Source organism: Sander lucioperca, chromosome 21 (genome assembly GCF_008315115.2).
Source record: "Sander lucioperca isolate FBNREF2018 chromosome 21, SLUC_FBN_1.2, whole genome shotgun sequence".
NCBI classification, from domain to species: Eukaryota; Metazoa; Chordata; class Actinopteri; order Perciformes; family Percidae; genus Sander; species Sander lucioperca.
In genome coordinates, this window is record NC_050193.1 from 5,698,934 (window position 1) to 5,759,881 (window position 60,948).

General features: G+C 38.8%; 1 protein-coding gene and 1 long non-coding RNA gene across 2 annotated transcripts; one reads left to right on the top strand and one right to left on the bottom strand.

The window, feature by feature from the left end:
- Positions 1-22,850: 22,850 nt before the first annotated feature.
- Positions 22,851-41,602, top strand: hs3st2 (heparan sulfate (glucosamine) 3-O-sulfotransferase 2). Its single transcript, XM_031312954.2, has 2 exons — positions 22,851-23,759; positions 40,295-41,602. Exons 1-2 carry the CDS (start codon positions 23,248-23,250, stop codon positions 40,911-40,913), a joined length of 1,131 nt encoding a protein of 376 aa, XP_031168814.1. The 5' UTR covers positions 22,851-23,247; the 3' UTR covers positions 40,914-41,602.
- LOC116059704 lies at positions 35,364-56,480 on the bottom strand. Its single transcript, XR_004107356.2, has 3 exons — positions 56,328-56,480; positions 44,385-44,389; positions 35,364-35,375 (listed from the first exon to the last, which is right to left on the bottom strand). It is a non-coding gene; the product is annotated as an uncharacterized LOC116059704 (long non-coding RNA).
- Positions 56,481-60,948: the final 4,468 nt, after the last annotated feature.

Sequence of the window (60,948 nt, forward strand, 5' to 3'; positions counted from 1 at the left end):
ATTTTATGGGCAGCGGGAAAAACGGTTGTAAACATCGACATATCACCACATTTTACTGTAAGATGATGTGACCAACTTGTTAGAAAACAGCTGCTTATTTATACATCCAGCGGTTACGCAACATTATCATTCAATTGGAGTTGTGTTTCTGGTCACCTGAAATCTAATATTCATTCTCTCTTTTCGCTCTATTTTGGTCTCTATCATCTCCTGACGGAAATATCTGGCTTTTTAGCTGCTTTGTGTCTGTCTGCTGTTTGGTGCGAAGACGGTCGTGTCTATGTGTTTTTTTAGAGCTTTATCGTTGAAAACGACACTGTCCAGTTTCACACTGTCACATAGTCATTTTATTTTGTTATCCTAAAACATATCGATTAATCGCCGCTTTAAGGATCATCAGTATTCACCATTGCTTGATGCACTGCACTTAGTACTATACTGTCTGCCATATGAAGGCAAACTTTATTTTACTGCCTCCTGAGCATGTGTAGTAATTCCACTCAGCTCTGTACGCTGATAAATATCCTCAAGTTAACCTCTGCATACTGAAGTGTACAGGGTGTGCACTGCTCTCATATCTCTTTCCTTGAGAAGGTCCCAGCAGGCTTTTACGAAGTTGGAAGTGTTGGTTAAATAGCACACAACCTTGCTATAATTCCCCAGTTTACTCTGTGTTTATCAAAACAAACTGGCTGTATGCCTTTGAGGTAAGGGGTATTTAGCCATCTCCCCTGCTTCTGATGTCCTTGAAAAGCAATGTCAGTGCTGATGTTACAGTTGTGTATTTTTGGCCAAGATACAGTTATAGCTTATACAGTGTAGCTCAATATCTACACTTTTGGCTATGGTTGTATCACTTCACTCATGCGTGTTTAGATGGATGTTCCCTCAGTTGCTGTCTGAGCTTTAAGATATGTTTTCTGGCAGCTGTGTTCAGGGTAAAGTCTGCTTCTTGTTGAGTTGGGGAGGAGGAGGCAATTGTTCACAATACTACTGATAGACATTACTTTGGTACTGACTGGTCACTTCAGGACAGCCTGCATCAAAACTCTTGTTTTTAGAGCTGTCTTTGTCAAAGCCCTGGGGTGTACGATAGAGAACAAAAAGGAGAAATCAAACATGCATCCCCTTCAATTCATAATTAAATCTACTGTATAACATTTGCTAATGTTAAATAATGCACTCACATCACTGGTGTGCCCTGCATCAGCGAATATGTAGCAAATGGGGGAAGAGAAAACTTCTATTATTTATAAACAACAACAAAAAGACATTTTAATAAAAATTAGCTTCACACTGCGCTTTAATGACCAAATAACTTAAAGTTGAGCATTTATGAGTGTTGTATATGTTAAGAGTTCGCAAACATGGTCACAATGTTGGCGGGTGTACATTCAGCTACATTTTGTTTGTTTAATAAGATTTTTGTTAGTCTAATTTGTAAGTCAAATTTAAAAATGGTAATATAAGGAATTACATTTTGCTGTTTAAAAGCAACTTAATCAGTTGACAATCTTATATGCTATCTTGTTTTTGTTTTCCATAATAAATGATAGAGAACTTAATTTTTTACAATTACATTAATGGGAGAAACATGCTTTAACTTTGACTTTTCTTTTCATGTGGGTTTTGCAGTTTCGGCTTTGCTTATGGCCTCTATTATTTCAATTCAATTAAATTTATTTATAGTATCAAATCATAACAAGAGTTATCTCGAGACACTTTACAGATAGAGTAGGTCTAGACCACACATAATTTACAAGCCCCAACAATTCTAGTAATTCCCCCATTTATTTATTTTAAATGTATTTGTCATGCCGCTTGAAAATGTGTTCTACTTTGTTTCAGCAGTTCAGTGTGGTTTGTTTATCTTTGTAACCATAGTAACATAGTACCAGTGCATGTTGGGAAACAGGAAGTAAAATTGCCATGCGGTAATCAGTCGTCAGTTTCTGAGTCGATCGCTTTTCTTCTTCCCTTTTTGCTAAGGCAACGTCTGTAAGTATTTCTCATCGTGTAACATTAGGTTACTGCTTATTTTAATTTTGTAAGATTATTGAGACGTGCTAGGCTAAGTTAGCTTTATGTTTATTACTGCTGGTTGTTTTTACTAGCTTCATTGTGTTTATCATATAGGCTTCACTGCTATGTTAGCTAAGCGGTGCTATTTACACTGTTGCTGTGTATTTGGGTTTGATTAATAATATAGACATCTCATTGTACTGTATAGCAGTTTCACAAAATTCCCAGTAAACTTCATGGAAATGAATCAGGTGTGTCCTGGTTTCTAGGGAGTGTTTAAGCTGAATGGAACATAGCCCATGACAGTATTACAAATTAATGTATTTATTTTATTTATTTATTTATCCCCCTTAATTATTGTTATGGCATATAAACAACAGAACTGTCAGGAACAAAACAAACACACAAGTGGAAATATATCTGACACTTCTGATCTTGTGGTCATGGAAGATCTATTCCAGAGCCAAATTGTAGCACTTTACAGTTCTGTCTACCATGCACAATGTTGGCTATGACAAATCACCAAAAGAACTGCCTTCCGTTTCTGCAGTTTTAGCATCCCTGAAACTTGTTCTGAATTCTGAATCCCCACCCCTATGACACTTGGTGCAGGGAGAGGTGATGAATGATTGAAGCTTCCCATTTTTTTCATTCTTCTATATGGTTGCAACACTATCTCCTCTGACAGACACACACTGTGTGTGGAGTTCCCTTCAGCAGGATTGGTATGGATACAGAGTCAGACCTCTGTGAAAAGACAAACCAGGCAGAAAATGTAACAACTCAATCAGTATTTGCAACAATCAATTTGTTTAAGTAAAATATTCTTGCACCAATCCTAAAGCAGATACATTTCTAGACTGTGTACATGTGGTGTCATATCCAAGCTCTGATAAAACATACAGGGCTCATACAGGGCGAGGAAACAAGATGAACATGGAGTGATCCAAAAGACAACGCAAAGCACCACCATACAATTCAATTATTCCAATGCCTGTGTAAGAACACACAGATTGCTTCTACTGTGTGTTTCCATGGACACTGCCAAGCACCTTTCCTTTTAAATCCTCTCCTAAATCTCGATAAGAACATTAATTGAGACCAGATTCCTGGAGGATAAGGCGGCAAGTCTGCATGGATGACAGTAAATGAGATCTGAATATATAGTGGAGACCAAGAAGGATTTAAATATAAATTATGAATACGGCAGAAATTTAGAGTGCTCTAAAAATTCTCCCTCACGCTTGAATAATAGATATGGTTTAGTGCTCTGCCGATCCATATGGGATCCACATTTATACCCTGGTGTTTGTGAGAGTAATGCCAAATAATCTCTCTTTACATGATAACATTTTCATTATTGTATTGGCTTTACCTGTTGAGTAGAATAAAGCTCATGACACTGTATTTGATTTTCAAGCTAAGCCCTTTTTAGTAATGTTTGATGCTAAACACTTGTTAGAGCGCTCGCTTCAGGCTTGTCACCTGTTTTGTTTATGAAGGGATGGAACATATTCAAGTGCATAACCTGTGCATGATCAGAGGAATGATAGTGTTTTACCTCAGAAAAAAATAAATAATCCTAAATATATAAAAAATATTACAGCCCATATTAAGTGCTAGGAGATTTCCCCTGCACTGCGCGTTACCTCTTGGTGTGATTGCCCAGTTTAGACATCTGGGATATACACTAACATATAAAGTTGTTAATTGTTGAGTACAAACACCTTCTCAGACAGATGCTGAAAACTGAGGTCGCACTTCTGTATTCACGTGGGATGGTCTTTATAGCAGAGCTGCATCCTCCTGCACTGACAGAACATGTCTGACTGATGAACTGCGAGGCTCCTCAGGAAAATCAAAAATCACTTTTCAAGGAGTACGCTGGAGAGGAGTCAGTATCATTCAGTTATTTCAGATGAAATGCTATGCATTTATTTTGTATAGATTAGTAGATCTGTAAAGGTAAAAATCATTTCTGTTTTTATGTTTTTGCCATTTTAAGCACACTTTTGTACTATGGCACCTATAATACACCACCTGTTCAAAGTCCTGCATGCCTGAAAGCTGTTACTGGGACAGAACCTCTTAGTCTTATGTAGATCAACTGTTAACTTGAGGTAAACGGAAGTATGCCAACCTGCTCATTTGAATGGGTTTCGGTCCACAGGAACAGAATGGAGGAGATGACGACTCATCAGTCTGTTAAAGGATTGTTACACAGCCAGATCTTTGTAATGAAATGCCAATTTTCTGCAAAACTAAAGTTAAAATTAAAGAACATACTGTATTTTCCAAGTAAGAAAAATGTTTGTAAACCAGAACCAGAGAAAAACCAACAATTACCAAACTTGTTCACACAGCATCAGCTGCTAAATTGAAGCCCCACCTACACTGTAAAACCAGATTTAGTTGTAATTAAACTTTTTAGTGGTCACTTCTTATTCTTTCATGTTTTGTTGAAAAACATATTCATTACTAATTCACATTAGTTGTTTGTAATAATCAGCTTAAGTATGCAGTGCACAGATCATATTAATCAGAGATAACTAAGGTTGTTAACTTTCTGAATGGGAGGGGCAGGGTCATTTGAATTGTTCTGCGCTGAAGTAATGCAAAGGCTCATGGGGAAAAAAAAGTGGCAAACACACACATTGGAAATGAATAGCTCTGTCACCTGAGTGAAACCCACCACGCAATACAGTACTTTACATTGTTTAAGTACAATGTTGCATGTGTGATGTTGTCTCTCAGTTTATGGAACAAATGTATGAAATACATTGTTCCTAAAATGTCATAAAGGAAAAAAAAAATGTATATAGACAAAAATTTTCTTTAGTAGTGGTAACTATCCGTTTCATGTTTTTTATGTTTCTTTTAGGCTTCTTTTTTTTTAGGCAAACTCGATTCCTTTTAAGGTTGAGTCAGTATTGCTAAATCGCCAAGGAAACTCAGTCCTACTCGCCACCTCATGCAGCTGCTCACAGGAGAGCCATTTAGTCACAGGAAAGAAAGCATTTTGAGCCAGACTGTTTATTTATTGTCTTAACTTAGTGTAGCCTAAGCAATATATAGGCTTTCAATGTAGACATAGAAACAGGAACGGAGAAATGCCCATAGTGAATAAATATATATTATGGCTGTCAGCATTAACGCGTTAATCGTGACGCGATTAAGGGCCGAGCATAACGCATACATTTTTTTTAATCGCATGCCGGCATTTATTAATTTATTTTACACTTCACTTGGCTTTGCGTCGTGCCTAACAGGCTACAATTTTGAACCTTTGCAGCACCGTTACTTATCATCAAGCTGCCACTTCCTCGTAACACATCCTGCTGCTGCAGGCTGCAGGCATGATGGAGAAAGACAGCAGCAATAACTCTGAATGGAGCTTTTTATTTTCCAAAACTCCCGGACGGCTCTTAGACAAGTCGAAAGCCATATACACATTGTGTAAAGCCGAACTAAAATATCACCGAAGCACGTCAAGCTTGAGCTACCACCTACGGAGCTAAGCATATAGTTCAGTTAACGTGATGCTACCCGCTAGCATGCTACCCACTCAGGCAAAGCAGTATTTTGGAGAGTGCTACTTGCCGACCTGTGGATGAAACCAAATCCCAAAAAATGACTACAGCTCCTGCGAAACGAGTGGCAACTAACTGCAGACCTGTCAGCATCGTAGAGGACTCAGGTCTTAAAGACGTACTACGGTTGGCATGTTCTGACCCGTCTCATTGCCGTCGAAGGGAACAGCAGCCCCGCCACACACAGTCGGTATGACACGGAGAAAGCAGCCACAGTGGAACTGCTGCAAGGTGCTGCAAACGCTGTCTCATTAACCGGTGATCACTGGACGTCAGTGAGTAATGAAAATTATTTAGGAGTTACTAAACACTATATTGACTCTGGTAAGGATAGGGATTTTTAGTTTTTTAGTTAGGTACTTGGAGGAATTGTGCAATAATGACAGATTCACACATTTTTCTTTTGTTTACACAGTAAATAAATAATTTCAAATCTTAAAATCAAGTTCATAAAGTAACTTTCTTTGCATTCGTTTGATTCCCAATCAAAATACACTGGTAAGAATTGCTTTTGATTGTTAATATGTACTTAAAAACTGTTCTGAAATGCAAAATAATAGAATTTTAATCATGTGATAAAATATGCGATTAATCACGATTAACTATAGAAATTCAGCGATTAATCGCGATTAAAATAATAATAATCGTTTGACAGCCCTATATATATATATATATATATATATATATTTTTTTTTTTTTTTTTTTTTTTCTTTCTTTTTTTTTTTTAAATCAATCAACCTAATTTTGATATGCTACATCTATAGGCGAGCCGAGGCGAGCTTGCAATGTTTCGGGCTGTCTGCTCGACCTAATTGCATTTCAACATACTACATTTATGGCGTTTTTCCATTACATGGTACCTGCTCGACTCGCCTCGACTCTACTCACCTCGCCTCGACTTGGCACACTGTGCGTCCGTTTTCCATTGCAGATTTTAGTACCGCCTCCGCGTGGCTGGTCGTATGCCGGCTCGACGCACACACCAGCGCACAAGTATAAACATCAGGCCACTTGAGCTTGTTTTACAGTTCTGCGGAGGCTCCACGCAGAGCTTTCGCCGTAGCCTATGTAATCTGTGGCCTGATGTATACATTTGTCAGCTGGTGTGTGCGTCGAGCCAGCATGTGTGTGTGTATGTAGGATACAGCGAAAGCTCTGCCTGGACTGGAGCCTCCGCAGAACTGAAACAAGCGGCGCTGCAGTAAACTGCCGTGACCTAACACAGAACGTGGAAGGTGTGTTGTTGTTGCCACAGCCAGAAGACACATTTTGTTTCAGAAGAAGCTGGAGGCAGCAACAAAAAACACAGCTGGCTAAACTGTTTAAAAATAGCGGGTTTGTTCAGGACACCCCATCTGTCGCTTTCACGTCACCTTTTCGGCTTGCCTCGGCTCGCCTGAGCTCGCTTGGAACCTCGACTGAGGAGGTACTAAAAAAAGTACCTGTTAGCAGGTACCAGGTACTTTTTTTCGTAATGGAAAACCAAAAAAGGCGAGTAGAGTCGAGGCGAGTCGAGCAGGTACCGTGTAATGGAAAAGCGCCATTATACAGCAAACCTAGTAGGCCTAGCTAGGCTACGTGCAGAACATTATATGTAATTTCTGAAGTGAAAGAATGGCTTTTGTTATGGATTTGCTTTACCCTGAGCTTCGCTCGTCTGCTACCGATCCACTCATGAAAACGTAGCCGGCTGATTCGCGCGACTGACTGACTCACGCAAGATCTCATGAGTCATCGAGAAAACATGAGTCATCGAGGACTCATGAGTCCGAGGCAAGCCAAGGCGAGCTTGCATTGTTTCAGACTGTCTGCTCGACCTAATTGCATTTGCATATACTACATTTATACACCAAACCTACAGTAGGCCTAGCTAGGCTACGTGCAGAACATTGTATGTTATTTCAGAAGTGAAAGAATGGCTTTTGTTTTCACCCTGACTTGAGGAGAGATTTCAGGCGCGAACTCATGAGTCATTGAGGAGTCATGAGTCATGATGACTTATGAGTTCTCAAGTGAGCCATGGTCTGCGAGCTTGCAATGTTTCCGGCTCTGAGTCTGCGGGTCGGGAAGTTCCTATAACCTGTCTCGGACTGTCTCTCTCACTCAGTCGCTTGAGTTGACTTGTGGAGTTGTGGTTGCCTACGAAGTTATAAAGCTTTTGGCAGCTAAGATGGCTAGGACTAGTAGTAGCTAATGTTGCAAGAGGTTTGTGTGTAGCACTGTTATCATTTTAGATTGAATTGTAGTAAGACAACTGATCCGAGTTAATGATACTAGAGACTTGCGACTCGTGAGTTAATTTAAAGATCCAAGTGAATCACGACTCAAACAGATTTAGTTTCTTTGCATGCTTAAAGCTATAGTGCGTAGCTTCTGTCTCTTCTGAGGAATCAAAACTGTCGGCGCGTCCACATGATACAAGCCTTCCGTGATCGCGCACCACCCCCACCCTTTCTCCACGCAGTTGCTAGTAACCAAGAGGAGGATTAAAAAAGCATGATGGACTCTTCAGAAGTGGTAATTATCTTCACTCCATTTTCTGCACACGAAAGTCGCCGGGCAACACCAGTTTCTGGACATAGTCATACTGAGAAATACAGAGAGAGTTTTGTGAAGCTCACAGTCTTAATTAGCTTTGTATAAACTCATTTGGCAATGGCTTAAATGTAACGGACGTTCAATAATATAAAATAGTTACGCACTAAAGCTTTAACTTTACATGCTTATTTTAGACAACATGCTCCAGAAAAAAATTATTTATGTTTACTAATGATTTTTAGAAAAGACTACTAATGTAAACTTGATTTGTCTACTGCATCAACTTACCGCTCTGTGTTAATACAACTTGACCTGTTTAGTTTCACCTTGCAAATTTGTAGTAAAGTCAACTAATTCGGGATAACAGTTACATGCAAGCAACCAAACGACCCAATGTTCTAATTCAAAGGCCTTTTTCACAGCAGACATTTTGACATGTCACAGTAGGAAAAGCACAGGTGTAAATAAATAATTTAATGATGGCTGATTTCCATTTAGCTGCTTCAGTTTCAGGGACGCGGTAATACACGTGGATACTTGCTGACTTACTGTCACACTGTCATGGCTTACTGGGGCACTTAAATAGAACCGAGCCATTGTTAATGTTCTTAGTGTCACCTGTCCTATTCACCTGGTTTCAAGCACATTTTTTATTTGTAGTTGAAACATTGGAAATATTTTAAAACCTGTTTCAAAGAGCTTTTACACTTGGTTGAGATGGAAAAGTTGGTGTATCAATAAAAGGAAAAAATGTGGCAGAGTGCAATGGAAATGGACTTAATTTATAGCATAACTTCAACAACACACACATTGTTTTTTACCATTTAAAGTTTTGACTGGCACTCTTTTAATTACGTAATTTCGTTGTGCCCTCTTTGACTTCCTGCTTTGTTCCGTCATACTGTAACTACTATGGTCACTAAAGGGCACCACCTATCAATAAAGCATACATATGGGTCGTAATTGCTGTTTGTACAAACAACGAGGGGACAATCTTAAAATGACATACAGAAATACAGACATACAGAATTTATTTAGTCACACTAATATTTTAAGAGATGTTTTATGTGAAATGTACAGAAGAGCACTTCAGCAGGTCCATTTAAAGTACATCACTCACAAAGGCAAAAGTAAACACTCAAAAGTTGGCACTGACAGCTAATCTGTGTATTGACTTTCTGTTTTTTGTTTGTCAGAAATAATTTTTATAACCTGGAACATATTGCATATATTCTCATTTGTGTGTGGGCTTTCTACTGCCTTATATACTGTATTTGTATAATGGTGACCAATATAATCTAACACTCTGACAAAAGTCCTTTTAAAGAACATATATGTCATTGTTTTGTTCTTTAAATGTTTTTCCTGCTCACTATGATGGCCTGGGAGAATGCTTGATTGAAACGAGTGGACAACTTATAAATGCGTCACATAATATTCTGTGCATGTGGTCACATCAGCATTTGTGAAAATTAAACACTTCACAGTTTTGCTTGAAGCAGAATATTATCAAATGAAATATTCTCATCTCTGTCGAACATAATATGCCGCAGGACATTCCAATCAATATTTGTCACTGTTAATTCCCTCGAGGCCGTAAATGAGACAACTACCACTGAAATGTGGGATGTTAGAAACAGGTGACAAATCTAAGCTACAGCACTTGAATTTGCTGAACCAAATTTGACGTTTATGTGACAACACTGGTTCTTGACTTCGACATTGAGAAGTTTCCATATTAATTGGATTAAATAAATATACTGACTGAGTATATTGGCTCATACAGAAACTAACAGAGGCTAACAATGTCTTATTCTAACCGAGCAATAGCAACAGTTTTGTTTGCACGGAGACTCAATGTGTGCCATTATAAGTGTTATTTTACTATTTCCCAGTCCAAGGCTGTTCTGTGATGCAGGGTCCCACTGAGGGACAGTTCTCATTTTGTTTGGATTCAGGATTGTTGAGCCTCAGAATGACAGAAGGGATTAGATACTCCCTGTTTATGTGCTTTTCACAAGGCGCTGGCCATCCAGAATAAGAATCTGTGGAGATACAATCAAAGGAAACAAATCTGTGAGCCACTGAAAGGACATCGCAATCCACTTCACAGCCATCAATCGACTCTTGTTGCATTTAGCCAACAGAAACAGGGGTGTAGCCTTCTATGCACGGTGATCAGTCACTCACCGAAGCAACCTTTTGTCTGTGTCATTGAAAACCAAATAAAACACACAAAATCCATCAGCCATGCAGTTTGTCTCAATCAATAAGTTGTGTTCAAAAGTGCTCTGAGCATATAAATGGCTTCATTTTTAAACAACACTCATGTCCTTTTCTGATGGCAGCTGTCCATCATCAGAGAGGTGCAGTGGATGGAAATCAGTCAGTGACCGAGGTGTACGAATATTTTAATTTTGCAGGGACACAGGAAGCCTCTGCATCACTTGAAACTGACAGAAATTACAAAGATGACAACCTACAATCAATAATTTTTATTTTGAAAACTATTTAATCATAGTAGCTTAAAATTAGTGCTGTCAGTTAAACGGCGTTAACGCAAACCCATTTTAACGGCGTAATTTTTTTTATCGCGAGATTAACATTCTTTTTGGCATAGCAAACTTTGTAGCAAAGAATTTCTAATAAGGGAAGAAGTTCCACTCTCGTTACTTCCGGCTTCCGAACTGGTTGCAGTTCCACTCTTGATCCATATAGGGGGCGCTCACAGGCGAGTGCAGAATGAATGGGACTCTATGGAGCTATACCCCTCAAAATCCACTTTTCTCAGGATATATTTTTTTGTCTAGTAATTTGAATGTTGGATTCGAAAGGGGAGGCTAAGAAAATACACACTGCTGGGTGTTAGATCTTTTAAAGTGGCTTTTTTGTTCTAAAAAGCCTTTTAAAATGTCAATGACTTCATACACATCGTACGGCCAGAGATGAGTCGCTTCCTTTTTTCTCTCTAGGCATCGACAACACAGCTAACAGGAAAGGCTCTCCCTGTCAATATATGCGCTAGAAAGAGGTGTTGTACGTGTTTTAAAGACCACGCCGAAATATTCACTCTGACATTCTGGTTCTGCTTCGGATGCCGTCAAGCGGGATCTCCGATCGTAATCAGTCCTTCACTGACCAATCAGCATTCATTAGCAGAATGCTAGCATGTTATGGGCAACAACGACTCAACCTGTAAGAAATCAAAAGGACATAAGTACTTGTTCATTCAACTTTCAACCTATAATCCATGTTGAACTTGCAAAAACTACAATCAAATCTGAGATTTCTCAACAACAATCAGACGAAAGAGACAAATTTAGCCGTCTAGGTCCATAGAGTCCCATTAATTTTGCACTCACCTGCGATCACCCCCAGTGGAACTTTGGTGGAACTGCAACCAAATTCGGTACAATGAGGCTGAATAGGAAGTGGAAAGGCTTTCCGTAGACCGGATTTGCTTTGTAGTTTTTTTCACATGCTGTTGCAACAACTAGTAACGTTAGAAAAACTACAACGCCAACCGGATCTAGATAGACCAGAAACAAAACAACAGGCACGTACTTGTTTGGGCTTGCGAGCCGGCCAAAGAGTAGTAGGCTAACGTTACATTGTGAGTGGATGGCAAGCGCGAGATGCCAAAATCCATGCCAATAACATTCTGAATGGAAAATTTACTTTTAAAAAGTTGCCAAATGGTTCCATTGACAAGACCAAAGTGATCTGTGTGTTTTGTCGTTGTGAACTGAGCTATCATCGCAGCACGTCCAGTCTGAAATACCACTGGATGGCCAAGCACACAGCTGATGCAAATTCTCCACCCCCTCGCCAGGCGACAAAAGCACAAAGCAAGCTGAGCCACTTTTCCATGTTGATAAGAGCATTAAAATGAGAAAAAATAATTGGACAAAAATAAATCTAGGGACATTTAAAATAGACAAAAATGTGTGATTAATTGCGAGTTAACTATGACATTAATGTGATTAATCACGATTAAATATTTTAATTGTTTGACAGCACTACTTAAAATCAATTATTATATTAGTATTAACTTATATAAATATGCAGCAGATTCTTGTCCCATTATTAGAACTGTGACAAAACAAATCAGGAGTGAAGGGGTCACAGCCCTCAGACTCCTGTGTTTCTCATATTTTTGCTAAAGTTATAACTAATTAGAATTTTGGGAAGAGTCTTTTTGAACTGGTGGCAGCCAGATCTGTGGGTGTTGACTTCAGCTCTCCATGCAAGGGGATCAGAAATAGTTGCTGGGTTCATGAAACTGCAGAGCGTTGTCAAAGCAAACTGTGTACTAATTGGACGATTTCGTCGAATATCGAGGCGCTCAGCGGACGGCAGAGAGGATGATATTTCTTAACCATGTTCCTTTTTTGTGAAGAAACAAAAGAAAGCAATGCATCACAATAGTCCTGATTTAAACAACATGGACAAAATGTCAACAGCAATTAGCTGACACCATGGTTGGCGAGGAGAGAGGTAACCTGCTGTTCAGTGGCCTTTAGTCAGTGCTTGACTTTTGTTCTTGTTGTCTTTTCTTTGTAGATCAGCAACAAATGCACAGGAAGAGGAGGAGCATGAATAATAACACGAAGAAAAAGGCAAAAATAAATTAGTAGTAATCATATTATTTAAAAACAAGCTTGCAAGATTGGAATCTGATGCTGATTTTCCTAACTGAAATCCATGGCACAGCTTACATAGTCAAAGCCTCTTTAGTTTAAAAAGTCAGCATGTGCCTGATGAAAAACTTTTTTCTCATTTTTACACAAACTACAGAGCTTCTAGTGCACCAAACGTTGTATCATGGGATGTGTTAACACTTAGTTTTAGTTTTAGTTTGCTGTAAGTGTTATGGGTTTGGCTTGTTGTTTTATTGTGGTGGTCTGTTTTGTAATTTGCTCTGTTTCTGTTAGGGTTTGGCATTTTGGTTCTGTGTTGTCTTATTTTGGTAATCAGTTTTTTCTGTTTTGTATTTTTGCCCTATTTCCTGTTTTATTTTGATGGTCTGGTTTTCTGTCTTGTCTTGTTTTGTTTTACTTCCTGTGTTTTCCCGCCCTCATGATTGCCCTAATGTGCTCCACCTGTTTCCCAGCCTTGTGTCACCTGTCTTGTGTTTCTTCGTTACCCTGTGTATTTAGTCTTTGTCTTCCCCTTATCCTGTGTCAGATAATTTTGTGTCCTGTCGTGGTGTTCCGTGTAAGTGTGTTTTTCATCTCCTGTCTGCATTCCTTTGTTATTGCTCCTGTCTGTGTTTTTGCGCCAGTCTCTGTGTTTTGTGTTAGTCTTCCCTGCAGTCTCTGTTTTGTTATTTAGCTCTGTTTACCCTTTTTGTATTTTAGACTACCTCAGTTTTTACTCCTTGTGTTGTTTCTTGCGTTTTCGCTATTTTGTATTCCTGTTGGTTTTGTACCCTGGATTTTCGTGTTCGAATTAAATCTTCACATCATAACTATCCTCGGTTTTCTGCCTCTGCATTTTGGGTCCGCATTTTTCTCCTGCTACACGCAACAGTAAGTATTCCTCCTGTTCATTGTGGCCATTATGAGATCCCTTCCTACAGTTTTTTTTCAATTGCTAAACGACAGTGGGCACAACTGGAGTCACATGTGCAAAACTAACCACAGTCTGCACAGCAGCAGTTCATGTGGACCAAACTCTAGTTTTTTAATTGTTTGAACACCGTTTTCAAAACTCTACACTTATCCCATGACTTTAACCACAACGTGCACAACACTGTAGATTTACAGCACTTTGTTCAAATGCTAACACTGCTGTCAAAACTGTTAACCACACATTCAAAACAGAATAGATTTCAGTCTGGTGCCAATCAAACACTGCTGATTGGAATTTTAGCTGAAAGCCTAAGCAGGTGTCAGTTAGTGAACACATATGGTATTTATATAGAGAATGCTTAAACCTTTTTTTTGTATACAAACACCAAATAAGAATGAAACAATTATACACTGTACTGTTTTAGAGAAACAGGTAAAAGAGCAAAGATACCAATGTCCAGGTAAGATGTCTGAGGTTATATACACAACTATAAAAAAGTGAAACACACACTACAATAGTAAAACTGCGTTCTTACGGTTTCAGAAGGTAATGGAGGTGAAAGCAATGGAAACGCCACATTCATTTGTATTTAGAGGATGCAGACATCCAATGTGAAGAAAACTTGCATGATGCTGGAGAGAGGCAGGATTAGTCACACCATTCTTTGTTACTGTTACGTATGTACCTTAGTTTTTTTTTTTCCCCAGTAATTCCATAAATTACTAGAGACAAAATACTATATTGAAGAAAACTGCTGATTTTCATTCCTTGTTTACCTTATGTAAAAATTGTTATACAATCTATATCTTTTCCTTAAACTAATGTAGTGTCAAGTCACTTATTGTTCAAACTGTAAAGATGAGAAAGTTGGTAATTTCTGTATTTGTTTGATGCTAGTGTTTTTACACTCAGTGTGTTCTGAGTGACAGTGTGTTATCTCAGTGAGGCTTGTGAATAGTGCTTGGCTGCACTTGTTTTGAGACGTGTGTTAAGAGTTGTGTTGCTTTGAATGAGTTTTGCAGCTAATGTGAACTGTTTAGCTCAGGTGACTGTTGGTAGTGCAGACTGTGGTTTGAGTTTTGCACATGTGACTCCAGTTGTGCCCACTGTCGTTTAGCAATTGAAACTGTTTCCAATGTAACTGATGGAGAAATAAATCCATAGGTGTCTCTTTGTGCAAAAGTCCATTCCAAAGTGTATATGAAGCTAATATGATGCATCAGTAGTCTAGCTAGACAAATCACGTGAGTGTCCTTCAAAGTTAGTCTTTTTATTACCTCTTTGTGACCCCATTCATCAATTTTGCACTAAACAAGTAACTTTGGAAGATCTGCGCTTGATTTGATTAACTAAGACTGCTGAAGCTTCAGATAAGCTTTGGGATATTGTTTTGCACAGACTGAAGAATGATTTTTTTTTTTTTTTTGTTCCATTATTGTCTATATGTGCCTTGAGTATTTTAAGGCAGACTTGCATACCTCCCAAGCACAGAGAAAACTCCAGCACAGTTGCTAAATAAGTGATAGAAATGTGTTTCTTTAAACACTTGCATGCAGAATATTGATGGCGTAGTATAATGGCTGACGCAAAAGAGGTCCATTGGTGTGAAAACTGCTTGATGTTACTGCCCTGTAAGTTTCTATTCTGTCAGTCTTTGGGTGCAGTTCAATTACTTGAAATGTGCAGGAGTGACTGATGGCAGAAAGACAAGTCTCAACTAAGGCAGGAAGAGCAGTGTCTCACTCCTGAGGAAGCAGCAATAAGATCATCTCACTCTACTGATTCACAGCAGCCCACATTTATATCACTGCTTACGCATTTTTATTAACTGGGTTTGTTCAGTAGTTGTATAACACTGTTTTATAGATTCAGTGGTAGGGTAATAACATCCAGGATGCTTGTTTGTTTTCAAAGAAAACAGTGCCCTCTCAAAGCATCAAAACATTGCTTTAACTCCCAGAGTTCCCTTTGTGCCTCTTGTTCCCTGTTGTTCTCTCTGAACAATCATCTCCTAACTGGTCCAATCAAAGAGCACGGTTCTGCAGTGTTTAGGATGCATTTTGACTAAATTTGGCTTTTACAGCACTTGTAGTATATTTGGAGTTAAATGGGTTACTGAATGACTATATAGGTTCTATGTGCCCTAATGCAACGGCAAAAGCAGCAGCAGCCCACCGCTCATTGCAAGTCCTCTGCGTTGGATCCACAACTCCCGCTCCATTGTCTGATATCTACTCCTTAAGTTCTAAACACTTTCTGTGTGTACATGTACACACATGGGCCAATATTCCATTGTACAGCCTGGAAGACGGCATTTACGACGTGGTTCATTTTCAATATCCTTGAAAAACTTCCAAACTTTCTTCTTTGTAATTCAGAACACCAGCTGGTCTCAGACTAATGGTCTGTATGTAAATTTTGGGGCGTGACAAAGGTACAGACAGAGCCAATTAAGGTACAGCCACCAAGTTGACATCAACTATTAACTTTGTTGGGATTTGCCTGTTTTCAGCAGCAGTTTCAAATTGAGATTTTCATAGGAAAGCGGTGTCAATGTGACTTTGAGGTTCTCTGTATGTCCTTTTTTACACACTGAACAGTGATTATTCAACTATGACAAGGTAAACTCGGTTTTGCATTTTATCATCCCTTAAATGACTATCTCCAGTGGATTTTTCTTTTAGGTTGAAAAAAGATTGGGACAGGCTTGTGAGATACGCATTCACGTTGACTCTCGATCTGATTTGCTACCAGATAGGATAGAAATCTGTAGAAAACACTGAGTGGGTGTTTACCACAAATAACACTTTACTGTAAAACTTTCCTTCTGAAAATCATCACTGTCAAACCACTTTTTTAAAGAAAACAATAGTTATTGTCCTTAAGCTGGCATCTTTTTCAACTTTATCTCAAACTGCAGTCTACAGTGTTTACAGCCTACAGTGTGCCACATCAGCTATCCTTATTTCAGGTTTTTCAGAGTGGGTAATAACTTAATGCTGTCAAGTCCTGATGTTATACTGATACTGTGATCCTATTAATTCTCAATGGCAAGAAACCAAACGAAAAAGCGAAATATCCTGATATCCTTGGCATTATAGGACACCAGCAAGAATAAAGGGAAGGTGTTTTAATACCACAGGGCGCGCTGCTGCGCCACTGCAGAGGCTTGCCAAGGTTGCTTATTCTTAATGGTTTATATCAACTTAAAAGGGAGATTATTTGAATCCCTGAGGACAATATTCTCTGCTGGGAACATGAGCTTCAGCCAGAGCACAGCTGGCAGTTTAGCAGCATTAATATAGCTTTTTTTTTTTTAAGGTTTTGATCATTTTGTCTATTTGTGACATGAAACGATTATGTATTTGCAGAGAAACCAGTACATGCTATGTTTGTGTTTTCTGTGATGCAGGATCTGTATGAACAAAAGTTGCAGCATGAAAGTCAGGATGCTGCCCTACAAATGTCGTATTTTCTGAAAACTTTCTGCATGCCAAGTATCACACATAGCAGAAGCTGGTAATTTAGGAGCAATTTCTGGGATACCTGCACACATCAAGAGTTCTACAACAGTCTGCTCTATTACGCATTGGAATTGCATCCATTTGCGCAGAATACAAACCACTTTAGAGTTATTCTTCATCAAAGTTCTCCCAGATGGGGATTGCACGCATAGTCATGCACAAGTAATTTCACTGTTTTCTATCATTACAACTTAAAGGAATATGCCACCGTTTGTTGAAATAGGGTTATTCACCGTCTGCTCTATATTTATTTAGGTGGGCAAACACATTTTTGTCTCAGTGCATGCATTGTCTTAGTCCGGCAGCGCCGCTGCTAGCTTAGCGTAGTGAATGGAATCCTTTGTTGCCGGTTAGCATGTCGTGAGTAAAAGTGAGCCAAAAAAAAACAACTAATTACTTCTTGTGGCCTGCGTATTCACGAGTACAAATAGCAATGCAGCTTAAGACTTGACGATTTCCTAGGCCGATATTGATTTGGGACTATATTTGGTGGAAGCACAGCCAAAGCACTGCTACTTTGGCGCGGAGATATCACGCAGCAACTCTGAGTACAGGTCTAATATGGGTTGATCTATCCCGTTAAAATAACCATGCGTCATGTTTACAATAATCCCTTACTCTGTGGACAGCTGTTTTTATTGGGTCCATTCGGCGTTTTTCCCAGTTGACTTTATCGCACCGAAAAGTCTGCAGGATGGATCAACGCCGAGAAACACAACTGTGGGCATGCTCATCTTGATCTGATGGGTTGAGCATGGTCATCAGTGGCAGTACCTTGTCCCACTCGCCACAGCACAGACACACTTTCAGTCGGCATAGGTTGGCATATTCCCCCACACTCGCACCACCAGTTTGTCAGCTCTCATCCTCACGTCCTCAGGCGGTTGAGCGATCGCAACCTCCTCCTGTCATTCTGTTTCCAAAGCATGCAGCTCCGCTTCTGGAAACTCTGGTTTATAGAGGTATGCTTCTGGGTCTTGCCTGTCTGAGAAGTCATCCTCTTCGTCTCTCACAAAATCCGCAGTTTCATCGCCATTCACGGTCTACTGTAGGAAAAATAGCCAGCTAATATTCACGGTGGTATGTTGATGGAAGTTGGGAATACACAGGCCACAAGAAGTAATTTAGGTTTTTTTTTTTTTTTTTTTTTTTTTGTTGGCTGACCTTACTCACGACATGCTAACCAGCAACATAGGATTCCATTCACTACGCTAAGCTAGCGGCGGCGCTGCCGGACTAAGACAATGCATGCACTGAGACAAATGTTTGCCCACCTATATAAATATAGAGGAGACGGTGAATAACCCTATTTCAACAAACAGTGGCATATTCCTTTAAGGCTATGTGTGTTTACGACAGGCCTGGACAAAGTAGTCCTGAGATGCTGTTGTGAGGGAGTCCATCTTTCACAGTGTAAAGGATGTGAGGGCAGACAAGTGGTGGTGTCCACATGTATAAGTGCTGTGATGTTTTGGAAGTTGTCTGTGTGTGTCTCTTTAGTACTGTTACAGTAATGAAGTCACTATGCCAGGTTATTATAAAAGGAACGAGTCCCTTAACATGATCAATTGCCAATTTAGAGTACTTTAACTATTATCTACAAATAATTTTTATTGCTTCGGAAGCTAATAAAAATGACAAATGTGAACCACTCACCCACGAATGCAGACAGATTATAAAGCAAAAAGGTTTCCAAATTTGGACACTGGGGATCGAGAAAACATTCAACGCAAGACAATATACAGATTTTAAAGAGTATTTCCGTTTGTGTCCCTGAATTTCACTTTGGAGTCCATATTCATTAATGCCAACAACAAACATGAGTGTCGATAAAGCCCAGGGCCAATCTCTAATGTACAGTCTTAGAGTGACACATAAAAACAGTAAAGTGGGAAATAGTTGGCGCTGTCTTAAATGCATATTCTGCAGTTCCAAGTGTCCCACTGTCCCTTTTGAATCGTAAAATGGTTTGAGGTCCAACATTTTTGTTTTTACATTTCATCTACTTTGACCTTGATGGACTCGTGATGGACTCGTGATTGCTGATCATATTTCATGGTCAAGGTAAGATGAACAAAAATGTTGTTAAAGCCTCGGTAATAAGGAATTACAGCAACTTTTGTCTCCTCCCACTGCTTGTTTTCTCACTGCGGTATGTATGAATGAATACACACCCAAAGGAATTGCTTGTGCCTATGTCGCTGTGCATTATCAAACTTGTTGGTGCTGTTTACATTTTGACATCATATACGTGAGCTGCAGGTGAAACGATGCTGTCTGGTTGTCAGCTCAAGGGGCCTGACTTCATAAAAACATGTACAAGCTTTATTAGTGTAAAATAATAAAATGGCCACTTGTTTATTTCCTGGAGTACATGCAGTGTGACGGTAAACCCCAGGGAGCCAAGACTGTTTAAGCCGCACTAAATCTCAGACTGTACATGTATAATGTGACAATATTCACAAAGCACCTCTGAATGTTCTCCTAAAAGGATTCAGTTAACCCCAGTATGCAGCATAAAACTGCTTTACACACTTCTTTAATTTGCCATAAACAAAAGTTAATGAGCAAGGACGGGTAAAATAATAGATACCAATCGTTGAAAGTTTTGCTGTGAATGAAAATGAAAACGGGCTCAGTTTTGTTGTTCTGTTAATTTTACAATACTACTGTTGTAATGGCAAATGTGACTTTTATGTGCACTGAGTGCAGGTGTGCTGAATTAATAAAGAGTTAGAAGGAAGCAGCGGCTGGTGATTGAATCTGCATGTTCTATTTAAGAGTGGGTTTTACCTTCACCTCCTTGCACTTCATCCATTTTCCACTTTTAGCTATAAGTACACTTTTGTGATTATAATTCTTTAGAAAACCAACTTCTTTCACTTTTGTGCTTTACCCTTTTTTAAGAACTCTTTTCCTTAAAGCAGCAAATGTGTACTGCCACATAACTTAGCTCTGAACTTTTTCACTTCTAACTGCTTAACATCATTGCTGTTGCTAAGATGTTGCTTCAAAGGACATTGATACAACCACAGCAAATAGGTCCCAAACTTCACCAATGAAAAAACAATAACAAATTCAGGCATGTGTGGTACCTGTAAATAAGAAAAAATTAAAATACCATTTATACCATAGATTTATTTCTTTTGTTCAGAGTTACACACTTATTGCACTTGTCAACAGGTGGCACAGTAAGCTGTATGTGGCACATTGCTGAAAGCCTAGCCTTTCATTGCTAGACCTATCTCCACATAAAAAGGAGTATTGTCTGGATACACTGCTCATCTATTCTGGAATAGCGGGGGAAAAAAGCGCTGTGGCTTGTTTGTATTTCTTTAAACAAATCACAACTGTCCTGGATGCAGCAATGGTGCCCTTACAAAATAGATAGTGGCGATGGCGAAAAGGGGAGGGACAGTTGATGTCAGGCTTTATCCCAGCAATGTACATCCGTTGAGCCAGACTACTGCAAGTCTAGAGTAAGACTAGTTGCAGTTGATAGTCTGAGCCTGTTGTCCGTGATAAAAGTATGAGCTTTTATGACAGCCAACCTTTACTCAAGGTGGGCTTCCAGAGGAGTACAAAGACTGGGTACCTTCATTGTGGCTAGAATGGGTCTTGCACCTTGCTAGACAAAGGGTTTTATTGGCCTTGGAAGCAAAAAGACATTGCGCTTTTTTAAAAGCTATTGGCAACCAAGAAAATAGTCAAGTAAAAATTTGAAATTTGGCTTCCCTATTGAGCTATACCACGATCAAGGCAAGTAACTTGAGAACGAGTTGCAAAAATACGCTGGCATTGAAAACTCTAAAACAACTTTGTATTACCCACAATGGCAGGATTTAATCACACCTTGTTATTTATTCTGCGTACCTTGGATAAGGAGACATTGACTGTGAAGTTTCTATTTGCTTTTTGGTAAAAAGCGCCATTTTCCAATTGACTTGATCTTTGTGATATGATGAGGAAGGATGTAACTCACACCAGGAATATGCTTAAAATTGCAGTAGCAAATGAAAGAAGCAAATGACATAGCACCCAAAGCAAACGAGAAAAACGTATTATGATCAAAAGACGCAAAGTTCAGTACTTTTCTCTTCCTTGTGAAGAACATGTCAGAGCATGGAGGACCTGGAAGATATATTTTGAGAAGATCAAATACATATTGTGATTTCTCAAAAGGGGACTACAGACCAGTTTGAGGTAAAGCCTCAATGGGCACAGGGCGAGGATGGATTTCGGTATTTTGTTTATTTACTTGAAGTAAACGTAATTGCATCAAAACATTTATTTGCTCTAAGCAATTATAGAGTCAATCCAAGAGAAAATAGTCATTTGGTGTAAGACCTAGGTACATCTCAGTGCTGTCTGCGTCGCTATGAACGTTAGTCATGTATAATTTGACCAAGAGGGAGCATGTACAGGTTGAATAATAGCAGCCCAAGCATCAAACCTTGGGGGACTTTACATGTCTGATCAGATTGAGTGGATCTATATGACTATGTGGAGTGTGATTAAATCATATGGGATAGTAATGTACTGTAATGGTAAACCATGTTGAAATGTACTGAAAACCACTTACTTGTTTCTAAGTTTCAAAAGAAAACCATTGCCACTAAGACAGTAAGATATTTAATCTACAGAGTTATGTTAGATAAGGTCTCGCTTTTCCAGACCTTCCTTCACCGCGGCGCTGCGGAGGAGGGTCTGGCAAGTTCACACAGCATTGCGGGATGGGAGAAAAACAAGCTCTGGTTTATTAGCATTTCTTTAAACCAATCGCAATCGTCTTGGGCGGTGCTAAGTTTTTCTACAACAATGACATCTATAAAGGTCTGAATGGTGTAACACGTGTGCGTTTACTTGCTGAAACAGAATTACAATTTATTATATTAATATTTTGGTATTTCAAAAGTGAAAAAAACATAACTCTTATCCAGGGATTGTGTAAGCTACTCAGTCCTCCATAATAAAACAAACTTTAACCATGAGATTGAAAGAGGTGTAAACGTTGCATTTTGTTCTGCATCCAGCTTGCATCATGGCAACACAGAGGGTCAAGTGTGATCTTGACTTTCAGAGAATGGTGTGTGTGTGTGTGTGTGTGTGTGTGTGTGTGTGTGTGTGTGTGTGTGTGTGTGTGTGTGTGTGTGTGTGTGAAGAAAACACTCATGCAGAGAATGTTCAGCCTTGGTGAATCTGTATGTTGTAAGTGAAGAGCAAAGGTTTTGCACAGAGCAGAAAATTGAATACAAAACTGTTGCTGCTTTCAACTGTGTTTTGGTAGATTTCTCTGAAGTGAGACATGTTAGTAACACACTGAACCTACAGTACCAGCAGCTCTGATTTCCTGAAGTCATGCAATTAATGTTGAAATGCACTCTGGAGCCAAATGTTGCATATTTTAATCTCCAAATATGATGTTACCTAAATACTCAAGAATTAAAGCATAAAACGCATATAGAATTATGATCATGTGCATGACGTCAGGGAGTTGATTAAATATGTATAGCCAGTAATCTAAGTGCATATACCTTCACAACTTCTTTATGAAAGGGAAAAGTGGGCTGAACATCAAAATCATCTCGGAGGCGACCAGGATAGTCGCGATGGTGAGAGTTTTAGAGACACAGGACGCCTTGGACTTTGAACAAGGAGAAGGAGAATAAAGACGAGCGTCAAATTACAGTGGCATCAGTAATTGATCCAAATGACTCACTTCAAACTACTTAAGACAAACTTGTTTAAAGTAGCCTACGACTGACCCATTTCTTCATTTGGAAGCTGCTGTAATCATATTCCGCTCCAAGTTTCTTGCACAGTTCAGCAGCCTATGAAAATGAATATTGCGACTTACGCGCAGTTGATGCCTTCGAGATCCACCCCTATCCTCATATGCCAGTCTGTCTGACTTTGGAACCTATTTGCCAGACTCCGACCGCAGACCAAGGAGGAAGAGTCCGATGGAAAATCATGCAGCACTTTGAACCCATGGAGACATGGCACATAGGTTTCTCTCTTCTACGAATAGATTTAGCGCTAGATTCGCCTTCATATTCACTGTGTCACTGTCCTGCACCTATTTATGCTACAGTATTATTTTTTGTCGCAGCACAATCATGACAAACCAGGGTTACGAGGGAAAAAGATGCCCACCGAGCAAGAACGCAGGAGGGAAGAAACTTCTTGGAGAATTAAACAATTGCGCTTCGCTGGAAGTCAGGTCCGCGCTGGATAAGTCTGCTGCCCAGCGAGGATCAAGCGATCTCCGCGACCAAAGTAAAGCATTTGCTTCGTCTGGAAGCCACTGGGCTGACATGAAGTTGAGAAACATCAGTAGTGCCCAAAAATATGGGAATAAAAAGCTGCCTAATGCGTTAATAGTCGGTGTAAAGAAAGGAGGCACGAGGGCGGTGCTGGAGTTCATTCGGATACATCCAGATGTGCGCGCACTGGGAACAGAACCGCACTTTTTCGACAGAAACTATGACAGAGGGCTTGACTGGTACAGGTGAGGAACAAATGATACAAGTATTACAAGTAGGCTATAACAGGTATTCATTTCTATTTGTTTAGCTAGATGCACTTGCTTCGATATATTTGCTTTGATATTACTGCATAGATGCACTGTTTTCACGTCACCCCTCTGCTCTGCTGGGTAGAGTGTCCAGGGTTAGGGTTTTAGGGATATGTCCAAATATCCTCGTTTTTGTAGTAGTAGTATGAAGGCACTTTTCAGTCATAATTATTTTACAATTTATCAGTGGCCTATACTGTAATTAAATTTAAGGGGCACAGTTAGCTGTGTACACACAAAGGCATTATGTCTATTGTTGGGGATATCACACATACACATACCCAAATGCAGACACACATATCTAAGTAGCACGCCACCACTAAGATCACAAGTTTGGTTTTAGTCTGTATGTTTTTGTCAGAGCTGCAGATGTTTGCTGTCAGCAGAGCCCATGGTGCTACACAGATAGCTCTATTAGGCTGATGTAGGATCAGTTCACACAAACAATCACAATCAACAGGCACAGATGACACAGGCAGCCCCCAGGTTACCAGCCAAATTAAACGGGATATACCAGGGCAGAAAATGTTCTTGCGTTGGTTGGTAAAGGAAAAGGTGCACCGAGCCCAGAGCATCACTCCCTGTCCACCTCTCTCTCTCTATCTCGCTCTGTCACTTCTTCACACATTTTTTCTATTTAAATGGCCACTGATGAATCTAATCTGAAGACAAAACATATTTTTTCATTTTCTGTCTTAAACTAAAATTGAAGCAAATAATTTAAGTTTCTTCTCAACAAGAAACGTAAAGATCATTGTCAAACTGAGATACGCAGTGACTAAAATTGTCTGCAAATGTCCTCCAAAAAGGTCTGATGGTGTTGTGTTACAGTATGTCTAATTGTTCAAGCTGCCTACAGATTTCCACTCACATACCCTCGTTGCCACCAGTGTGTCAGGAACAGACCACAGAGCAATTCTTCCAAGAACATGGAACAAAGATCACTACACAGTTTGAATCTAATTGTTTCTAGGGCCTCATTTTAGAAAAGTAAATCAAACTGTTTTCTAAAGTGAAAGTCCTGTAGAGCTGAACATATGCAATTACACCTTAAAGTACAAAAAAGGTTGGATTTGATTATTATTTTACATTTGTGACTCACACATAGAAAATTATTTAACTTGATAGTCAGTCTTGTCCTATCAGTTAATTTCAGAGTGAAAATACATTTACAAAATAAAATAAAAATCCAGTCTGTACAATAGTTATCTCAAAAGCCAGTGTGGCTTTTGAGATAACTATTGTACAGACTGGATTTTTATTTTAAAATAAATAAATATTGAAAATAGAATCAGTCCTTTTCATCTTCAAACTAATGAACCTGAGGCTGAGCTATTACAAAAATGCATTAATGTAAGACACAAAAACACTTCAGAGTCCCCTGGTCGAAAGTTAAAAAGGAACCACGTGTTCCAACATTTGCATGTTTATTAAGGTCTTTTTTTAATTGCAATTTCTGATATAAATCTTAATTTTCCATGTATTTCACTTGGTTATTTAAAGTTACACTGGGATGTAATTTTATTTGAATGTACAGGACGGAGCTTTTTAAACCCTAAAGTAAAACCTCCTAAGGGGACAGTCTGTATTGTGTGTATTTCACAAATTCAATTGATTTTGAAACATTCACAAACCAAAGGTGCTGCTCTTTGTAATACTTAACAGAATGAGCTGGAAAGCGTGTTAAAAACCTCAGCAAATACCTTGGCACATGAAGACATTTAATGTAGGCCCAGAGGATGTTCCTTTTCAGTGGTGAAAGTGTTGATTATTGTGCAGTGCGTGTGAAATGGCCCAATGTAGACACTGTGATGGATTCAGTTGTACATATTCATAGAGTTGATGCTTGGTAATAAGGAAATGCTTTCCTTATTACCAAGCATCAACTCTGCAGCAACAGTAGTTAACCAAACACTGGTTAAACATCTAAACAGTATGCAGAAAGAAACAACTGTGGTGCATTAGCATCATTAAGCTCATTAGCAACTAAAACAACTAAAGGTTTTTTTTTTTTTTTTTTTTTTTCACTCTAAATTTAAGATAAGATAAAGATAAATTGAGGTCCCACGCTGATATGATGCCACAATTACAAAGCCGGAATATTGCATACTTGTGACAAGCTGACAGTTCATACATTCAAGATACTTAAAGCTATAGTGCGTAGTTTCTATCGCCCCCATGAGGAATTCTAAGTAATGACAACACCACTGTTGTTGCATCCACATGACACAAGCCTTCCATAATCATGCACGTGCCCCCAGCCCTCCTCCACACAGTTGCTAGTAACCAAGGAGGACACGGAGGATTAAAAAAACATGATGGACTCTTCAGAAGAGGTAATTATCTTTACCCGAGTTTCTGCGTGTGAAAGTCACCGGACGACACTATGTTCTAAACATAGCCATACTGAGAAATACAGAGAGTTGTGTGGAGCTGATAGTCTTAATTAGCTTTGTAGCAACTCATTTGACAACGGCTTGAATGTAACGAACGTTCATTAATATAAAAAGTTACACACTAAAGCTTTAAACAATACCATGGATACATAGGCTGGTTTATTTCAGGCTAAAGCAGCTGTTTTTCAACTTGATGAGTGACTGAGTGATGCTCATTGTGTTTGACTGGCTCTCAGTGATTATCTGTCACAATGTTTGGGTTGTTGGCAGCATGTCACATGAAGTATCTTTCCATTTTGATTAACTGTCACATTCGTCTCTATAGCAAATAACACAATGTATTTGGACATTCTACATGTGTTGCTCTGCTTTGTGTTAGTAGTTGGCCTTTCTATCTGTCCATCAATGCACTGTAAATTACAGATATTTTTATTATGAATTCATCTATCAGTTATCTTTTTTAATTAATCATATTTTTTAGTGTATGAAACCTAAAATAAGGGTCGTAAACTCGCCTACACTAATAGCTAATTGGGAAAACAACATTTAGTCTAGGCATTAAATTCACTATAATGTACAAATAAACATCTGTATAATCAAATCACAAACCTTCAATCATTGTTAAAAAAAACATACATAAATGAGACATGAAGTGTAGCTTCAGATCCACAAAATACAATAGGAAACTATCATTAGAAAGTCCTGGGAGAAAGTACGAAATAAGTAACAGAAAAAAGATGTTTCTTTTACAAACTATAAATCATAGACAGATAAAACAATGTATACAGAACATATGAACAAACTAACAAAACAAGATCATGATTAATGCATATAGAAGATTATCAGAAACCAACCTGACCGTCTCCGTCTGCTGTTTATGCCAAAGTCCTACCCTACCTATGTTATGCAACTTAAAAATAGTAACATCAATTTTTGCCTCCCTTTAGTTGCATTGAATGAAAATTAATCATCCTCCGATTTGCTGTGTTCATACTAACTCTCTAGCATCACATGGTAACTCAACGGCTGTTAACTGCTAACGTTAAAATGGTTCATTGTTGACCTTGGGAACAGTAGTTTGACAAAATAATCCTGACTTCCACTTTGAGCAAACTTATCTTTCTAGTGTGTAATGAGCATTATAGCCTTGCAGGCCTGCTATTTGATAAATTAATCCAATAATAAATTCATTACTAAGACACCAATTATTCCAATAATTAATTCATTACTAAGATGCCAATTATTCATTTTAAGGTAATTTGACTAATGGGGCAATGTGGGCATGGAAGTTTATTCTTGACCTTTTGATCAGTAGGTGTGAGAAAATAATCTCCATTTGCTAGCTTTTTCAAAACTGCAACACCGACCGTGTTATGGTCTTCATCATCGAATGCAAGTTGCCACATCACAAGATAACAATGGACAAAATAATTAATGGATCATTTTCAGCATTAATTTATCTTTTAAAAACATTTAAACCTCTACTCACTCTTTTCTACGGTGCCATTCATGATACATTTCAAAGAACCTTGTTTTTATTGTAAGTTATTCTTATTAGCTAAATATTTGTTGAACAAATACAAACATACATGTGACACCAACTTAACTCTTGTCAGTTTCAGTGTACTGGCCAGTTGTTTTGCACAAATGTGTCTGTGTCTGTCATGTTACATTACATTAAGCGAGTGACCGATCATTTAGGCTCTGAAGGAAAATGGTGCAGTGTTCATTACTGTGCCTCCTGAACAGAACACACACATGGCCTCATTTATTTTAATGCAAGGGTCTTCAAATAACCATACAATACCTGATAAAACAGACAAAATTTCACTGCCACCAATTCCCTTGCACTTCTCTCTCCACTTTTTCCATCCTCCACAGAATCAGAAAGATCAAACAAAAGCACGTCGCTATACACCATCAAGACTTAAAAGGGCATCTCAGCTCTATTGATTTCACAGGAGTCAGAAGCACTTCCAGTAGATTCCCTGAGAAGGGTTGAAATTGTATGATAGGCTGCAGCAACAAATATTCTCCAGGTCCACATTAATTGGCTCAGGGAGGCAGGGAACTCGGGAACAGTATCATCAGAAAGGTTGATGAGGACAGAAAGTTAGATGGTTCTCATTTAACACAGAAAACTGCACATTATAGAGCAAGGGATCTTAAGGCATATCTCTGCATCATTAATGAGCTGTCCTCATTCCAGTGCAGCTCAGAGACATATAGTGGTTAACATTAATTAAAAAACAACTCTTTTCTGAGATGTTTCCCCAATGAGACTAGTCTGAAACGCAGAGACATGGTGCTTTTATTCCTCTAATAGAATAATTCAGGAAATAATGTGATCATGCATACATTATGGACCAATCACATGCTAAAGCTTTAGTGTATGCAATTAATCAACCAACACTGCTAATCTGGCAATTTAGATGGTGTGGAGAGTCGGATATTTTGATATAATACAATAAGCTTTCACAACTTGCACCACTTGCTTATTAGCCATCAATCATTCTAGGCTGAAACATCTCAACAACTATTAAATGATTTTCTATGAACTTGATAACTATGGTCCCCAGAGGATGTATCATAATAACTTAAGTGATTGATTACCTGACTTTTTCTTAAGCACCATAATGAGGTTCACATTTGTGGCTTTGACTGAAATGTCTTGACAACTATGAATTGTAATAATTTTGGTAATCCCTCAACTTTTCCATAGCGTCATTAACATGACAAATGTTTTTGTCTAAAACTGGTTTATGACTCAATACACACAAACACATGGCATTCTCATCAGCCACAGCTGTACTTATGTACTAAATGTTAAGTAGTCAATGTTTGCATGTTAACATGCTAAACTAAGATTAGCATGGTAAACCTTATATCTCCTTTTATCAGCAAGTATTTAGTTCACGATTGTGCCTTACTACAGCCTCACAGAGCTGTTAGCATGGCTGAAAACTACAATTGTTTTAACAATATTTCAAAGGTTCCTTGTGGAGTTGTGTCCAGTAGTAGCAATATGTTCCCCACGGGTGGGGACCCCATATGGTCCTCACTGCCGCTGTTGATCATAGTTTGAATGGGTTAAATGCACTAGATTATTTCCAGGCATGTATACATTGCAAATTATTCCTTTAAATTAAAATTAAAAGAGTTGCACTACCTTTGAACAACCCTGTCTAATAAAATTACATGTATATACTACTAATTTGAAACAGCAAATATGTTTTGACAAAAACACAATGCCGCCTGGAAACATTTTAATAAGCATATAATGCGAAGTCGATATATGTTCGTACTGTACCTATCTGCTGACACCACATTTCATTTCCCTGCATTATCCACTCGTGTCAACTACAGAATAATTGACAAAGTAATGTGGCAATTCAAAGCACTTGGTTAAGATATGAGAAAGATGCAGGTCTTGATGAAATAACAAAAGAAAATCAAGAATGATTTTTAAAGGGCAAGACATGCTGTGTGTAGCCTGAACCACACACATTACTCTGGATGCAAACCCCAGTCTCCTGTGTCAAAGTCCTGTGCTTTGTACAGCCATCATCTGCCCCAAACACCGCTCTATAACTCCTCTGCAGCTCAAAAACATAACACTACCTGGACTGGAAAAGAATATTCCCAGTGAATATAGGGGAGGCAGCATTTATTGGACTTTCACTTGAAAACATATGTAGCAAAACACTGTTTTTAGGTTTTTCCGAAACAGGGTTGTTGACAAAGACATTAGTGATATATTGTAATTTTGCGTGATCAAACAAAATGCTGTAAGTCAAGCAATAAATGACTGCCAGCTATCTGGTTAGTCACTTAATGTGTCTTGAAAATAGTGAAAATAAAATTTCATTTAGGCTTCAGTAGTCCCTGAAACAAATGCTACTATCAAACTAACTTTATCATTCTGGAGACATTGTGATTCTGGAAATATCCAGCAGTCAGCAATCCTTAGCTCACCTTAGCTTATCCTTAGAGATTGTTAGCTTGTTAACTTCTCTCCTTGGCGAACCCAATGCGTCCCCACTGACCAGGGATCAAATCCTGTTTGAGCTTTCATTCATGTTTTTCCCCTATTCTGTCTCTTTTTGTACTTTCCTACCATCTAACTCCAGAGTAAAACTACTAAAGGTGTGTGGACTGTCCGCTTTCCATTTATAGATATATGTGTCTGTAATGTTGATGACAGACCAATGTTGATGACAGACCAATGTTGATGAAAATTCAAGAAATCTCCATTTATCAGTCAGATGACATGCTACTGTAAAACTGCACAAATAGACGGGAAGTAGGGGACAGGATGTAATCTGCCCATCGCTGTGTTTAAGACATTCACAATGAAAGGCATTTTATGTGAATTATAAGATTATAAAACATTTTAAATTAGCTGCCACACTATATCATTGCAAAATGTCTTGACATACTTTATACAGTATAATGTTATCGTCCATTAAATTCGGCAGCACAACAGCTGTCATTTCACCCAAAAATACAAAAAAAAAGCAGAAATCCTCATCTGAAAATGTGCAGTTTTGGATTTCAGAGGCTTTTTTTCATCTTCATTTTAGTGTCCGTGGATACTTTCCTGTGCCACATGTTAATGTGACAGCTCGTAGCTCAGCTCAATTCAATGTGTTATTGTTCAGAAGAGCAAGTGTCAATCATTTCCTTCTGCAGACCAAACCATGAATAATTATTATTTCAAGAAAAACAAGAGCCTGGTGTTGAAATGACAGCGATTTAAATAGGATTTGGTTCAAGGTCACATACATTATGCAATTTATTTTCCAGTATTGCAGGACTGTAATGTCTTACTATGAATATGTTTTGATTCTATTATGTGGGTGAGGATATGCCAGGAATTCTCTACTGCAAGAAATCCTGCTCAGTCAGTCTGTTATATTCAACCAATTTGTCTTCTATTAAATTAGAAAAATAAATGCTTGATTCTCAGAGTGCTGAATTGTTATTCACCCCTTTTCCTCTCCTAGCTGAATTGGCCGCAGAATTGTCGAATTCGTCAGGACTGCTCTTTGTTAACTCTTAATACACTTTCAAGGCGGCAAGCCTCTGTGGCTAGTGATTAATGATCAGATGTCATCACAGCTGTAATCTAAGTGAGTGATACTTTAATAATGAAGCAGCCTCTCCAGTGGATCTATGCTGTATCAAGAAAAGAGGAAGATGGCATTTTTAGGAAGTGCAGCGGCACAGACATTATGAGACTCACACAGCATAAGAACATTTTATCTGCGCAGCCTACCCGAGTCATTCAAACTGTTAATGGGTTTGGACGGCAGGGAAGCAAATCTCTGTGTGGTATTTCCTTTTCAGGATATTTCAGGACAAATGGTTTGTATGAAACGCTATTTCCCCAAGTCAGTTTCTAAAAGTATGGAAAGGAAGTTTGCAAACAGATTTGACACCCTCAAATCAGCATTTATAAAAGAAAAATATTAAAATGTTAAATCATGTAAGCAAAATTACCAAAAAATGAATTTGCTGCAACTAAGACAAGACAAAAACCCAATACCTAAAATCACCAATTGAAAACATACTGATGTGTCCGAAAAAAGCAATCACCCTGAAGCTGCTATGATAGGCTCTCAAGACAGTGCACAACTCAGATACTCATTTAATAGGTTTTTACTAACTCGACCAAAATACATTGATATGTTAGTTCAACATTGCATGGTATTTGTATTCTAATGTGTGTGTGCGTGCATTAATTTGCTGTTCCCTTTTGATAGCGCTGTTGTTGCATGTTTTTGCGTAGCTCTAATTAAGTCTGAAGATAACGATACAAGCAATTACAATAATTAAATGATTGTGTGATGGATATTATTTGACTAAGCAGTACCTCTGATAAAAGTTGTAATCTATTTCTGTTAGGAAATGTCACCTTTGTTTGTTGTTTGTATTGCCAAGGACCGTGACCATTATTACTTTGCATGCTGCTTACTGTGATAACACACAGGCAATCGGAGCCCAGGAAAACTTTTCTTATTATTTACTGTGTAATGGTTTTGTTGTTAAATTACTCCAGAGACCAAACAAACACAGCACATGTAATGGATACTTTGATTTGGGCTCCTCCATGGTCAGCCTGTGAGCCTGCATATTGTTCAATGGTCAGGGTTCTTATTATTCGTCTTAGTAATGGCAAACATTTGTTGTCCGGCAGGAGGGAAAGGCCATTCTCTCTAAATCTCTATACTCCTGCCCCAGCAGAAACACTTCACATTGTGAATAATGGTTAAAGTTAAATCCCAGTCAGATCAGTGTTTGCCTAAAACTCATTAACTCATTCAACTGTTTTGTTAGTAATAGTCTGTTGCCACAATTTGCCTTGATTAATTACAAGTGATAGGAAAGATTGTGTGCATTATGTTCAGCACTGGTTAGTTTCCAGGTGAATTATTGGATGCTTGTAGGTGCAAATTGTGAAAACATGAATGAGCTTTTGAAAGGTTGACAGTAACTTTGTTTTGACAGAGAATACGGAGGTGATCACATTTGATGCCTATTGCATATGATGAGAATATAATTAATCAGATGTGAAAAAGTGTTAGAGAGAAATTTACTGGTTATTTTTGCATGTGTAGCCTTGTTGCATGACAATTTTGTATTTGTGCTGCAAACATTTACTGAGAACTTACTGACAATGTTAAAGTTAACTTACAGTTCTGTTTTAAGTTCTCTGTTTTAAGTTCAAACTACAGTGAATGACTAATAAATTCTGAGTTCATTGATCGTTCACAAGGAGAAGTTTCAAAGCTGACCTTTACTTGTTCTGATGGTCTGCATCCCTGATGAACCTGCATTGCTCTTTGGAAGTTTAAGTTGTTCAACAAGACACTTGGCTGGAGCTGAAGAGTCCACCATTTTGCTGCATTGGCTGTCTTTACACTATGAAACAAATAATACACATGCTGTAGGGGAAGCAGCAATTTGCAGCTTTTTTATTTATACATATGCAGTGTCACATACAGGTGTGGATTTTAACAGTCTGCAGTCTGTACTGTAATACAGCCATGCACCAAATAGCTTTTAACATCAAAATTAGTTTGTGAGTCAGAAAGGTTCTACTTGTTATTATTCTACTGGTATGCTGGATTGAAGTTTGGTTAGTTTTTGGTATTTCATCTGGCAGCTATAGGGGTGTAAGGAGGGTCTGTTTATCTGTCAATTGTTATCTGCGATTGAGACAAAGGAAGATTTTGATTGCTCTACAATTTTGGTATAGATACAATTCCCCCTTAAGAAATCCTATTATATTTGTTGACCCCTTAATGTTTACTTAAGCACCACCAACAGGCCAAAATAAAAAAAAGTATGGATGAAGTATAAAAAAATGTAATGGCCAGGTTGCCACAAACATGCTGAGCATATTTGTATTTTATTTGAGGATGGATCCTTTCTAGTTTGGACACTGTATGATTCCCTCTACTGCCACCCTCAGTAGTCACTGTCTGCACAGGTCAACTGGTGATTTACTGTAGCTGGGGTAGGAGTATCAGTGTCTCATGCAGCCCTTTGATAGTGCTGTTACTGAAGTCACTGCTAATGTTGAGCCAGATCACTGTCTAATTAAAGCACAGAAGTCTGCTACACGATGAGTTGCACCAGGGCTGGACTAGGACAAAAAATTGGCCCTGGCATTTTTGGCTCAAGCGGGCCACACCCACCGTGATTGGTCAGACACATTCCCTGCAGACAGTCCTCTTAAAATATGCGTGCATTCTATGATATGAGTTGCCTAGTGTTCTGCGTTTGTGATAGTTTTGGATCCTTCAAGAGGGGTCTCAAGACTTATCTGTTGATCTTACACTTAAATAATTATTTCATTCTTAGAGTTATGATTTGTATATTTATGGTATTTTTATTATTTTTTATTATTGATATTTGATATTGTATTGCCATTATTGTTGTTATTATTATTACCATTTTGCTTAATATTGGCTTAGCAACTCTAAAAACAGTTTACTGTTAATTTTAACTATTGTAAGATTCATATTTTGTCGCTTTGGACAAAAGTGTCTGCTAAATACAATAACCATAACCCTTTCCAAAAGCTACAACAAAGCTGAGAGTAGTATATGCCCTGGAAAAGAGCTAACTAAGCAATTCAGGGAACACTGATGCTTGTATCAACACTGATTTTATAGATCACACAGACTTTTCAGATACCGAACAGACCAACCGCTAGCATTTTCAATGTAAGCTTAAGCAGTTAGGTTACCTGACAGCCACTAACTTTAATGTTACAGCCAAACTACTTGTTGTCATTATGACGTGAGACACACACACACACACACACACACACACACACACACACACACACACACACAGCCTCCCTCCCTTCCTGAGAATCCGTGTTAATTTGCCTACTCCTTACCACATCGTCATCTACTCTCTCTTCCATCTTTTCCTCACTCGCTCTCCTGGCCCTGTCATGGTCACTCTCCTCCTCCTCGGCTTCTTCCCTGTCATAATGTTGTTTCTGCTTCTCTGTATAGCCAGCCACCTCTCCTCCTCTTTGGAAGGGGGTTCCTGGATTTGATTGGGTCAGGCCAGTGCCAATAAAGACAATTAACCAATGGGCCGCTGTGAGTTCTTTATGAGCCTGCGTGGCCAAAATTCTTTTTTAAAAAAGGCCTTTTATATCGGCGATGGGTTACACCACAGCATTGCCCAATGGAGAACTAGTTTGCATTCAGCCAAAAACTAACCAAAGGTGCAGGCCAGACGGGTGGTTTTAAACTCACAGCCAAATTAATATCTGCCTGAGCACTGTGTTCACTGCCCTGTTTTGATGAGGTTTTCTCCTGACCTGTGTGAACTGTGAGGGCAGACCCTGTAGGGTTGGAAGTTCTCATCCCGACTGGTTCAGCAAGTACAAAATACTGAAATGTTCAGTATGTTGAACACCAAAGATGAATGACTGAACCTTTAGGGCCCTATGAGAAGTCGAAGCCTAAGTAAAATAGAACAACTTAGCAATTTACAGATATTAACTAGCAAAAGACAAAGCAATCATTACAGGGGATTAGTTTACATCTATAAATGAATTGCTGTTAAATGGCTTTAGGTATAAATGAGAGTAAGAGAGTAAGATTAGCATGTTCTCCCAGTGGAACTGCATGCTGCAGGAGAATGGTGTGTTGTGTGTGGGTCATTGGTACTTTGAAATAAAGACATCCATGTTTGTGGCGTATTCCTCCATAATGATATGGCAGCATCCAACTCAAGAACCCCTGCCTTCACTGCCCCAACAGAGATAAATTGTTCAGCAGCAAGATAGCCAGCAGGGTCCTTCACGGTCATTACAATATGCAGACAAGCTTTCAGCATACCACAGGTCATTAATGAGTGGCAATGACTGCCATGCTTTCCACTGTTGACCTTAACTACCTGAAGATAAGAGCTCCAGAAGGATGCTTGTTTTTGTGTTTTCTTTCTCTTCTCACATGGAGTGGATAATGAAGCTAATTTAAAACATAATAAAAGTATAGTTAAAATTGACATTTTTTATGTCACGTTTATGTCTTACTTTATAGCCCAACTTCTAGTTAAAAAGCCATATTTAATAATGAATACATGCCTCTAAATAAGTCTGTTTAATTGTATTTGCTTCATCTTACATAGACACATCTACATATTTACATTATTCAGTGATACACACATTGTAATATACTGTAAACTCTCCCTGTTGTGAGAAGACCCAAATTAAAACCTTCACAATAAAAGAAACACCATGCATATACCAATTAGTGACTGCCTTAACACATTTTCAGTGACTTCCTGTTTTGTTCAAACAGAGGGTGCAGCTCCTCGCTGTTAGATTTTTTTGGTAACAAGACTTTGAGGTAACAAAGTGTTTTTGGCCTTACATACAGTAAGAAAGGACAAAATTTATGTCACGGTATAGACATTGAAATAATCTTCACAAAAGTAAAACTGATACTTGAGGGTTAATTTATAATGCTGCTGGATTAATATTAACCAGCCAAGACCCTGTATATTATGTCTATTAACTGCTGGGGTATTTACAATAAAATATCATACTAACATTTATAATATAAATTAAAAGTCAGTGTTAAATTCAAATGCGTTACAGAAATTACCAACAAGAATTGTGCAATGAGAGCATCAAACACAGGTCGCATTACAGTATCGAGCTGATCTTCGACACCTGAGTTCATTTTCCCAGAGTGATTAAAATGTCACAGCCAAGCCTGTAATGCATTCTGACTTAAAGTTTCACCAAGAATTGGGAAGAATACTGTAAATACCTCCAATGAATTTAGCACTGACTCTGAGTGAAAAGGTGGTAATCAATCACCTTTACTCAAATGTCAGTTAATTAAGGTTTGTGTCTGGGTATGTGTTTCACACATGTCCCAAAGCAAAAGCAAAGCAAGATGTTCATATAAACGTGCATTTTACAGGTTGTTTCTACTCATACATGCATACTGATGATAAAGAAAGGGTCTGAAACAACAGTTATTTATTACCATCGGAGCAATTCCATTGGTATTACAATCACGTAGATTTTCTAAGTGCAAGTAATCATTACCAAGAGAGGACGGAACAGCTTTGAGTGAAAGAACCCACTGCCATAAAGATCCTCAATTTCATATTTAACTTTCAGATCCTGTGTGCAGTGCTGATAGTTTCTTGGAGGCATGGGGGGAAAAAATCCTGGTTGGTTCAGACACCTGCCTCAGGTATCACATGTTCCCCTTCTGGCCTGATTCCCGCTATCTCAATAATGAACAGATACATAAATGAGGCTGCTGCTGCTGCTTCCGGGTGTGTTTGGGTGAGCAAAGAAAATGATTTATCAAAAATAATGAATCTCTACTCGTTACTTGCATTCTGTTTGTTATATCACATATGGCCATTAAAGGTTAATATGCAGCCATTACAATCAGTTGCAGCAGAGCTAGCACATGTGTTGGATCATAATTTTTTTATAACCAGATAATTGAAAACACAATTGTAGGCTATAAGTATCAGTTTAATGAGCCACAGTGCCAAGATAAGAGTCATACATTTAGTTAGATGATGTCTGTTTCCATCTAATCTAGTCTGAACAGAAACTGAAGATGCAATTAAAGTTGGTAAGAACTTGTTGAGTGTTTTGAGGAGAACTACTCTCAGAACAAGATACTACTGTAGTGAGGATTTGTTAATCCATCAGTGACAATAATCTTAAAAGACTGCATACATTTATTGTGAATCATATACAGTAACTATGTTTACTCTGACTCTGACAGTTTCACATTCACACCCCAAACCCTGTGTACATATGGATAATGACATCTGATCACATGCCTTTGCATTCACATACGGATTCTCGTTTTCTTCATTTCTGGACGCATTGTTATTGTTTCCTAACATGCAGATTATGTGTCATTCTAGAGGATTTTTTTTGTCATTTAATCTGGACGATTTGTTGGACAGACAGAGACAGGCAAAGGCATATGTTAGCTACTTTGAGGGGAACTGTGCTAACAAGTGCTAATGTTACTTATACTGAAGGTAATCGATTCCAGCATGAAAGCTTTCTAGTCTTAGTCTGAGTTTTGCCACCCCTGTCAGTCACATCACATTTGTCTTGCACATCGTGATGGTGGTGGTGATGGTGCAGTGGATATGACACATGCATTTGGTGTGGGAGGCTGGGTTCGAATCCCACTGCGTTACATCAACCAATGTGTCCCTGAGCAAGACACTTAACCCATAGTTGCTCCAGAGGCGTGTGACCTCTGACATATATAGCAATTGTAAGTCGCTTTGGATAAAAGTGTCAGCTAAATGACATGTAATGTAATGTCCCTCAATGAGTCTCTGGGAACAATGCTGTTGTATGAGCCATGGATGTATTAAGGAGAACTGTGTTTACAGATGGAGCCCCATTCATTCCTATAATAGTTGCTTACTAGGCGCATAGGTCTCCTTCCCCATGCTTTTGTTTTTGAGCCCATAGAGCATGTGGTCTACTTCTCCAGCCAAGCCAGTTGAGAGCATGCACGCCCCAGACTTACGCTGGTCGAGCCATCTGTCTTCCTGTTAGTTCCCCACACACATGATTGCCATTAAATAATTTAATTATACCTCACTTCTAAACATTACAAATGTTATTGGAAAAAAATGGATAAAATTCTAATAATAAAAAGAGTAATTTCGCAGGGGTGTGTGACACACAGAAAAATGTATTCACCATTGGATAGCCACTCCTTTTTAATGACTGTGTTTGGGAAAAACGTGTTCTTATCCAGATAAGAAAGCCAGATCCAAATCACATGACTGACTGTGGTGGTGACGTGTGTATGAATAGTGCATTCAAAAAGTTCCATTTACTTTCAAGTCAAATCTTTGAGTGTCTGTCATAACACCTTAATGTTATAACCCTTCTTTACACTTTTAATGATTATTGATCCCAGTGGTGCCGCTGGCTTCTCAACTTGACAGTCAGTCTTTTTATTTTTTTCACACCTTTATTTCCTTTTGTCTATATCAGTCACCTCAGTGCTGTATAATTTCAATGTAATTTATCCGGTGCTAAGACTCACAGCTGTAAAAATCAATAACTCAAGGTAAGTTAGCACATGTTGCAGCTTCCTCTGATGGACGGGCTCACTTGGAGTTTTATATTCTGTAACCAAACAAAAACAACCAGTGTGAGGGAAAAATGGCAGTGTGAAATCCTCTTGATTTCACATTATTGGCTTTTTTGAACTCTTTATTGCCAGTATCATCATGCTATGGTCAACAGCAGGTATATAGTATAGTAAACAGCAGACAGCTGTATCTATTTTCAAGCAGAACCATCTGCAACCTTTCATTGTATGTGTTCACTTTGTCAGCCCAGTTTTGCGAAATAACAAGTTGCAGTTTTAAACCAGCACGTACAGAGTCCTCTCATTTACACAATCTTCATCTCTGAGCATGGTGAAAATGTATGTAATTGACAAGCCAGATAACAAAGACAGTTTCCTTAGCACACAGCCAAAGACTGCACCTCCTGGAAAATGGCTGCACATTTTTTAGTGTGTAGCAAAGCTGTTTGCTTGAAAATGTGCTGTTCTCATAAATGATTAATAATTGCTTAGTGGCCCTGGGGCACCCAAGCCAACAGCTCAGGATTCATAAATAAAAGTAAATGGATCAATATGTTCAAGACTTAAGAGGTAACCTATGGCTACCCCTTACTTGAGAAAGAAAGCTTTGAGAAAGGTTAGGTTTTAATCAAAGCCTTCCCCCAGTAATAATAAAGAAAGTGTTGTATTTAATCATCAGAACTGTGTGGTAACGTACCTGAAATCCAAAAACCAATGCACATGCTGTGAAATAGAGAAATACAGGTACTATATATTCTGTAATCATAAAAGAAAAAAAAAGTTTAATAATACTATTGTAATTATTCTCACAAAACTGCAGTTATTGTGCACAGCCTTTTTTTATTATTTACAGGAAACAGGGAACGTGTGGATTAATTGTGGCCGAGGTAATCCTTGTCTCAACAGTCAACATCAGATGCTCATTAATCAAGTTTTATTGAAGCAAAGTGCCAAAGCAGCATGACATATTACACTGGGAAGAAAAACTCACATGATTAATATGACAAATAGAAACATTTGCCTGTAGTTTAAAAAGCCATTATCTCGGCAACATGATCATGGTAATTATGATGCATGTTCTGCGATTAATATCTACCAACTACATTTGCATTGTGTTCATTTCAACATCTACAGTTATTTGATACTGTGTATTAGCTGGACAATATCCCTATAGTTTGACATAGTCTATGAAATATTATAAAACTGTATTCTCTAGTGTTATCACAACATATGTTAATACTAAGGTTGTTTTTAACTCAGTATTTGTGATACAAGTAAGGATTCATGTTTGCTTCCCTCTGACTTCTACATTTTTATAACCTACTGTCATCCATCCAACAGAAAATATGTGGAAATGGTGCTGAACAGGAAAATATCAACTCTTGCTGACTCATTCATGTGTGTTCTATTCTTTTATTTCTCTCCTAAGGGGACTAATGCCACGAACACTAGACAGCCAGCTCACATTAGAGAAGACACCCAGCTACTTTGTCACCAGAGAGGCACCCAGACGCATCTCCAGCATGTCTCATGAGACCAAGCTGATTGTTGTGGTGCGTAACCCAGTCACAAGAGCCATCTCTGACTATACACAGACTCTTACCAAAAAGCCCGACATCCCTACGTTTGAAGAGCTGGCCTTTAAGAACATAAGTCTGGGTCTCGTCGACACTTCCTGGAACGCCATTCGAATCGGGATGTACATTCTGCACCTGGAGAACTGGCTGCAGTACTTTCGCCTGTCGCAGATGCACTTTGTGAGCGGGGAACGACTAATCACGGATCCGGCAGGGGAAATGGGCCGTGTTCAGGACTTTCTAGGACTGAAACGAATAATCACGGACAAGCACTTCTACTTTAACCGAACCAAAGGCTTCCCCTGTCTGAAGAAGCCGGAGAGCAGCAGCCAGCCACGCTGCCTTGGCAAATCCAAGGGCAGGACTCACGTACAGATCGAACAGGAGGTTATAGAGCAGCTGCAGGAGTTTTATAGGCCATTCAATATCAAATTCTTTGAAACTGTGGGGCAAGACTTCAAATGGGATTGAGAGTGCCATACAGAAACGGTGCTGTTTTTAAAAAATGGCTACCCTCTGGAGAGAAATATAAATGAGGGTATCGTTAGCTTAATGTTTAGATGACAAGTTTATTGAGCTATGTAATACCTTGACACAATTAATATAGAAAAATACACAACTCATTAAAATCATATAAATGGTTTCACATCGTGCTGGGTTTTGGGTTTAGTCATTCTGATGTGCCATTTCATACATTATATACAAATACCAAGTTTCTTTATAACACACATAACATATGAATTCAACAACAGGCAACCAGCATTAATTAATTAACCAAGCTTTTAAACAACCATCACAATGCCTTTGTCATTTAGAAACACCAGACCTACATTAATGACATTGTTTAAATATTCAAAATTAAAACCACCAGCTTTACTGTTAAAATGAGATCTCAACATGAAATTGCAGTGAAATGTCAAATGAATAATGAAATAAAAATCAGCCTGCCAATTATTCTGCACTGAAATTCATCTCCTTACTGTTTGACAGTGACAGAATAACTGAATACATGTGCTGTAACTGTACTGAGAAGAAAAAACAACAGCTATATTGAAACAGATGATATAGCAATAGTAAAGGTTTACCGTTTGTTAAACTTCAGCTCTTACTGTGTCCGTGTTTTTGTTGTGATCATCGAAATAAAAGACACAAGTCTTAAATTCAAGTATTTATTTAATATATTTTCTGGTTTTCTTGCCACATGAATGAAAATAATGTTTTATTATTTTGGTGCCCAGTAACATTATACAAGCTACATACATATAAATATAAATATAATAGTATAAATATACAAGTTTTCCTTACATTTGTGGTATTTTCTTGTCCTCCTTATATTGATCAGTATCTGATCTAATATATCATGTACACTACACTAATTGTGGGGTTTCCATTACAAAGACTAATCAAACCTGATGCCGGTCTCTGTACAGGCAGTTAATGCATAACCTGATGAGCCATACTAAACATGCACCAACTGTAAAGCCCTGTTCACACATGACTACAATAACATACAGACTTCATGTGATTTAGTGCATGACATTCACTCACATCTCCTGACTAAATTTCAAAGAACAACATACCAGTACAAAGAAGTTTGTATTGAGCCTGTTGAAAGATAAAATGTTCCTCATCAAATGCTGCCATGCATGTCAGTGATCTTATTAACTTTCAAGATTCCTCTTTTGATAGATTTGATCGTGCTCTTTCTGAATGGGTCCCCATGCTAAGCAGCTAGATTAACCTCCTGAATTTGCACCCTGAAGCCAATCAGAGTTGTCATTAATAATTTCCACTGAAGCCCCTGAAATTCACAACACACAAGAGGAAGAAAAGAAGTACGAAGCAGAAAACCAAAGAATCTGTGCAAAAAGTAATAATAATACAATAAAACTCCAAATTAATGATATGCAAATGTGTGCTGGACGTATGTGTTCTGTGAAATATAGCAGCAAATACAGATTACAGATGTCGGATTAGCACAGGATTAAGAACACAGGCAACCTCTGCAATTATTTTAAACAAAGTAATTGTTGTGTCCCGTATGAATACAGCTTTAGATTTAACTTGACTTGACTGACTACAATATGACCTTCCAACCCTGTAGAAAGTGCTGGCATGTTGTTTCTAGGTTTAACATTAGATTACCAAGCCTAATTGGTCTGAGGCGTTGGTATCCTCCTTATGAGTCCCTGTTTTGGTGGTACTTACTTATGACTTAGGGACTGTTCGTTATTTATTTAAGGGGCCACCGGAGGAGTCATAACGTGAGGTACAAAGTAATGGAGCCTTTTTTACATTGTCATGTTTCTTTAGAAATAAACAATGGACAAATAAAGTCTTTAAAAGCTTCAGATGTAAAGTTATTTGCTGTCAAAGTGACGTCAAAATGAATGGCAGTCAATGGAATGCTAACGTCGGGTGATCGCTTTGTAGCATCAAAATGGCGCCATAGGAGGTTCAAGCTCTGAAGCGAAGCTTACCCCCTTGGTCGTAAATCCTCGTGACGGCTCATGCAGGCAGCACAGAGCAGGTACTGCCACCCCCCCTCCTCACCAGCATGAGTTCCACCAATCAGAGGCATCACTGTGGGATTGTTCAGGATTGTGGGTAATGAAGTACTTATCCAAGACATCGCGAATAAAAGACATTTATCTCAAAACGAGGGTAGCGCCCCATGATTTGTGGCGTCTATATGAGCATATACAGTCGCTGAGTCATGTCGGCATGCTGGTTTTAAGTCTACCATCGACGGTTACGATTTTATGGCTTATACTCCAATTTGTCAATGGAGAAATTGCATTGTATTTTTACTTCCGGGACACGCTGTGGGCGGGACTGTTGAGCTCCATTTTGGATGACCCTCCAAAGTGATTGGGAGAAAAGGGATGACCCTCCCCAACAATGTATTGTACTGGTTTGCACTTGGAAAAGATGTACAAATTCCCATTGTTTTTTATAGCTATGACATGGTGACTAAACCTCTGCATTCTCATCTGACGCATCACACTCCTCTGTTATGGTGTGATGGCCATTTCAGTAGATTTACTCACTAACATTGTTGTGGAAACACAATAAGCATGGAAACTAAATGCACACTTCATGCATTACTGCATTACTTCAAATACTAAGTTAATAATCTGGTAAACTAGTATTCACATGAAATAAAACAATAAAACATTGAGATCATTCAGTACTGGGTAATTCAACACTGGTTGCTATGGACTCGTCACTAGGCTTCCTCAGTCATTGTATATTTTAGCATAGGTAAGCTTGCCGAAGCTGAACATAATCCAAAACTGCATTTCTCAGATGAGCGTCAATTTGGGAGCTTGCATGTTACCACTCCTTCCTTCTCAAATGCCTTGAAAAGGCTGTCATTTGTACATTTTCACAATAATCACAAATAATTACCGGGACCGAAAGGATATACCTCCCGTCTCATGCCTTCCCGGCTGCCGGGTGGTGCTGTCCGCGGCCCAAGTTTCGGCTTTTCAAAATAAAAGCTTGCGTCTGGTCAGCTATGTTTTCGTACGGTGTTTTGGATGTTTTGAACTAAACAGTATGGCAATCATGCTAATGATTTCAGCAGATGTCTTAGTTACAACACGATTGAGCTAGCAAAGCAGTTTTGTGTTTATATGTGCGAGCGGGATTTATTCAATTTGAGAAATCCCACGGTCTCTAAGCTACAGGTCTGGCTGACTAAACAGGGAGGGAACCCATCTGCTAGCGATAGGGGCCGAGACTGAGAGAGCTACATGGAGCTACATGGATAAATACGCACCAAACAAGCCACTTTGAAATGTTGCTCTTCTCATACAAAAGTTGGGTGACCCTCCCCCTTAGGCTAAAACAAATTGGATGACCCTCCCCTCAACAAAGAATAAAAAGACATGACCCTCCCCTATTTTCCTCCGGTGGTCCATTCCATAAATACCGAACGGTCCCTTATACTGATGTGTGCTTTTTGCTTAAATCTATTTGTTTGCCGTAGGAAACACACAGCAGCAGGAAAATGTGAGATTTTACTCTTTTTCTTGATGCGGAAAAATAGTCTGAATCTGAGCATTTACTAACAAAAATTAATTAATTAAATTAATGAAAAATCTGAATAACTATATGCTTCATATGATGTTCTAATTCAAAAGTATTGCAAACACAATACAAGAAATTTTTAGATTTACAAATGCATTCATTTGTAATTCATTATTCTTGGAGGTTATTTGAGGTAAATTTGAGATCAGATAATATGGTAATCTAAGCAAAGCACCCTGGCTGAAACAGTCAAGTTAATTTGCTATGGTAATGATGAAACAGTAATTGGGGTATGAAAAAAAGTCTGCAACTTCTTCCAAATAGGTGTTACACTTTCACTGTTTAATCCCCGGCTGCAGGGCTATGAATTGAGCAGCCTTATCTGGTCAAACTTAGACTAATGTGCAAATGTGACAATGTGACCTTCCATATGAAGGAAATTAGATATACACTTTCATTCCAACTGTGCTCTTCCAGTACCTGTCCATTGGTCAACAGCAGTATTTAGACTGTCATTTGTGATATTCTCCATATTTTTGATTTACCTGCTAAAGTCGTCTGCAGCTGCCTGCTACTTAGTGAGCAATCAGCAGACACGCCAGTTTAGCAATAAGCTCAACTTTATCTCAGCTCAGTTAATTATAAACTTTTCCCCAAGAATGCTTTGGGCTTGATGACATGGCACTGAGGGAAAAACTCCCTCACGGCTGCCACCCTATGATACCCAATGAATACTTTGATGTGTTATCAGTCCTGCATATGGCTACTTTCCATGTGACTTCTGTTGAAGAATATTAGGTGACCTTTTTGGGGAATATTCATGGATGCAAGACATGTATGCTTTCTTGCAGTATCGTATGCATCCTACACATGCAATGTCACACATGCAGTTGTGGCAATGGAAACAAACTGCTCATTGATGTATATAATGTATGAACTCCTCATTATGAAAGAAGAAAAGTGTTCTCTGTGTAGATAAACGCTGTCTGACCATTCTAACCTTCAAAGTAAATACCAAAGAAGTGATTGTAAATGTCATGAACTTTGAAAGACTCTGAAGTGAAACACCTCTGCCACTCATCAGAAATGTCTCACAGTACACAAGAAAATCAATTACCTCAGAGACCATTTATTTCCCTGCTTATTTAATGAAAAGAAATAATGGTGCAACATTCAAATTTGTGTTTTGCAGTTGCCTCTTACGGACTCCAAAGCTGTCGAGGTCTTTTATAACTCCTGCCTTGAAAACCTTTTGAAATTCTACTCAGGCTCCAACCCTGAAACTTCACACACTTTACAAGCTCGTGTCTGTAATCTCTATATTGTGGGGATGACATCTAAAGAAAAACAGCTGCAAATGTGCAGTCTCCCAGAAAGCACAGAAACTATAGGCTCATTCAAAAAATGCATCAATAACATTAAAAAATGCTCAAATACAATTTTAGAAAAAAGCAGAGAATATCTTACCCCATAATGAGCCAAAGCTATGGAGGATAATGAGGATGTTCCCTTTCTCCAATGGACAATGAGAAGAGCAGACTTCCCTTTAGATGATTTAAAACTTGGCAGCCAGAATCCCCTCCAGAGGAAATCTCATCAAGCAAACCTCTACCTGCATCAATGCACCTTTTGAATATGTCATCATTCCCCAAGGTTCTTCTATAAACATCACTGTGTATCGTACGTCAAGCTGTTCCTCTAAATTAAAAGATGTACCCAAAAAAAATTGATTTTTTTCCTCTGCAGATGCATGTTGCTATTTCCTCAGGATTTGTGTCTGCAATGCTGTTTCATGCTTCATGTAATACAACTGACGAGCTCAATGTCACACGAATCAAAAGATTCCCATTAAAGAAGCCATGCATTCTTCGGAGAAAAAAAGGAATAACACAGCCACACAAATCTACCGTATGTACTACTCTAATAACCACTTTGAAAACCATTCCCCTCACCTCATTTCCTCTGGTTTGTTGAACATGCGCTGCTTGCCTTACCTTCAAAAAGGTCAAGTGCAGAACAGGTCTCCAGGCACACAGTCAACTAATTAAGCAGTAGCGATGGAAGATGCATACCAGCTCCTGGGATACCGCAGCGGTCGGTAGCCACCCTCAGGGTTAAAGAACATATTGTTTCACATGAAAGAGAGGTATTTGCATTACATTGTTTTCATGCTAAATATAAAATAACTATACTATGGCAGGAAAGACAGCAGCTGTATAATAAAAGGTACTAATGTCTAAGTGTTTCTACTTAGTATTCCTCTATGAAATAGAAATCTTTTTGAAATGTATTAATGGCAATATAATATTGTATTTCTATGGAAGTTTTGTGGCCTGACTTGACTGACTGAATGAATGACAATGCATTTTGCAATTGACATTTCAATGTACAATTTGGTCATGCATTTTGTAAATGGATTTTGCAACTGGCAATTCAACATGCAAAGTGGCAATGCAATCCTCAATTCAGTTTGAATTTTTTGGATCAAAAATTAGAATGGAAGTTCAATCAATTATTTGTCCCGGCTTTTCGGCCTCTTTATTCAAAGCCAGCCGGTGTAAACCAGCCAGCCAGCCAGTGTAAACATGATACAAAGAGTTTCTCTGCAAGAAAACAGACGTTTTTTCTTAAAATGTCAAACAGGATCAACTCTGGATTAGATTTACGGTAACACCAACATGAATTAACTTTTGTTTTTGGTAAGGGAGTCATTATTGCAAATTCCCATCCTGACAGGGTAAATCAGCCTGAAGGGGCTACTTACTGAAAAACACACAAGTTAGTGGTTTAAAAAAAGATTTCATTGGCGTCGATATTTGACAATGTTGCTCTCCACCGGAAGCCAGTTTGACTCGGTGAGTGTGAGCTAAGCATGGAGCTAACTAATGCTTGCACCACTGTAGCTGTTATCGCTGTTACTGCTCCCTGTTTCCTCCACCCTCTCTCTACTTTTGTGATCTGCTGATTTATGTATGTATGTATGAGCTCCGTATAAGCACCAATCTCCCAAGGAAGTCCGACCCGGGTTGTGTGCAGTGCAGAGCGGCAGCAATTAGCTAGGCAGTGGGAGCACTATTGCCTACAGTCTGCTATATGTAGCAACAGTCTGTTATACAGCAATGGTCTGCTATACAGAAAAACAAGACCTGAGAAATGCCATGATTTACCATGTACCAAGTATACCACAATGTAATAATGATCTGTAATTTATGCCAATAGATGCTTTTTTGTTACCATAACAGCTTCCCAGTTCTGTAATATCTGGAATTTCCAAGACATCTGCTAAACAGCATTATATTTAAATGCTATTTTGTTGGAACATCAAACTGGAAGACAAAGTCACAGAGTTATTCAGTGTTGGCAGAGGCTCTGCCCGCTGCCTTCCATTTAAATGTGGGATCAGAGAGGATGTCAATTCAGTGTACAGGACTGCGCCCAGGGGGCCGCCAGAGGAAAAGAAGGGGTCCACAGTGATAACAGACATCCTTGCCAGGAAGCCTGATAAATGCAGTCAGTCTGAGTCTGTAACTTAGATAATTAAGTCCTTATTCAACTGAGGGAATGTGCCCGATGGCGTGTTCAGAAGTGTGGAACACAATAAGGAGCGATGCCAAATGACCGCCACTTAGCACAAACTTTCAACACTTTTGTCATTCTTGCAAAATCCCAGTGCCCGCCAGCCTCAGCTAAAAGCAGCTCAAGCAAAAAGATCCTGAAACTTCATTGTGAACAACACGGAGAGTTTACTTAACTACAGTACTAATGGTGAAAAAAGGAAAAATAAGCAGGTAATTTGAATGCCATTACCAAGAGTCACTGAGCTGTCAGACACATGTTCCACATATACATACATACACATACATAATTAGTTGAACGGTTTGCAGAGACTTACAGTATTTTAACCTTCACAGTCTACGTGTTACAGCTATGTATTACCAGACTAATGCTTCTGTTTGGCTTTTTGATCGATCCGCACATTTGTGTTGCTTATTCAGATGTAATTATTAACGTGAGGTTAAGATTTATGAAGGCATCTCTAATGAAATGGAGCCATAAAGCTGTCACGATTGTTTTCGGGGTGTGAATAAAATGCCATCAGCGCCGTAAACATAGATGGAGGACGTGCTCTGTTGACATAATGCCTCATTGACCATTAATGTGTAGGCATTCTGGAAAAAAAATGGTGATTCATTCCTGAATATAACTCTCTGTAATTGTGGAACTAATGGCCTTACTTTGGAGAACAGGAGATAATAATCAGAGCAAAATGCAAAGCCACTGAGATTGCTTCTGCCTTCTTGGGATAGATTCTCAGAGGGAAATTACAACCCAGTCTCACGGCAGTTCGTGCAAAGCTCTTTGCAATCACACTGGCTCTGGTTTAACGTAATGTGACTCATCAAAGCATTTCCATTGTGTCATTACTTTCATGCTTTCAGAGAAAATGGGCTCATTCAGTCTGCATCAGTCTAGTTTAACTCCTTTCTCTTGTCTTTTACCATCTCCCCTTACAGCAGCTCTCAACCCCCAACCTACTTATTTAATATTTGAAGATACTTGCTGCTCACTAAAGCTAGCTCCCTGCTCCGATTACTCTTCCTCGTAGGGTTTTACTATTTGAGTCCATATGTCTTGAAGGAGAATCTGCATGTATGTTTCTCCACTTTTTTTGAGACTGAAATTAAACAGAAAGACAATCTAAATTTTAATTTTGAAAGAGATTTATTAATTGTTTGTAGTCTCCTACAAACTCTGCTCCATCCCTTTGAGTCTGCCATTGCTGTAAAATCCAAGTGACAACATGTGCAATGAATAGTTTGACATTTTAGGAAATCCCTTATATTCTTTCTGGTTGACAGAGACCACTCATACACCTCTTGGTTAAATATAAAGCTACAGCAAAGAGATTGTTAGCAGAATCCCACCATTTCTAAAGCCCACTAACTGACATGTTATGTCTAGTTTCTTTAATCTGTACAAAAAACAAAGTGTTTAAAATGACAACTTGCTGTTTTACAGAGGGTTATTATTATTTTGGCCAGCAGAGACTCAATAAATAGTATGTAAGTCACATGTCCTAATGCTTGTAGTTGTTTTTACACAGTTTTTGTACAGATTAAATAAATTACATATCACATGTTAATTTGTGAGCTTTAGTGGTGCTAGTTGGTGGAATTTGCTGTGGACCTTTGGATTAGTCTCGCATTGCCAAACCTATCTCCACCGCGCTGTAGAGTAAGCTCTGGCTAAGCGACAGGTACATTCTAGGATAGGAGAAATATCTTGCATATCTTTAAACCAATCACACTTCGCAGCGGCGGTGGCTCTGCAAAATACTCTTGGGAAGGACCTTTTTTTGGTGGAAAATTGCATAAGGAACGCAAAAGAAAATGCCACATGAATTATTAAATGCAGTTAAGTGTTAACACAATACAGTAACGTGAGCTATTTAAATTAGCTACAGGGATACATGGTTAAACGTAACGCTCTTACCAGTGTATCTCTGTGTGTACTTCGTCCATAGCAATCCTTGCCAATCGGGCCCGAAACGTCCCAGTTAGATAGTAAATGCCGTAAACATATTCCTTATAAATCTTCACAATCATTCACCAAAATAACCAATGACGCCTGCTTTGTTGCACGATCCAAATTGTATTAAAAACTAGTCATTTTCAGAGTTTAGCTTGCTTGCTTGAAGGTTGTTATTGTTTCCTGTAGTAAAGGGATTTTGAGAACGGCAACACACACAGAGCGGGCATCTTGCGCGTGGGCAACGCGCTGGATGTCAGGCTTTATCCTACTTCTGTTGATCCAGACAGTCATTACATAGACCCAAGCTAGCTGTTTTCCCCTGTTTCCATTATTTATGCTAAGCAAACCAGCTGCTGGCAATAGCTTCATATTTAACCAACAGATATTACTGGAATTGATATACTCATCTCTCAGCAAGAAAATGAATAAGTGCATTTCCAAAATATTGAACTATTCCTTTAAAAAGCACTCAACAAATGAAATACATTTTTGAAACACAAAATGTCCACAAACTGTGAAACTCATAAGTCAGTTAAAAAATAAAACAAGAAAATACAAAAGAATAATACATGTACACAAACACATACTTATATTACAGTTTTAGCAAAGGAGAGAAAAACACAAACACACACAAAAAAACAAAAAAAAACAAACAGAACCAAAAACAGTATTATAACAGTTCCAATGTGTAACATCTCTGGTCACAACACAAGTATTGATTTTATAGGAGACATTTCACGCAATATCAAATGTCTTAGTTGCCAGGAAATTATATAAAGTTCCTTCCTGACAACTAAGACATTGGTATACCACCCCAAAGACAAGATGGGATATCTGTCATCATAGACACATGCTGTGCTTAGAGAGACAACACCTGAACATGTTGTGTTAATGCACCTTTAAAACATCACTCTGCCAGCCTTATCTTCTTGGTAAATTTTAGAAAATCACTCACTGAACATTTACCCCAGAGTTTAACTGTTCTCGTCTTGTGAGAGCACAGTAATTTACATCTGAATGACTTCAGACGCAGCATCGTAATCTAAGGAAAAAGGTAAAAATCGTAACAAGGCTCGTCTGTTCTGTCGGCCTGTAAAATGGGCAAAGCTTAACGGCTTGTGGTTGGCAGAGACGCTCTAAAGCTATATGAAGGCAACAAAAGAATCAATCTGAAATGCATGACGAGTTGCACTACACAGTTTCAAAATTTAAGAGGATTATTAATGTTTGCCGACATAACTGGGACTTACAGTGAGCTACACTGGAATTGTCAGCCTTTGTGTTTTACAGCATCAAAGTTGTTGGACTACTGAATTATTAAAACTAGTCTATCAACAATATTCTGTCTGAACACATTTAGTTTAGCAACCTTGATTTATACACTGGAAACTGTAAGGAATTATGTCTAAAATAAGGCCCTAAAGCCTGTCAAATCTGACTCCAATTTATTAATTCCCTCTCCATTAATTCTTCTTTAATCGGACTTAAGTTTGCCAGAACACAAGGATTAATCTGAGATGAAGAGTTCAGTTAATAGAAAACAAGGTAATATATGAAGGGCCATATGTATGTTCGGACACTGGTACATTTTCTTCAGAGGAGGGGATGAAATGATTCTGAGAAAAACTGTGATCGTTCATTTTGGACATTTTCATTTTGAATGTTGTGTGAAATGTGTTGTTACAGACCTTTCTGAACGCCATAGTAAATAAATATTGTACAGGAAGTAACAAAAAAAACATCCTTGAGTAGACCTGTTGCAGTTTTGCACTGTATTTCTGTCCTGAGACTTGAGAAAGAGATTTATTTTCGTTACTGTTGCACTTGTGTGGATTTTGTATAATTTCCACTCTCTGTTATCTGTATGTGTCAAGTGATGACTTACCACAGAAGTGTCAAGAACAAGTATGTGCAACTCTGTTTGCTGCTGATTTTTTTTCCTGTTTCTCAAAGTTGTGCTGGTGCTTTGACACAGACTGAGATCATCGACTTTTAAGTGAATGTCTTTTTCTTTTAGACACTCCAACGCTTCCAAACTTCTTCAAGGAGCAGAAACTGAAGGTTTCCGAATGTGTTTTTCTCTCACTCAAAATAAATGACTTGTGTTCTGCAAGAATCAGAACAGAAGAATGTTCTGATGGCACTCCAAGATTCGAGGTCTACATGGGAGTTTTAAGTCATTAAAGTACAAATGAAATTTTTAGGGCCTAAGCACCGATGGGTTTTAGGACCTCTTTGAACCGATTTTTGAGATGCTTGGGATGCTCGAAAATTCTACTCTTGTCAGAAAGGCTGATAATAGATTTCTGAAAGTCCTGTGTTTGTTTCACTCATCGGCCCTGGCATTTTGGCCCAGACCGGCCCACCACATAAGATCACAAATACCACCCATCCTTGCGCTACCCTGAATATGTATACCAACTCCTTCTCCTTAAAACTACTAACGTCATGTAATGAGTAAGCAAGAATCAGTGAGGAGTGTCACAAAAAAGTGTCATTTATTAATACAATAAAACTATACTCCTCATGAATCATAAAACAAGCTATATATATATATATATATTTTATAATTTCACGACTGACGAGGTCCTGTGCTTTAATTTGAAGAGGTCTATCATGAGTTTTTGTCTGCCAATGCAGATTGAAAAGCTGCCATTCTTGTTTGTATTTTTGTAAGTTTGCATTATGGGCAACGTTTATCTAGGCTACGGTTAAGGACACAAATGCACAAGCACAAGGTTTGATGAACCTAAGGTGGTGTTTTGCTTATTATTAAGATGTAGGCTACTTTGTTGAATGAAAGCTAGGCTAATATAGCCTTATAATAATAAAACGGTGAGAACATCATCAGTCAAGACTCAGATACCCGCACACTTAGCCGAACTAATGCAATCATACAGTGTAGCATGCCTACTTTTTTATTGTTGTAGTATTATCATCAACAGTTTGTCCACCACTTGTTTATGGCTTAGTTTTATCAAGGGGTGAAGTGTTTTAAGGGGAGTTGTGCTTGTGTGGATTTTAACTAACTACTACCTCAACGTTTAACGTATAAGTGTTTTGGGCCAGCCCAGTGTCAAATGAAAAAACAATCAGCCGCTGATCTAGGCCTACCACTTTTATGGGCCGGACCAAAAAAAAAATAAAAAATAAGAAGTGTCGGCGGTCGGCCCAAAAAGCACGTCGGCCCACCGGGAAAGTGCCCGGTATGCCAGATGGCCAGTCTGCCCTTGAAGAAACTTATTTGTGATACGTCAAAAACAAACTCAGACAAAAAAATGTTTCCCACGAAACATAATTGACATAATATCTCGAACTATACCTTTGACCATACCTTATTTGCATGTGCTGATATTTTGGAAAATAATTAAACGTTAAAAGATTGTTGTCATCTAACCTAATCAAAGTTTTGCTTAAAGGAGAATTCCGGTCAATTTCAACACGTAGCTCTGTTGTTTGTAAATTTGGAGTGCTGTCAGTAGCGAGAAAAACAAAAACAATCAGTGTTGCCTACACCATGTTATCCTCCTGCTAGCGTTAGCACCCAGTAGACTGAAACAGGGCAAGTTTTAAACGTGCTTTAAGCCTCTTAACAAGTTTGATATGTCATTACAAGTGCCTACCCATGTGAAGTGATTCCTTCCGAACGGTGAATCTGACTGCAGTAGATGTGAAAGAATATGGAGCTAGAACAGTGACAGCAACCTGTGGTATTGAAAATAAAAATTGGCACTGAAACAACAAATATTGGCACTGAAAAATGTTGAACTGAAATCTAAAACACAAACATCAAAAAGTAATAATCTCACAATCCTATTATTTTATTTCACTTTGACATTTGTTTGCATTATGATAGGTTTTTCAATGTCAATCTACATTTTTTCTTGATGTCTGACTTTTTTCAGTGACAGTTTTTTTTTTACGCTGTCAGGATTTTTACAATGTCACTGGTTTTCAGTTTCAACTTTCTGTCACTGTTTTGGCGTAGGGAGGAGGGGCCAGAGGGAAGGGACAAAGAGGGCGTGGTTTAGGTAATTTGCATAGGCTACTGGTAGAGACCGTGGCTCCACAGGAATCTTCACAGATGCATGTGTTATAACCACATATCTGCAATGGCTTCCACAAGTTCACCTGGAACCTCCAAATCTAAGTAAGTCTGTTTATCTTTGCCATTTTTTTCACGTAGAAGCAGGCTGGTTTAGTGTTAACTTTTAATGTAGGCCTAAGCTGTGCTGTTTTGGCAGAGGTTAGAACTGTTCTCTACATCCATGGTTAGCTCACGTCAGCTAACTTGTGGCTAATTGTAGCTAAGTCTCCTGCTGGGGATGTCAATCTATCTTCTATAATCTAGTATTTATAACAATAATTCCTGTCCTTTAGGAGTCCTAAGGCCAGTGTTATTGCTGGTGCACAAGGCTTGACTCGCTTGCATCTCTCATTAGCTCCGTCATGGATGTATTAAAGGAGAACTCCGGGCAATTTTTACGTTAATCTTGATCGCTATACTTTTTTGAGTACTGTCTATAGCAAAAACCACGAGCCGAATTGGTGCTAGCAACATGGAGCTTCTGTAGCTAATGCCCAGAGCTCCCGTTAGCTAAAACTGCAGTTATGGGGGCATAAGCTAAAGAGTGCCTTTGTGCCTCTTAACAGACTCAAAATGCTATTAAAATGTCTGTGCAACATGAACAGGGCGCTTACATGACAACAAGATCAGTTTAGCAACTTAGCCATTGTTGAAATTCACATACCCTGTTAGCTGCTAGCTGCCGTCTGGGATGAGTGAGTGTGTTCAGCCAGGCTCCGGTAATAATCATCACGCTGCAGTCCCGTGTGTATTTGTAACATAAATATCCATTTAGAGTGCAATCCATATGGCGTTGGTGAGTAGGAGTCTTGTCCGTGTCGATCGTTGTGGTTTCCTTAGCCGGGCTAGCATGCCCGGCTGGCATCCCTGTCTCTGCTTCCTCCCCGCCCTCCTGGCTTCACGCGGCCGACAACAATACAACGAGCACCCGCTGGTCTGGTGGATGTCTTCCAGAAGACCGTTCAAGCCTTCGCCGTGAAAAATTGGATTTTATTTCCCCCTCAAAAATAGGTAATTGAGCACTGTAGTGGTTATGACCATATTAGTGACTATGCTACATGGAAACGGACCAAATTATGTTTGGGTCCTGTATAATAAAATAGTGTTTTAGACGGATAGCTGTAGTCTCGCTAAGTCCCGTGGGAATTCAGTTGTAGCAGGAAAAAGGTAAATAGCAAATTGCTCTGTACAGGTGACACAGTTTTCGTTACCTGGCTGTATGAGATCCCACTCTTTACAGCACAGGCTTTCTTCCTCAGTAGGCATTGGGTCACAACACCCACACAAACACCACCAGTTGCCCGAAATCCATGTCCTTGAAGCAGATGCTTCATCTGCCAGTTGCCCCTCTGTCTGTCTCCTTCTTTCCAACTGTTGTGAGGCTAGTTCTTCGTCTGTATACTCGGGTTCGACTAAATAAGGACGACCATCAAACTCAAACGCCTCTTCCATGTGTTCAGTATCTTCTATATTCTCCAGTTACGTTACTCCAAACTTCTTCCCTTGTGAACAACTCCAATCTTCACTCTTCACACACTACGCTCCTCCAACCTGCACACTACTATTTACCTTTTTCCTGCTACAACTGAATTCCCACGGGACTTAGCGAGACTACAGCTAGCCGTCTAAAACACTATTTTACTGTACAGGACCCAAACATAATTTGGTCCGTTTCCATGTAGCATAGTCACTAATATAGTCATAACCACTACAGTGCTAAATTATCTATTTTTGAGGGGGAAATAAAATCCAATTTTTTGCGGCGAAGGCTTGAACGGTCTTCTGGAAGACATCAACCAGACCAGCGGGCGCTCGTTGTATTGTTGTCGGCCGCGTGAAGCCAGGAGCACATATGGCCATAATAAATATCCAAAACAAAATTTTAAAAAAAAAAGGTTTAATTGAACATTTTGAAGCTGCACAGGGTCCTGGAGAAGTCTTGGAAAGTGTCAAGGTCCCTCTGGAGGTGTGGTATAAATATATAGTGGGTACAATATAAATGCAGACTGTTGGAGGGATCTAGCAGGCGACCCTCTTAAAGACTGACACATCAGTGCACTAATAATATCACTTTAAACCCCCAAGTGGGCTAGCTGATGTGGTATTAGCTAGCGTTAGCACTTGTTCAGCTAACCGCTGCCAAAACAGCACAGCTAAGGCCTACATTAAAAGTTAACACTAAACCAGCCTGCTTCTATGTGAAAAGAAATGGCAAAGATAAACAGACTTACTTGAGATTTGGAGGTTCCAGGTAAACTTGTGGAAGCCATTGCAGATATGGGTAATCTGTGAGGATGCCTGTGGAGGTGCAGTCTCTCACAGTATGCAAATTATATGCAAATTACCTGTAAACCATGCCCTCTTTGTCCCTTCCCTCTGGCCCCTCCTCCCTACGCCAAAACAGTGACAGAAAGTTGAAACTGACATTGTAAAAATCCTGACAGCGTAAAAAAAACTGTCACTGAAAAAAGTGTCAAGAAAAAATGTAGATTGACATTGAAAAACCTATCATAATGCAAACAAATGTCAAAGTGAAATAAAATAATAGGATTGTGAGATTATTAATTTTTATTGTTTGTGTTTTTTATTTCAGTTCAACATTTTTCAGTGCCAATATTTTGGTGTTTCAATGTCAATTTTTATTTTCAATACCACAGGTTACTGTCACTGTTCTAGCTCCATAAAAGAAATGCATAAAAGTTGTGCTAATTCAGCTCTGTTTAGTTCCCGTGTTGAGACGGCAAGATGAGTGCTTAGGGGCCGTCTACAAACTACAACAACGAAAAGAGATACAAAAATATTTTTAAAAAGGCATATGCTTATTTTTTAAAAGAAAGTGCTGTAATACAACTAGCAGGAGACATGTTATAATTGAGGTACGTTTGGAGACCCTACCTTATTTAATCATTAAATTAATAAATAGTTTAGTATCTCTTTTCGGTGTTGTACTTTGTAAACGGTCCCTAAGCACTCGTCTTGCCGTCTCAACACTGGAACTAAACAGAGCTGAATTAGCACAACTTTTATGCATTTCTTTCACATCTACTGCATTCAGATTCACTGTGTTCACTTGAAATGAATCACTTCACATGGGTAGGCATGTGAAATGACATTTTGAACATGTTAAGAGGCTAAAAGCACGTTTAAAACTTGCCTGGTTTCAGCCTCCTGGGTGCTAACGCGTGCGAACATAACCAGATGCCCATGGCCGCTTAGAAAGAGAAACTATTATAATTTTTTTTCTTTCACTTTCATAATTCTATTTGTATTTTAGACATGTATCTAATTCTCCTAGCCACAGCCCCCAGTGTAAAGTGCAACAGCAAAATAAGGCTGAGTTCTTTACATCACCAACATTACAAGCAATTAAGAAACATACGTGAAGGTGAAGTTAATAGTGCTCTCTTTTTTTCAAGCCAAGACTACATTAGAGCTAATAAAGGGGGATGATGTGGGTGAACAGATTTATGGGGCCAAGCAAATACAGTGTGTCCTAGCTGCTTGTTAAATGTTCCGAAAATGGATAGTGGCCTTTAAAAAAAACAGAACTCTGCCATGCATCCTTGCACTGAGGAGAGTTGAGCCTCTTTGCCAAAGACTCCCAAGACAAAACGACATGTCAGAACTGTGGCCCCACATGGTTCATCATGTAAAGGTCACACATATTGCTGCATGGAGGGCCTGATGAGCATCCAAAGATAGGGACCATGTTAAGACGACAGGAGCCACAATTTAACAGACTCATGGTACATTTACAAAGAATAGATTGCTGATAGCACCATGAATTGTGCATCACCTGCAACCGCTATTTGCCCCATTTAGAAAAACATTGTGGTTTCAGTAAAAATCAGTACATTTGTTACGTTATGTTACTTCACTTCCTTAGTTCTGTTTGTTCCATAAAGTAAAAGAAAAAAAATACCTGCATTTCCTGCATGTCTTCCTCCCCTTTCTCACCTAGCTGCCCTGTCAAATTAAAGGTATATTGCATATAGTTATCTAAAGTGCTACAGTGTCTAATCATGCTGATGGTTTTTAGCTGGCATCCGAAATGAAAGGACAATAATAATGTAATTTCTAAACAAGGCAGTATGCAACAAGCTTTTAACCAGGCCCATTACCATGTTATACATTAAGCAAGTAGGAATTTATATTATGCACATTCACTAATCCATTCCACATTCACTTTTTACTAGAGAAGTTAGACTGCAGGGGATAAACTGAAACTTGTCCATGGAATGATTAAATTTGTAACAAAAATGTGGAAGAATCTTAAAAGCTGTCCATATATATATATATATATTCTATCACTGGCATCAAAACATTACTATTGCATTCAAGAATTAAAAGTGTGACGTTTGAAAGATCCTTGTGATTCTTTGCATTATTCAAAATAGATCAGAGTGTGATTATTCACTGCAGGGGTTATGAAATGCCACTGAATCAGCAATGTTTGAAATCAGGAGCCCTCAGCAGAGCAGCCGTGTACTTCAAAGGTAATCAGCGCAGTTTTTGATCATTGGAGACAATTGATCTTTTGTGTTCAAGGAATATTTATGCTTCAGGCTTTCCTAAAACATGTCAAACAACATCATTAAGTGTGTGATTGTAATATCAATGCAAAGGAAGATGCAACTAGATAATCCACTCCCTGATAGTACAGTACATTTCCAAGCCATTTCCTGTACAGTAGCATTCAGTCCCAGACAGTCCAGTGTGGATTCAATCAGTGGATGGACGTTTGGCAAATGTGGCAGGAACAGTTATTACTCCAAGGCAGTAAAGGTGATAGATTTACTTGTATGTATAAGCATACGGGTCTGCGACCGGAACTTAATGCATTTGTAATTAGGTCAAACTTTTGGAACATTTTGTGTTTTTAAGATCCTCTTACATACACTATGAACAGACATCTTTGCTCAGGCAATTCAGCAATATACACAGGTGTTCCTGACCGACTAAAGATCTGGGTGATAATACCCTACTTAATACTGATAAGTTTGTGTAAAATGAAATTGAAAAATCTTTATAACTGCTCTAATACACAGCGCTCATGGACTGGCTGCTTTGTCTCTATTTTAGCAACATCTTGCTAAAAAATGCTACTTCTTTTTAAAACCTGCAGTTAAAAATCCTAATTTGTTGCTGCAGAGGGACAGCAAAGGTACCCTTCCTATTGTTGTATTATTGTCAGAAGAACGCCCCTTCTCAATTTTCTGCAGCTCTCATTAACAATTACAGCAGCGTGTATATTTATTTCAACAACAGAAAGTGAGAGAATTAATTCTGAAAATCAATTGCCCATGAAACTGGTTGAAAGTGATTGCAGGTTGGTGTGTGAGAGTTATTTCAGTGTACTGTGTAAGAGGAAAGTGACACTGACTGTATCTGATATTGGCCACACAGGTATAAGGATGTGTTGGCATGTAGTCAAATTTGAGAACGTAAATGTAACATGTAATTCATTTAACTTGTCTCTCATATGTGTTTTCCCCCTGGCGTTTGAGTGATGTTTTTTGCTTATTTCAAGCATTAGTAACCTCTGTGCACTCGCTGGTGGTAGACAGCATCTTCTAATGTAACAATGACATTGACTGGGGTCAGTAAGTCAGTTATAGTATCTTCAGAAAAGGGTTTCAAGTCAGGGTCAGACCTCATTCAAGTCTAGGGAAGAACTTTAGTTGCTCTGTAGATGTCACTGAGGTCAGGTCAGTCTGACTGAACCCCCACACAGCCAGCAGAGTCTGTGTCCTTTCTGCCATTGCTTTGGATTTTGTTTGGAGGCTAAGGAAACCTGGCTGGTTCTGTTGTGCCAGAACCTCGAGTTGCCTCATGTCCAGGAACAAAGAGCCTCTGGCAACCTCCCTGACAGTTTTATCATCACTATTCAACATGTTGAGAAAATGGGACAGGCTGCAGGATTTGTAAATCCACTCCACAGTCTGTGCACCAAACTCTCGCTCCAGTTGGTGTGAATGAAAATGGCTCAAGTTGACTGGGAGTTTGAACCACCAAACCACTCAGAAACCAAAGACACTGTCTATCAATGTAGCTCAATTACAGAATTTACTGATATGTTATTAATGGAGAGATGGTTTTGGATTTTGGACACCTGAATACACACAAAAGCACTTATACTTTATGAACACAAAGAAACAGAGAGTGGACTGATCCTTGGTTTAGAATAAATATCTGTCAGTTGCAGATACGGTGAAAACAACGCTAATCTGAGGGAAAATGAATATTTATGTGTCACAAAAACTGGCCTGGAGGAACAATCAGAAGGCTCTGCTGTAGGAATCAGATAGCAGCAATCTGACTGCGCACCAGCCACACACAAGCTACTCATTTGCACTCGCTTCACACTTCTGATTGCAAGTGTGTGTGACTTGCAGTGTGCATGATGAATTTATGTGTTATGTTGTTGTTTTTTCAACCAGTGTATCCTCACCATCACTGGCATCCTTCCTGCTCAGAGTAGGGAGTGCTGCCGACTCCCACAGAGAGGAATCCAGAAGCTGAGATGTGAGTGAAGTACACAGGGACGCTTTGTTATGCACCGTGTGGCCCCACATGGGTCGTAGAGCACATAAAGTGGCCGTAATACTGACTGACAATTCCTGATACTTACCCTCCAGGCCCCATACTAATCTCCATGTACTGAGAATGGTGGGCAGACATTTTATAAAAGCTTGTGAGCTGCAACCACGAGAGGAGGGGGATTCTTTGTTTGCTCTGATTGAACACCTGTCGATTGAAAAACATTTCACTGATTGGGAATACATGAGTGGAGAAAATAATCATCCCCATCAATCATCTATCACTCGAGAAAGTAAATGTGAGCTATGTATC

Bases quoted from the DNA above. Each gene is read 5' to 3' on its own strand.
- hs3st2 (XM_031312954.2), top strand. From the start codon at position 23,248: ATGGCACATAGGTTTCTCTCTTCTACGAATAGATTTAGCGCTAGATTC. The intron at 23,760-40,294 runs GTGAGGAACAAA...TTCTCTCCTAAG, and splicing joins AGAGGGCTTGACTGGTACAG to GGGACTAATGCCACGAACAC.